Source organism: Crocodylus porosus, unplaced genomic scaffold, assembly GCF_001723895.1.
Source record: "Crocodylus porosus isolate Cpor-Errol unplaced genomic scaffold, CroPor_comp1, whole genome shotgun sequence".
NCBI lineage: Eukaryota > Metazoa > Chordata > Crocodylia > Crocodylidae > Crocodylus > Crocodylus porosus.
In genome coordinates, this window is record NW_017728918.1 from 8,861,440 (window position 1) to 8,923,060 (window position 61,621).

At 49.4% G+C, this 61,621-nt stretch overlaps 2 protein-coding genes and 1 long non-coding RNA gene across 3 annotated transcripts in view; 2 read left to right on the plus strand and 1 right to left on the minus strand.

Moving 5' to 3' along the window:
• Positions 1-24,555, plus strand: part of ELP3 (elongator acetyltransferase complex subunit 3) — a 123,293-nt gene extending 98,738 nt beyond the window's left edge. Inside the window, exons 13-15 of the mRNA XM_019537218.1 lie at positions 994-1,221; positions 3,904-3,985; positions 23,411-24,555. Coding sequence (XP_019392763.1) covers positions 994-1,221; positions 3,904-3,985; positions 23,411-23,487 — 387 coding nt within the window. The 3' untranslated portion in view covers positions 23,488-24,555. The remainder of the gene's footprint in view (positions 1-993; positions 1,222-3,903; positions 3,986-23,410) is intronic.
• A 1,087-nt stretch (positions 24,556-25,642) lies between these two features.
• On the plus strand, positions 25,643-41,083 carry LOC109311537. Its single transcript, XR_002101532.1, has 3 exons — positions 25,643-25,652; positions 32,940-32,948; positions 40,994-41,083. It is a non-coding gene; the product is annotated as an uncharacterized LOC109311537 (long non-coding RNA).
• A 1,299-nt stretch (positions 41,084-42,382) lies between these two features.
• On the minus strand, positions 42,383-52,262 carry LOC109311535 (serine/threonine-protein kinase PDIK1L-like). The gene is made up of 4 exons (XM_019537219.1): positions 51,668-52,262; positions 49,151-49,367; positions 45,446-45,698; positions 42,383-42,469 (listed from the first exon to the last, which is right to left on the minus strand). The coding sequence occupies exons 1-3, from the start codon at positions 52,211-52,213 to the stop codon at positions 45,463-45,465; spliced, it is 999 nt and encodes a 332-aa protein (XP_019392764.1). The 5' UTR covers positions 52,214-52,262; the 3' UTR covers positions 42,383-42,469; positions 45,446-45,462.
• Positions 52,263-61,621: the final 9,359 nt, after the last annotated feature.

Genomic DNA, 61,621 nt, shown 5'->3' on the forward strand with positions numbered 1-61,621 from the left:
TGCACAAGTTATTTCAGCATTTATGCAGAGTTACACTTCAGTCTGGGGTGAAGTGAACCCTGTCTGTTTAATAAATGAAAGACCAATCTAATTTTGTGCTCCATAAACAGACCCCATTGCGTCATGGAGAACAGAGGTGGCAGACTCTTCTATGGCTTGATCAAGCCTTGAGTTAGTGGGTTTTTTCCAAGCATCATGCTATCAAAAAGAGGACACGTTGTGGGAATTCAGGGGAACAAACCTGAAGCCCATTGCTTGAACCTTTTGAAAGCAGACTGACCAGAGTTACTGGTGTGAGGAACAACCTGGTAGAAAAATGAATGTGGAAAAAGCCAGGCTCTTCTATGCTTGTGATTCAGTAATGTTTGCAAAGTCTGTCTGAATCTGTACAGATGAAAGGCACTGGATAAATGGGGGCACAATTGCTGGAAGACACTGATTCATGCATTAGTAAAGGAGCAGCTTGTTGCTGCGAGGAGACCTAGATGTTGTAGCTGACTCAGGATTGTTTCTTCCCACTGCAATGGCAGATATCAGACCTGGAGCAAAAACTCTTGTAGTCAGATCTGAATTTGTTCTTGGATGCTTCAGACCCAAAGTTGGCCCGTGGATTGCTGCTGGCCATGCTGTCCTTGCAGTAAGTGCAGTTCCCAGAGATCCATTCATCCATTTCAACCTTATCAGTACATGGGTGATAACCCCCTTGTAGATGGAAGTATTCAGCAGTGAAGAGTAATTGTGTATGATGCATATTTCATCTGTAGGAGAGAAGCAAGAATAACTCCATCAGTTTTTATCTATGCTGCTAAAATCCATCTAAAATTAAAATGGGCTTTGAGAAAGCAATTTATGTTTTTTCTGAACCATAAGAGTTTATGAATCCACGAAATTGGCTCTGGTGTGTTCAGTGTGTGGACCAATTATTTGTAACGGGCTTTTTCTTATTGTTTTTGTTCCCCTTTCCCTCTCCCAAACCTCGTTGTCTTGGAACAGATTGAATTAGTTCGAAGAGATTACGTGGCTAATGGTGGCTGGGAGACCTTCCTGTCCTATGAAGACCCGGAGCAGGATATTCTGGTTGGCCTTCTGCGACTGCGGAAGTGTTCGGAGGAGTCGTTCAGACCTGAGCTGAAGGGAGGTGTTTCCATCGTTCGAGAGCTGCACGTCTATGGCAGTGTGGTTCCAGTGAGCAGTCGGGATCCTTCCAAATTTCAGCATCAGGTAGACCAAAAAACTGTTACTTCTGTTTGTGTCTTATCTTCACCGCATTTGTGATCAGGAAGGAAGAAAAAAACGTCCATCTTTGAACTGATTGGTAGCGATCGGTTCAGTTATTTTGCTCGTAACCTTCAACAGCACAACCAGGATTTGAATTTGTTCTCCATCTGGTCTTTAATAGGTAAAAATCCTGCCACCACTGAACTCTGTTTAGATGAATCCGATTGTGGCTATATCACGACTGAAGGAGCATGATTATACTTTACTGGTATTGCTGTATGCTTATCCAGTATAGGCTCCTGATGCTAATTCAGCATTTAGATATTAAACACCTTTAGTTCTGCTTCTACCTTTATAAAATGCTCCATGTTGGGTAAAATCAAAACTAAAGGGAAATATTAGTTCCTGATTTTGTCTTTTCTAATAATCTCATCCAGCTTGAGAAATGGGTTTTGGTACTGAAATCTAAAATTATTCATCAGGTAGAATGTAAAATCTTGTGCAGCTCTCTATGTCAAGGGGGCTATTTGTCAAGCACATCGTTACAACCAAAAATAGGAATTTTCAATTTGAGATTTATCTTTGAGAAATTTCTATCTGCTTGAATGATTGTCAGGGCTCTTCAGTAATTTTTTTTCTAGTCTTAGTGATTGAAAGCATATTTCACATGCCCCTAACAATAGGAAGATGCAGGTAAAAAGGAAGTGCACTTCACTATGGTGCCTTTCTCATGAAAAATACTTGTGTTGCCTCTCTACCCGTAACATGTTATGACTTAACGTGAGAAGAGTGTGAGCTTGGTCATAGAATCATAGAAATCGGGTCGAAGGGACCTTGTAGATCTTCAGGTCCGACCCCTTGCCCTGGGCAGGAGAAAAACTGGGCTCAAACGACCCCAGCCAGGTAGGCATCATGCCTCTTAAAGCCCCCCAGGGTAGGAGCCAGCAGCACTTCCCTTGGGAGTTGGTTCCAGCTCCCAGCCGCCCTGATCGTGAAGTCGTTCTTATGGATGTCTAATTTAAACCTCCTCTCCAACAACTTGTGGCCATTATTCCTTGTTATGCCGGGGCATGCTAGGGGAAACAAGGTCTCTCCCAAACCCTTCTGGCCCCCCCTAGTGAGTTTATAGGCGGTCACCAGGTCCCCCCTCAGCCTTCTCTTGTGAAGGCTGAACAGGTTCAGGTCCCGCAGTCTCTCATTGTAGGGCCTGCCCTGTTGTCCTCGGATCATGCGAGTGGCCTCCTCTGGACCCTCTCCATGCTGTCCACATCCCTCCTGAAGTGCGGTGCCCAGAACTGGACGCAGGACTCCAGCTGCGGCCTGACCAGTGCCGCATGGAGGGGGAGGATCACCTCCTTGTCCCTGCTCAAGATGCACCTGTGGATGCATGACAGGGTCCAGTTGGCCTTCCTGACCGCGTCCCCACACTGCCAGTCCATGTTCATCTTGGAGTCAGTAATGACTCCAAGATCCCTTTCTGCCTCCATGCTCTCAAGAAGGGAGTTTCCCATCTTAAAAGTGTGCTGCTGGTTACTTGCAGTAGTAGAGTTTGATTAAGCTTAAGAAACTCCATCTATTTATTCTTTGTGCCAGAAGCCTTCAGGGCTGATGTTGTTTTAAATTAAATTTTATTTTTATTAATCCTTCCCTGAATGTATGCATTAAGATGCAGCACGTTGCTTGACAGCCATGATCAGGGCCATAAGGCAGCAGACTTGAAAGAGAACGAATGGTTCCACTATAAGATAATTAACATTTCAAACCGAGGGTAGGGAAACTGGCCATCATAAGTAAAAAGCAAAGGGAAAGAAAAATCAATCGAGTTGAGCCAAGCACAAATTAAAATAGGCCAGAAATCAGGATTTCATGGCGTATGACGCACTAACGCGCAGTGTAGAAATGTGCGCCGTGCTACTTTGAAAGCAGTCTGGACTCGGCAAAGAATGTTTTTCTCATTCCTGAATAGTAGAACACCTGGCGTGTGCGATGTGCTATTAGGAGAACGCATTGGGCTGAAGATTTTAAGCGTTTCTTAAAAGTCTTACACTTTTAAAATTAAGTCTCATACTCCTCAATTCCAGCTCTGCCATTGCTCACACCCTGCCAGGGAAATGTGAACCGAGATCAGAGCGTGATTTCTGCATCCCACTGTTAGAGACGAATTCATTCCTTTGTCTTTTCTCAGAGTGTAGTTGCCAGATTGGGGCCGGAGGGACTTGTTCCTTGTCACAGAAAACTGTTCTGTTTGCTTCCAGCAGCGCTCGCGCTGTGCTGCACAGTGCACAAACGCACATGGAGGCAACAAAGTTCTGTGCTTTAATGAATTGTTGTTGTGCATTGGGAATTTCAGTGTGTGGTAGTCTTTTTCCACCAGGCAGTTTTAGGTGTCTTGTACCAGGTTTTGTGAATTGGTGGTTTTAGCCTGTTTTTTTTTACCTACACAAAAGAAGTGTCAGAGACTGAAGTCACCTACGAGTCATTTCCATTCATTGGAAGAAACGCTGAGCCTCTTGCCACTTTAAAGGTTGGTATAGCTCTCCTCTGTAGTGTGCTTCTCCAGTGGTTATCAGTTGGCTTTCCCTTGCATAGTTACCATTCTCTGTCTTTGGGCTGAAATGACAACCTTACTTTTGTTTTCTGAGCAAACTTTATATTTTCCTTCTTCTTTCGCACCTCCCGTTCTAGGGATTTGGTATGTTGCTGATGGAAGAGGCTGAACGGATAGCCAAAGAGGAGCACGGCGCGCGGAAAATTGCTGTCATTTCAGGTATCGTTGCTTCATAGTGTTAATCTGTAAATGGATCCTGGTGGATTTTGCACTAGTGCTGTGAACATTTGTTATAATGGGGCAAATGAACACCAGATAACGCTTTCTAAGAACGAAGTACAGTAGGCTACAGGATGATCTCTCAAGGAAGATCTCATCCATCGCATTGTTGCTTATCATGCGCTGTGTTTGGTGAAGGTATGTTCTGGAGGGGATGCTGAACGAAAGACGCTGCTCCTAGCCTAGCGGTTCACAACCTTTTTTGTACCAAGACCCATTTGTAAACATCGATGGCCAGTCCTGGCCCAGGCCCAGGCCCCCAGTGTATGGAGCAGGAGGTGGGTGTGTGGGGCATGGGGTGCCCCAAGCAGCCCCTTACAGGCTGAAACACTGCCAGCCTGCAAGGGAAAAGCCACAGTTTCCCATGTTTTTCTCCTTTAAAGGAGAATCCTTTTTTTTCCCCTGTGACCTTTTTGTATATTCTTGCAACCCACTTTTGGGTTGAGAAATGTCGTTCTAGAAGACACCTGCAGGGGTGGGCTGCATGACCTCTGTTTTCTGTGCAGAATGCTATTTCCAAGATCTCCTTCCTTGTATCCAGTCTCAACCTGGTTAAAAATGACAGATGTCCATTTTAGGGCCTTGGTGGAGCTGCAGCCATCCTGATTGTCAACTGCTTCTAGAATAAATTAAGCCCCATCACAGGCATGGGAGCTGGACAGGAGACTGACTGCTTGTCCCATTTCATTTTCGAGGCACTGCATTGAAAGCCCAGCTGAGTACCAACTAAAAATAATAGCAGCTGCTCAGTGACCTGTGTGAAGAAAAGGGCACGTCTGCACTGGAAATCCAGTGCTTTAGGGGCATAATAATTACTTATTTTGGTAATATGCTGGCAAGATCCTTTACATAGTGCATAAAGGTGTTTTTGTGAGCGTAGCTGATTTCGTTCAGGGAATCAGCAGGCTGTGCTGGCAATAGCACTCTTGCTGGAAGAAGTGGCGTCTACTTTAAGAGGGTTCCTTGGGGTAACTACAGTGGCAGACTTTTTTTCTGGGGGCAATCCCCCCAAGCTGCTCTAAAATATGGCCTGTCACTTCCCTTTTCAGCCATCTGAAAACACTAGAATTAGGATGGAAAAAAGAGGGCTGTGGAAATATTTAAGACGAAGAGATCACACTGGAAGGAGGAGAGGGGGCCCGGGGGATTGCCGGTTACCGTTAGCTGACAGATCAGACTTGGACGTTCTCAGGACTAAGCACAGCCCCTTTCCAGACACCCGGCGTCTTCTGTCTCCATTGATGCTGGAGTTTTGAAGCGTGAGTTTTCACGTGTTAGCAACAAGTGTCCGTGGCAGGCTCCTCCTAGCAAAGAGGAGGCTTGAAGGGCTGAGAATGTATTTCTTCCTGTACGTCAACTGTTCTCCAGCCCTCAGTCTTAATGGCCCTTGCTCTGATGGAGCTTATGGAGGGTGGGTAGTGGCAGTTCGTTTGTACAAAAGAAGACAGTGTTGAGAATAAGAGGAGCAGTGATTATGAATAAAGCGATCCATTCCAACACTAATGTTTACTCATTTAGGTTGTACCTGAGTGAACTGAATTAAGTATTTTTTTTCCTCAAGGAACAGGACAGTACTACAGCTTCACTTGCAAATGAATGCATTTGTAGGGGTTGTTTTCCTGCTGCTTATAGAGGAGAACGTGAAATTGTATTAAGCAGCATATATGCTCATTCTTCCAGGGTGCAGTATTCAGTCTGTGCACTGTGTCAACATGAGAAAAAGCTAAAGCATCTGCAAAGAACAGGTGCTTTCCAGCTGTTACCTGGGAAATATCATCAAATGAATTTTATTTCTCCCGTTGGGTTTTATCTTGGATAAAAGTGCAGCCAGAATTCCACTTTGCATTAGAGTAGATTAACTCTCCTTTTGCTAATTTTGAAAATCCAGCGAACCGTTTGAAACCAACCTGGGAGCCTGTTGTTGTTTGAAGTTGTCAGCATGTGCAGGAAAACGTTGACTGGTGTCCAGAGAGGAGCTGTCGGCTGTGAACACCCTCTGAAAATGTTTCTCAAGTCTGTCTTGTTAACGGTACAGTTCTGTTCTTGATGCTGGCCACTTCCTGCCCTCCCCTCCTGTACCTCTACCAAGCGTTTGCTCTGGTATTTTCCCAAACTTTCTTGTCCTGCTCAAGCAATAATAAATGCCCAGAACTCTGTGCATTTACAACCCCGCCCCCAGCCTGCCGGTTTTATATTTCTTTTACGGTCTATCTTTTAAGAAGTTTCTAAGTGTGCATCCCTTTTTATAGCCTCCTGGGAAAGTACACAGACTTTGCCATATTGATAAAGGAGTAATTTGCTCCCCGTCGTAATGGTGGTCCTCGTGGAGCATGCTGGAAGCTCCCTGTCACGTTAGGTGTGGGAAAGACACGGCACCTACAGCAGTCCTTGCTGCAGGTACTTTGGGGATAAACAGAAGACTTGGCATGCCATTAAAGCAAATCTGCAGTTTGACACCAGCACTAAATTCAGTTATAAGAAACAATATCTGATGGTAAGAGTCACGGGGCTGCCCTTGGCTCAAAGGGAGCAATTCCGTGGTGCGTGCAAACACCTGTTCCCATTGAATCTTGCTTGTGTGATTAGCCTCCAAGTCAGTCGAGAAGCAGTTTGTTACTTGGGTGGTTGCTCCTTCGTAGTTCTTACTAGAAGCTAATTCCCAGACTGGGTTCGGCGATTGCCAGCTGCCAGAACGCCCTTGGAAGAGGCCCAGGACTGAAGCTTGAAGCCGTGCTGGTCAGGGGTGAGGGGCTTCATTAGGGTTTGTTGAGAGGATGCCTGCACTTCTGGTCCCTCGTTTATAGAAATGCTGCAGGTAATCGTTACTTGTAAGAGAAAAAGCAGCCCAAAATAGAAAGGTTGGAGGACCAAGTGCCTTGTGTTTGAGTACTTGTAACCGATCTGTTTCACTAGAGGCAGCTGATGAGAGATGTGGAAGAGCCAGAGTGAAACCCATCCTTGCTGCTGTGGTATAATTACTGCATACAGCGCTGAAGTGTTTGATGAGATTTCCCTTTGAAGTGTTAATAATCAGCAATAACTTGGAGCGGGCGCTGCACTGGTAAGGCACCCTTTTGATGCAGACGTTGAAAGGGGGCAGCATTTGATACGAGCCTGTGATTCTTTGGTCTGCAGAATTAGTTTAGACCGCTAATCTAAGCCCAGAAAGGCCTAGATCACCTCATCTGCCCGTGTAGCGTGGGTCAGAGAACGATATCCAGGAATCCCACGACTTCCAGTGGAGCTAAAACGTACGTTTTTGAAAGAGCCACTGTTGATTTTTGGAATTCAGATGGTGTAGAGTCTAGTCCACTCAAGCCACTTCTCTTGGTAAGATGTTTTTTTCTCCACTGCTTAACCATCCTTGCTAGATATTTTTTGAATGCATCTGATCAATCTACAAGGACTAGAGTAGGTGTGAGGAGGGTGTGGACACAGCATCTCTTTTGGACCCCAGCTCTTCAGCATTTTCCCTCGGTGTTGGTAGCAACACGAACTTGTGCTGTGTTGGGCAGGAGGAGAGGTCTCCTGGAAGCTCTGCCATGGGGGAATTGAGTCTGGGGCAGGCGCTTGTTCTAGAAACCCAAAACCATTAGACCATGCGCATGCGGCAATAATGGCAGCAGCTGACTTTTCGTTTCCTCTGCCTCCCGTTTGCATCTGTTTTCAGATAGGAGATGCAGCTGAAGCAAAAGGTCCGCACTGCTCTCCACTGGGTGCCTCTTTAGTCCTGCCCACCCACATCCTTACTTTGCTGTTGCATCGTGATTGTTTTCACAACTCCAGGCATTAAGAGATTGTCTTGTTTTTATTTTCAGGGTTTGAGGATAGAAGTTTTCATTGTCATTTTTACAACCTGAATGGGATACCCCCCAGCCTGTTGGGTTTTTTTACCAGCACGTAACCCACAGCCTACCTGTGGAAGAGTCCCCACTTACAAATGCTGTTAAACAGCATGTTGTCCCGTGAAACCTCCTAGTCTTGGCTTGGTAGAAGAAGCGCTCTGCTTAGCTTCCTGCTTCTGCACCGCTCCCACGATGCACACTTGTGACCTGGCATCCATGTGAGTGTCGTCCAGGGAGGCGTATCGCTAGGCAGGGCGCTGAAATATTTGCAGACTGGACGGGGTTCCCTACCAGGAACGCGCACCACATATCTGAATCCCTTCCCATCTGCGGCCTGTGTGAGGTTTTATGCTGTGGAAAATTGTCTGAATTTCTCACTGGAGACTTTCCTGAAACTTTTTGTTTTTCCTGCTGTACATAAGGCATCCAAGTTTGACTGGTGCTCTTTTGTAGGAAGTTTTTTTGGCTGTCAGGCACGTGCAACTGCTGAAGGTGAGGGAGACGGTACAACTTGTACAACTGCTTTCCGCAGTGCCTAGAAAGTGCATGGTGCAAATCCCGGGCCCTGCCTCGCTCACCTGGCCGTGCGGAGAGGCAGGGGGTGCAGCCAAGCTATGTTGGTGAGCAACAACCTGCCTCGTGCCCCTCGTTTACCATTTCTCCTTTTACTCGCTTCATTTGCTGTGGGCTGCAGGGGAAGCGAAGTGGTGTTGCTAATTTTGTATTCACATCCTTGATAATAGACTGTTCTGAGCCTCGGGTCATCCAGCAGTGCCAGACGCTTCCCACCGTTGTGATGCTTTCCACCTGGCAGGATAGCGATCGGAAGAGACGCGATCCCTCGGTTGTGATCGGGTGTTAGGCTTCGGCCAAACCGGGCAGAATTAAGCATTTCCCCAAACCAGGGTGGTTTTGTGTCCCTCTGCAAGGTTTGTGCTGTGAGCCAGAAGCATGCGCTCTGTCCGGAGCAGGAAGGAAGGGAGTGCCCCCACACCCGACAGCAAAGAGCAGAGTAAAAAAGCAAAGGACTTGTTTATCATGGAGCCTTTGCTCATTTAAGGTAATTTTCTGCATGAGTGCTGCCTTTCTACTCTTCTGATGTGAGCAGTATATTAGTATGCAGGCTTGGGTATGTGAGTGGTAGACCCCTGAGGCATCAATCCATTATTGCAGAGCTCCTGGGAGGTGTGAGCTAAACTGTCTGCTTTTCTATCAGCATTTGTAATTGCATGTGTATGTTCCTGCCCTGTGCTGATTTTGCTTACCTGGCTGGAGTACTTATTTTTCCTTCTTCCCTCTCAGACAAAAACAAAACCCAATAAATCTCAATTCATTGTCTCCCTGTTGTCCATAGGTTAAAGTACTTGTATCCTGGCAAAGCAGTTTCTCTCAGCAGGAGCGAGGATATTTGTGTCTTGTTGCTGAATTTATAGCAACAGTCTCCTTCCAGGCAGCTTCAAACATGTATTTTCTTTTACAGAGATGATGTTTTCATAGTCCCTGGGCAGGCCACCCCTTCTGAGAAGTAGTAGGTGCCAAGCGCACCCCTTCCTCGAGATGCTCCTCTTTGGGGTGGCACCTCGCATCCCAGTACTTTTCCATCTCGGTTGCAAGCTGTGACACCTAACGGGTCTCGTGGGCTCGGCACCTGCAGTTGCAACCGGCTTGCTAAAGACCTGCCTCCGTCAGCCTGTGGGAGCTGACGCACCTTTTCGGCCCTTCCTTTTCCCTGGCTAATGCCCTCTGGGGCTTTGGTGTCCTCTCTTCGTAGTGTTAGCTGTGGCGAAGGTTAAGCCGTTCTTAGTCTGGATCGGACTGGATAAGAGAGGCTGTTTCCTGTTTAACAGTTTTTCTGTTTTTCCATCAAGGCCTCCTGGCTGTTTTTCCTGCTTAATTTCCCTTAACTGGCTCTTTTTGCTCTAACTCCATAGAAAATAACCGGTTATAAACAGCGACGCAGAGGAGTCCTAGCTCATCGCAGGACTCTCAGAGGAGGTTTTGGTTCTAAAAGGCACGACAAAATCACAGGCTTGTCATTACAGTTCAGCCGTGGAGTGATTATAAGCCGACGGAGCTAAGAAATATGATGAGTGTATCTTGGTCGATGTTGGAAGTCCTGCTTGTTTACTTACCTAAATGATCCGAGTGTCTTAATGTGGATAAATAAATGCATAGAGCATGAGCTCTTGATTTTTCTTCTGACTAGAAACTGGATTAATTCTGATTGATGTCACTATTTCAGTTAATGGTTATTGCAGTTTACAATAAGCAGGATCAGTGAGATTCAAGTCATTGCTTTATAATTGCCTGAGCTTTCATAGAAACGGGTGACCGGCAAAATTAAGGGACTTGATACCTTTATCTTTAAAATACAGCAGTCTTGCACTGTACCAGCACTGGAAAAACAAATGAGGGCAATGGTTTTTTCTCCTTTTCAGAGGAGCCTTGTGCAGTGGAAAATGTGCATCTAGGGGCAGCTTCAGGAGTGCTTTTCTTCCCAGAAGCAGTCTGCTTTGTTGGTCCTTGCCCATCAAAGCGCAGCGGACATTAATTGCACGCAACCCTGGCATTGTTTTAAAGGAAACGCACCACTGCTGGAGACCAGGATTTGGGGCTGGGAGGATCTCTAGGCTGTGCCCGTACAGCAGTTCTCCTGCTCCTACAAGCCACCGGTGCCTCGTAACTCGGTGTTGGGTTGTTGTGAACTGTTGGAGACCATTGCAACGCTGCGGCTGGATTGAAGCGGGTTGCTTTCAGCCGCCAGCCTGTTCCAAACTCTCTGTTAATTTAGGTCGTCTTTCCTTCAGAAGTTTTGTAACCTTTGTTTCTAGCTGTGAAATCTAAAAGAAAGTAACGCTTTCCTTTTTTGGCCATTTCTTCTTTCTGTTCCCTCCTGTCAGGAAAGTGGTTTTGAAATGGCGGTTTCTGACAAGTTGCTCCAAGTCCCATGTAATAACACGTGCCACTCTGCAGGTACAGTCATAAGGCGCCTATCAAAGGTGGATGTTACCAATGCCCAGACGTCTGCAGGGAGACCAGGATGGAGCTGGCTCTGAGATTCGTAGATGTTGGGGTTGGAAAGGACCCCGGCAGGTTGTAGAGTCCGACCCCCTCCCCAGGCAAGAAAGAGCGCTGGGGTCAGATGACTCCAGCCAAGTGCTTGTCCAGTCTCCCGTTAAAGACCCCAGTAGTAGGGGCGAGCATCACCTCCCCTGGGAGCCCATTCCCAATTCTGGCAATCCTAATCGTAAAGAAGTTCTTCCTGACATCTAACCTGAATTTGCTCTCTGTCAGTTTGTGGTTGTTATTTCTAGTTACTCCAAGGCGTGCTCTGGCAAACAGCATTTCCTATCCCTTGCTGTCCCCCACGCTGAATTTGTCAGCGGCCACAAGATCACCTCTCAGCCTTCTTTTGCAGAGGCTGAAGAGGTCCCGCGGGGTCCCTCAATCTCTCCTCGTAGGGCCTTACCTGCAGGCCCCTAGCCATCCGAGTGGCCCTCCTCTGGACCCTCTCAAGATTATCCCCGTCCCTCTAGAAGTGCGGTGCCCAAAACTGAACGCAGTACTCCAATAGAGGGGAAGCATCACCTCCCTGGCCCTGTTTGTGACGCACCTGCTAATGCACGATAAAGTGCGGTTAGCTTTACTGATCACTTCGTCACATTGACGTGATCTGAACGTGATGTTGCTTATGAGGATTAGGTTATGGGGGAAAGAGGAGTTAAGAGCCATATAGGCCTGTTGGCTTCTAGTCAAAATTTCTGAGGCCACCTTGGCCAGAAGGGCATGAAGAACATGGGAATCGAGGTATAATGACTCGACTTGGTTCTGACATCCTGGGTGCCATCTTTTTCAGTGGAAGTATGTGCAACCGAAGACATCTTGCAGTGGAGCCATGCCGCTACTCAATCAGCCGCTTGGTTAGGCAGGCTTGAAGTCAGCAAGTGTTTAGGGTTGTGGGTGGGGGGATTTATGCATATTCCTCATGGTACTCTCTCTCTCTCATATCAGAAGTAGACATCTGCACTGCATAAAGCTAACTGTACCTGCTCTTCACTTGCGTTCTCAAGTTATAGAGGCCAAGGCTAGTCCAAACGTGATGGTGTTGGCCTGTTCTGACCCGTTGGAGGCATAGGAATCTCAGTGTGTTTCAGTGGAGACACCCATACCTTTCTGACTTCAGACTACCTCTCTCCATCTCTGGTAGCTAGTACCTCAGCCACTTCTGGGGACAGGTGGACAAAACAAGATGCTTCTGGGTCGCATCTTCCTTTCTCCTTTATGGTGTTTATTCCCTAGGTCCACCGCCAATGCCCTTTTAAAACAACGTCATCCATAGCTAACACAGCAGCTGGAAATGGAGGAAGTAACTGCGCCTCTGCACTGGCACACCTCGCCTTTTGAAGGGTTATTTCACGTCCCCCTGCAGCAAGGCGTAAATGCAGCACTCTCCGTTCCAGTGACGTAGGAGACTTATCTCCGGAGCGCGAGGCCTGGCAGCACTACGCTTCTGTGCTATGAGCTAATTACTATGCACCAAGATGATCAGTTTTTCCCCAGACCAGGTTTCTATTCGTGTTCTCTCAAGTAGAAAATTAATATGGACACAGGCCAGAAACGGTCTACGCCTGAGTGGTCGTGGGCTGAAGACGGGAGAGGAGCGGTGGGCTTCTGCACGGGGGATGTTAAGAGCCAGTGATCTCAAGCAGTACTGGCCTGTTTCATTAGCCAGTTCACCAGAGAAGTTAAGCCAAGGAAAAGTTGGCAGTACATCAGTATCCCTTTTTACTGCCATTTCCCATGTTCTTTGTTCGGCGTGAAGCCTCTCGGCATTCACGGAAAGCACGGCAGGATAAAGGCTGCCTCTGTGTCTGTGCGTAGGTGTACGTACAGCACCTGGCACTGTGGCATCCTTTGCTGGGCCTCTGCCCTACAACAAATCCAGTGAGAAACGTCTTCCACTCAGGTGACCTTTGCTTTTGTTTCTGACGCTCAATGACCCTTGAAGTGAATAGTGTTTAGGTAGCGTTGTAGATGGGGAACTAGCTGGTGTGGGCATTCAGAGTAGACACTGGGCTGTCTACCTGCATGGAAATTCAGAGCTGTCGCTAGGTAATTACCAAGCAAAAATCAAGACTGTCCTGCTTGGTGACCTGTTCCATAAATTGGAAGTTTCTTGGGAAAGATGCTTGGTGTTTAGACGGCGCCTAGCACAGCGGGACCCAGGTCTGTGACTGCATGTACTACCCCCATACAAATCAGTTCGTATTAGCAAGTGAGGCATCTCACTCTGGTTGCTAGTGAACAAGATGGACGTCTCGGAAGAAACTACCGAGTATTAAATGGATGTAGCGCACTCCTCCCATGGCTGGTGGGATCTTCGTGTTGGGCAGTGATGCTGGTGATGAGCCTGCTGGAAGAGCTGCCCAGGGAAGGCGGGTGGTGCTGCAAGTGCCAGGGTTGCTTCATGGACCGTGGAGCCTGGTGCGCAGGATAAAGAAAAATTGAGCATGAATTTCCAGGCAGCTTTTATGAGTTGGCCTGAATCCCAAAGGACCTTGCTGGAGGGTGAATCTTTCATCTAGCAACAAGAAAAAAGCGTTGGGATATCCTGTTGGCCCTAGATGGAGGCTCTCCCGAACTTTTAGCCCCAAAAATAGGACTACGCGAGCACCAGAGCACTCTTGGTATGTTTTGTGTGCAGTGGACACATCCATCGAACCAAGTGTAGTGTGCGTGAGGGCGCTGTTTCTTTAAAGGAAAACACGTCATGTGGAGCTGAGGGTATGTTGTGAGCATGGCTTACGCGCCAAAGGGGAATTAGCTCTGGTTTCATCTGCCAAAATTAAGCTCCCAGTTTGCTGTGGTGACTCTTCTCCCTGCAAAAGTTGGTTCTCGCTGCTGGGAGCGGGAGGGGCTCGTAGTCGCTAATGAAATATTGCTGCTGCATTATGAGATCAATGAGATGTAATCTCACCATCTGGAGGCTCCGTGGTGCTTCTGAGCTGTTTTTTAAATGGCAAGTGAGCAAGTGTAATGAGTGCATCTACTGCGTGCTAATGACACCCCAAAAATTGACTGCTCCAAAGTTCTCTCATTAATTCTGTCATTAGTTTTTACTCAGTGTATTTTTTTTCTAAATGCCATTGATGACAATCCCGATCATTTAAGTTTTTGTTTTGTTGAAGTATAGATTGGAAAATCCATGAATGACCTGCCAGAGCTTTCCTTCCTTGCTAGCCGTGCACTTTCACCCACACACATCCCGTCTAGGAGAACAGATATGGAGTATACCCTTCCTTTGCTGCGGGGGTTTATTGTCCACTCGCTAGCGATACCAAAATTTGGCATAATCATCCATAGACCTCAAAGTGCCTTTCTGCCACTTCACAAATGAGAGCACTGATGCTTAGAATAAATGACGTTCCCAGGGTCAGGGGCCGAGTTTGGGAATCGAGCCAGCCCCTCGCTCAGCTTGCCAGGGCGCGGCTGCCGTTGCCCACCTCCTCACCTTGAGCCGGGAGACCTGTCTGTGCAGTTGTGGGTCTTGTTTCGAAGTTCAAGGTCTGAGAAATGAAGAGAAGGCACAGAAAATGTCAGTAGTTGGAAATTTCTGTATGGGGCCCCCGGTACGTCTTGTTCTCGAGCATGCCGAATTTGGGATTGCTGATGGGCATCTTCTGTCAGCTCTCGCAGCATGAGGTAGCGGAGAGCGGTTTAATATCCAGTTTCAAGGGTGGCTTTTACGTGACTTGAGTGCATTAAAATTTTTGCCCAAAATGTGTTTTAAAAATTGTTTTTCATGGTTCATTTAGGGATATTTATCCCACTTTTTAATTTAATAACTAGCTGCAGCATCAAAGCTCTCTGACTTGTATTCAGTGGCTTGCAGTGGCTTCCATTTATTTTATTTTTTTCCCAGTTCAGCATTGCTGAGCGGGTTTTGCTAATGCTGTTTCACCTCCTCCACGCTCGCGCTGTTGTTTACTCTCTGTGGTTGCGTGCTACTGATTGATTTTTGTTTCTTCACGTGCAGCTTCCTTCCAGATGAAAGGCAGCAGTGTGAACACTGCCTGGTCTGGTGGTGAAGTTCAGGAGAAGGGGCTGTGCTCACAGCCTCTGCTGCAGCTTTGTTTAATCCATCATCTTGCAGGCACAGCAGGAGTTCAGCTGACTTTCCCATGCCCACCTCAGCGGCGTCAGGTCGGCCGTTCCCTCGTGTTTTCTGTTGCTGAGCTTGGCAGGACGGTTCTCTGGCAATCAGATTGGAACCGTAGCCAGAGGTTTCTTACTGACATGTAACTCCATTAACCTAAATGTGAGCCTGGAGCTGTCTACAGCTGCTGCGGCGTCGCTAAGACAGATCTGCAAGGCCTGTTTGCAACAGGCCATGAATGCATACTCACCTGCGTAGGGCAGCTTGCAGAGCGGGGGCAGAGATTTTTTTCAGTCTTGCTCACAACCTCCCACAACTTGAGTGTCCAGAGGTGCAGGATCTTAATATCTCACCACTGAGGATATAGCAGCTGTTATCTCCAGAGGTGCCGAAGGGAACCAAGCAAATGGTTGGTCCCAGAACAGAGCCTTGTTTCGCTCCACGGGAGACGGGGAAAGGCACAGAAGGGTCATTGTCAACACCTACTCTGCCCTGCAGTCTTTCATGGGATTGATGCAAGACAGCGAGGATCTTTTCAGGGCGCCTGAGCCTGTCCAGCAGGCTCCAGAGACCTGACCGACTATCCACGTCTTTGCTGATATCAGTCAAAGCCACATGAAGATTGCAGTTGTGCTTCCGACATTTGTCTTGATCTGTCGCACACCAGAAATCATGTCTGCTCTGCCCCAGCTTGCTGTAAAACAGCACTGAGATCTTGCCATGCAGCAAGTGCAAGAGCAGTTGGTTGAGAAGAATCTAAGCCAATATTTTACCAGGAGTTTCTCACAATGCAACGGTCCCAGGAGTTACTGTAGTCTGTTCAAGCTCTTCTTTCTTTGCAGATTTTAAATGGAGGTACTTCATTTTAGATGAGAATGACCAGGGACCTGACAACTTTTTGCCCGGTGCTTTCATAGACTTGTAGAAAAATAGGGCTGGAAGGGACCTCCAGAGGTCATCTAGTCCAGCCCCCTTCTGAAGGCAGGATTGTCCTGATCCAAACTATCCCATACAAATCCTAGTCTAACCTATTCCTAAAACCGCACCACGAGCCCTGTCACACAGCCTCAAGGCATATCGCCCAAAGGCACCAGAAGCACTGAACCTGCCCCAGATAGAGGGGGGGCGAGTACCATCAGTGACCTGCCACTCGAAAGAGCCATACCCTGCTGTAGAAGAACACAAAACCCCCCATGCTCTGTGCTGATCTGACCCTGGGGTAAAAAGCCTCCCTGGTCCCAAGCGTGGCTTCATAGGAACTAAAATCCTCTGGGCAGGTGGTATGAGAGCTGTCAAAGACGGGTACAGGCCAAGAGCAGGGTGGCGTGGCTCAGTTACGTGCGTTCTTATTGCTGATACGCGCTTGGGGCCAGATCGTCCAAACCGTACTCAGCTGGACACTTCCACTGACTTCCTTGACTTGGTTAACATTATTTGCAAGAGTAAGAGGCTGTTCCCAATAAGAGCTTTAGACTGATAACTTCGTTAGCTTCTCAGGAGTTGTCACGAGTTCGCTGTTCCGTTTGAGCTATTTGCTTTATTTGCAGTCCTGTATCGAGGTGTGAGTATTGGAGGCGGCTTTAATGCTTCTAAATCCAGCAGTGTTGCTGCCTTGAGTTCTGAAAATCTGGTTTTGTTGGGGAACAGCCCAGAGTCCCATGGCGAGCAGCTGCTGGGTTCACTGATTTTTGATGTAGCAAGCTTCTCCTCTGACTCGGGAAGTTCCTGGTGTGTCGGTCTGGGATGTCACGCTTGGGGTTCTTACCTTATTTAGTCCTCACTTCCTTCTCTTGAGTCCTGACGGTTGGTTATTTGTTCTGCTGGTGACGAGACCGGCCTCCAGAGCCCCTGCCAGTTCTCTCTGCCCATCACTGTGTACTGGTGCCTTGTTTTCAGCAGGGTTTGCCCATGTGAGGGTGAAGTCGTGCTGTGGTTCCTTCTGTCGGCTTTTCTGAATGAACCATCAGAGGTTGCAGTGTAGCAAAGGCAGCGTGTCAGACCCTTGCAGGGAGAGGCCTGTACGTGGCTCCGCAGCCTGCAGCAAACGCAGAAACACACCTGCTTGATGTGCATGGAGCAGCCTCATCCGCTCCTGTCAGAGTGGGGAAGCTTCAAGATGCATATATTGCTGAGACTAGGTGAATTTTGGGGGGCTCTGGAAGAAATGATGCGACTGTTCTGTGATTCAGGCAGCGTCTGCATGAATCACAGGAACTGTTCAGGCATCTTCTCAGCTTAGTGGTGTTGGGTTAAGGGTCTGTAGTGGGGGACCTTGGGGAGTTCTCACATCTTTCTTGGGTTTGTGCAGAAGTCAACGGACTTAGTAATGAGGAAGTAATTTTTTTTTACAAAAAACTTATAGCAGGGGTTTCCCCATTATTAAAGTTCTTTGGGGCACATTAATGGCTTGCAGTATCCCCTTCACCCCCCTGAACTGAGTTTCACCATCTCATTGTTCCTGTGGAAGCAGATGCCATTGAATGCTTTAAAGAAATATTTAGATAGGAGCTGTGAGATGCATGTTGAACCTCCCCATCGGTAGAGATTTTAATTCTTGCATAAAGCTGGCTGGACCGTTCTTGGATCTCCTTTAGCAAGTTAATGAGTTGAGTGAGTAAAAGAAACATGTACATAAGTACACTTGGACTTCAGTAAGGCTTTTGATGTAGTCGCACACGACATTGTCGTAAGTAGATGGGAGAAACGTGGGGTGGATAAAATTACTAAGGTGGATACATAATTGGGTCTAATGGCAAGCAAAGGATAATTATAAATGGATTAATGTCAGAATGGCAGGAGGTTTCAATTGAGTTTCCACAGGGGTCTGTTTTGTGTCTGGTGCTGTTTAACATGTTTAGTAATGATTTAGATGCCAAAATAGAGAGTTCCCTGATGAAGTTTGCAGATGACACAGAGCTGGGAAGGATTGCAGACCCTCTGCGGGAGAGGAGTAGATTTCAACAGGATCTTTATAGATTGGACAGCTAGACTAGAGACAGCCCAGTATGGATAAGTGCAAGGTGCTACACCTGGGGAAGAATGCCAGATGCAACCGGCTGGGCCGCAGTGTGGCCGACAGCGATCCCCGGGGGTTTTGGTGGATTGCAGAGTCAACGCGAGTCATCCATGTGCTGCAGTAGCAAACGAGACAAATGTAATTGTGGGCAGCCTCGACAGAAGTGTGAGCTGTAAAGCAGGGAGGTGACAGTGCCGCTCCTCTCGGTGCCAGGGAGGCCTCAGAGAACAGCGAGCCGTTTTGTGGTGCGTGCTTTCAGGAGGATGTGGAGTAGCTGGAGAGAGGCCAGAGGCAGGCAACAGAAATAAGGCAGCTGGAAGGCAGGTTGGATGAGGAAAGGCTGCGAGAGGCAGGTCTCCTTTAGCTTGAAGGAAAGGAGGCTTGGGGCACGTGGTAGCAGTTTTCAGGAGGGCAAACGATGGTTCTGTGTGGCAGGATTGAATCAAAAGAATAGATGGTCATTTTGGGCAGAAAAGGGCACTGTCGGGCTGCGGATATGTGTAATTAGACCGGTTTTCCACCTTTCTCTACGCTTCCTTTTCACTGAGTTGAAGTATAAATTGGGCTGCCTCTTTGCCTTATCTACCAGCCAGGGAAAGTTTAGGACTTGATGTTTTCTGCCCTTTTCAGTCTGTTCTCTGGTTGGTTATGCTGTGCTTAATACCACGGTGTCTGAGCCGGGTATACGTTCTTGTCCTTCACTGGCCTTGGGAGTGGCTGCTCTTAGACAACAAAACTTTAAAAATGAACTTGAACAGGCAATTGTGAGACAAGAAATGATCCACGGACTGTGTTAAGCATGATCTAAACAGGGGCTACAGTTTCTTATCCCTTTACTTGGATTAGTTTTCGTGACCCCTTTGTCCCTATTACTTGTTTGCCACTCCCAGCACTGCCTCTGCCCCTCCTTCCCTGCACTGCAACCTTTGATGGTTGTCCTGACATACCTGGGTCATGTTGTTCCCAGCAGGCACAGGGCCACCTCGTTCCTTTAAGAACTTTTGACTATAGCTCTGTTTGCTGTGGGGAGCCAGCGTGGAGATGCGCCTGGTGGGAAGATGTTCTTACCCTGTGTTAAATTGTTTAGGAAACAACCAGCCGTGTGCTGTGCCAAGCCTGGTAGAGGTTTTCAGGACGATGTTCGTGCCCCACCTGTGTCGTACAGAGCGCTGGTTCTTGGAGACTGGACTGTATTAACCCAGAGACATCAGTATTGTGGGCATTAATGTTGCTTCGGTCTGAACTCTCTCAGCCATTTGAATCGGGTTCAGCTACACGGAGCAGGGCTTGTTTCAAAGCCAAGTCCTGTGAGTAATTCAGCCCTGCTTTGGAAACCCAACCCAGCAAATCCAATGAAACGTGCATGTTCCAAAAAATATTTTTGCAGTCCCATCTTTGATTCTTACTTACAAGTTATCCTAGACTATATTCTGCTGAAGAGGATCAATATTAGAGCATGATCTGGAGTGACGGGACTATTAGGCACCCTCTGTGTGTTACATCTATGCCACAATTAATATGTTAATTATGACATAAATAGCAAGGGTGTTACATGTGCACACCTTTTAAAAGGTGCCATAAAATGGCAAACCAGCCATAAAAATGTTCTTCGTATAACGTAGAACATATTCATGGGTGGTTTTTCTGGCACCTTAAATTGAACACGGAGCAAGTTTGGGTCAGGGCTGACAATCAACTGATTCCTGTCTCTAGCCCAGGACTGCACCAGGGTCCGATCGTCTGCCCTAGCCCTGGAACTGCAGGCACCCAGCTTTCAACTTACCAGTACAGAAGGATCCCAGACTCATGATCCCATCACTAGCAAGTAGAAAGGGCGGAGTTGGGATCCGGTCCCAGAATCATGCCTCCTGCCATGCGCATGTGGCCTGGTAGTAAGCATGCTTGCTGGGATCAAGGATCAGATCCTGTGGCTCCTTTACATGAATGTGTGCCAGGGGCCTTATGCACTGTCTAAGCTGTTTTGTTTTGTTTTTTTACCCTTGCACATTCGTCATCCTTCTCCTGACCAGACAGACAGTAATAGAGCAGGAAGATTTGTATTCTTGTGACTTAAAATGCACACCCCTGCGGAGGCTCCCCTATGGTTGTCTACACCGTGACACTATTACATTAGATATGGTAGGGTCTGCCAAGCATAGCGCTGCTTCCCTGTGGCTGTGACGTCACTTTTCCGTCCGGTATAGGTCATTGGCAGCTGTTAGTGTCCCCCTGATTTGCCCCTTGCTCCTCGTTGGGAGTGCCTCCTGTGTTAACCTCCCGACGCCTGTCACACTGTTCACCTGCTTTTACTTTTAAGCTTCTCATTTGTGTAGAGAGAGGGTCCTGTATTTGGCTTTGTGCTCACTTTTACTTAGTGCTCACTTCATGCTCCTTAATCTGGCACTGGGTTTTTCCCCATATGCACTGCTCTGATCTCAGTACCTACCTCTGAGCGTGCTGTGGTTTCTCTGACATGCTTCGCCAGACACCCATTCTTTGGATTATTGACTAGGATAATTTTAGGTCTGGACAGGTGAAACAATTGCACTGAGTGGAAGTGGGGAGGGACTTACTGCTCGTGAGCACAAGCATGCTGATGCACTGTTACTGCTTTGTACGTCCCTTCTGTCTCGCAGCAAGTGCAAGATAAGTCAGGGCAGTTTACCCAAAGGAAAGAGCAACCAAATGACTGTGATTAGCTTCTGTTTGCTGCAGGAGAGCACACAGTTGCACCAAACCAGCTCAATGTGCAGAAAGTCCCTCTCCCTTTAAATTAGGATGGTTGTTTGATCTGTCCACACCCTGTGCATCTGCACACAGGCTCCTAACACTTGGCATCTGATCCCTGGAGGAAGGAGCAGAGGAGTTGCTCCCCTTCCGTGTGCTGCTTTCCGCATCCATTTCAGAAGAGCTTTTCCCGTTGAAGGACACGGCTCTGTGGAGGTAATTGTTGCCTCTGAACAAAAGGCTTCCACGGCAAGCCCGATCGTCTGCAATGCCACTGTGGGCAGCAGGCCAGCCGGGCTGCAGTGACACTTGGTCATGATTTGAACCCACTGCCCTCCAGCAAGGGAGAGTCAGCCTGGCACTAGTTTACTGAGTAGCTCCAGGATTTCTGGGTGCAGCCCCGCAAAATGAGAAATGTGAGAAGAGAGCAGGCTGCTTTCATGGGCCAGCACGGGCTGGAGGAAGGAGTGCAGCAGTGCCTGGCTTCTGGGCTGGGCTCAGCCAGCACCTCTTTTTGTCTGTGATTTTTTTTTTTTTTAGAGGCACGTAATTGCAGCTGCCACCACTCAGCACCTCTGAGACACCGGCGCAAGGTGTCACAGGCTTAGCACCTGGGATTAGTGGGCATATTGCTTTTGCACAGTCTTGGCGTGAATCTTACAGCTTCTCTCTAGGACACACGGGGAGAGCATCCTGCCGTGCTGTCGTACATCAGGACCCAAGAGCTTAATGAACTGCTCAAAGCATTAATGTGGTTCCAGGAGCCTTGCTGTCAGTACTGCATGTGTGGGGCAGGAGGGTTGCTGTGTCTGGGGATTGATGCAGCTGACTCCAGGAGTGTGAACTGACGTGGAGGGGCTGCAGCTTCCAGGAGCTAACCGGGGGGTGGGGATTGAGCTCAGTGCGGCAGGTTCCTTTAAACAGAGCGGTGCGTTTCCTCCGGCTGGATGATGCTGCTGCAGCGTGGAGATCCTCCTCCCACCTGCAGTCTGTGACTAATGTCTGCATCTGCGGGTAATTAGAGCGAGGCGGGGAGCACGGCGCTCTCCTGTAGCAGGCCTGTCCCTCTGCAGGATGTTATCTAAAAGCCACCAGGGTCAGGCTTGTCCTGGAGTCGGCTCCACGCGATCTAATTAAGGGAGGAAGGCGGGGGAAGAGCCTGGCTAGGAACAATGGCATTGGAGGGCCTCCCCTCCTGGGGAGGAAGTCAGATCGCGGCTGCAGAGCCCTCTCGTGCGTTTGAAGTGGAGCTGGCGTTTCTGGGAGGCCTTGAATGGAGACTACCGAGTGTGGAGCTCTTCAGCTCTTGGTGCTGCTGCCTGCAGCCGGGCCTCTTCCTCTCAAGAGCTTGTCTCTTCATTGTTGTTAAACTCAGGCTGACCCGAGCTCCTGGCTGCTGGGCGCAGTCAGTGGCTGCTCTTGTAACCCCTCCTTGCTCTGCTTACCACTGCTGCCCCCCCATCTCCAGGGAAGAGGTAGGTGCGAGACTGTGCAGAAACCTGGGAGAATGGCTGCACCCCCAGAAAGTTGAGCGTTGTCCATCTGGCGCACGAGTCGGTGCCCACCTGAGTCTGGATGTCCTGGCAGCTGGAATCTGAGAGACCAAGGGATTTAGGCACCTGGCTCCCCTTGGCTGGCACTTGCAGTAAGGCCCGTGTGAAAGTGGTGGCAACCACGTGCCTTAGCAGCAGGTGCCAGGGTGCAGCGGCACGTTTGTCCCTTGTAGGCAGGCTTAGGAATCAGCCCCGAGGACTGAGCCTCTTGCCTGGAGAGGAGCCACTTTCCAGAGGTCTTGGGCAGCCACTGGCTGGCGTCATGCCGGAGCATAACGAGTGGTAGTCACGCCACTGGGTCCCCCTAAGGTGTCTGTCTCCCTCCAGCTGGGGGCACCCTGCTGCCCTAGCGGGGGGAGAGGTGTTGCCTCAACTGACTGTCTGGAGCACCTGCCCCAGACCCAGTAGAGATGGTCAGCCGGGGACATTTTGCAAACGTGCCGTAGCTGCAGTTTGAGGAGTACGTTGTGTGTCGTCTCCATTGCTGCATTGCAATGGACCAGTCACACCAGGCCCCTGGTAACCAGAGCCCCGACTAGCACTCATGCCTGGATTAGCACGTGCGTTGGGCCAGTGCTAGGAAGCCTTTGGCCTGGTGACGACTCTTCTTACAGAAGCTGCTTCCTCAGGCAGTCTGGGAACAGGCTGACGGCGACGGGTCCACCGCGGTTCTCCGTGGCCCCAGAGAGAAGGCTGGGGAAAGCTTGGGGTGAAACCTACCTTGGCATTTTATTTTTTTTTCATAGATGTTAGGGCTGAACAATTTTTTCCTTGCTCTCCTTTCTGTTCTGGTGCTGGATGGCTTTGTGCTGACGCAGCCTGTTCAGAGGTCCCTGGCTCCCCGTGCTGGTCCCTCACCGACCAGCTCAGCAGGGTGAACGTGGGTAACTGGCCATGGCTCAGCTGATGGGAGTGATTTCCAGCTCCTCTAGACCCTGGATGTTCGGAGTCCTGCAGGAAAGCAGAGCCGTGCCGTGTCGCTCACTCGGTCTCCCACAGGCGAGAGTCGCTCTGTTCTGTGTTGCGTGCCCCATGACTGATGAGCTTTGCCTCGTGTTGTTTTTGCAGGTGTTGGCACTAGGGATTACTACAGGAAGATCGGCTACGAGCTGGAAGGGCCGTACATGGTGAAAAAGCTGGACTGACGCCCTGAGCCACAGATGCTGCAGCCACATCTCCACTTTGCACGCGTGGCTGGGAACCAGGAGGAGATGGTGCAGGATGAGCTCTGGCCAGACAGCTTGGGGAGAAACAACCAGCTGAAAACCAGTGTGCCCTCGCTGTAAAGTATATGCTGATGCTGGAGTTTCGTGCAGGAGATGGGACGTCCGTAGTGGGGGGGGTTCTCCCTAGATCCACCCGTTGTCTCTGTGGCAGCCGCTCTCCTAACAGCTGCGAGTCTGCAGGATTTCCGGAGTTGGCTGTAATGCGCTGATCTTTCCCCCTCCACAAAGCGGGAGGATTTGGTTCTGGCAGACACAGTGGGGACAGGGCATATATAGACCCTCGTCCTGCATATTGTCAAGGTTTTTAGATTTTCGTTTTCAGCAGTCCTGCCCTGAGGTAGAGCCTAGGCCTTGGATCATCAAAAGCCTTTTTCCCCTTTTCCTGCCAACTGAAACAAGTGTCTGATATGAGACCCAGCCTACAGGCTTTGGGGGCGGGGGTAAGCTGCAGTTCAGCCCCTTCGCTTGCGTTTGCCCAGCTGCCTGTTCGGGAGCCGGGAATACGGTGGGCTGCTCCTGCCCTCCGTGCTGCAGTGTGTTTGTAGCGCTGCCCTGGCGCTTTGCTGCCTGAGTAGTTCAGTGGGACCCATCCAGTAAAACCCAGGGGGATGCATTAGCAGCACCTGTGCCAGGTGGGGGAGAAGCAGCATTGGCTCTGAACTCCACTAGCCTCAGTGCGAACATGCTCTTGGTCTCAGGCTGAGGGGAAATCGGGGACAGGTATTTGTGCAAAGGTTGCCATTTTCTAAATGATGTTCTTTTAAATGATTCAGCCCCAAGTCCTCTGGAAATTTCTCGAGTACCAACTGCTCTGATGCACGTGCCGGCTGTGAGCTGAGCTCTGATTGAGCGCCGTTCAGGAAATGCGAAAGTGCCACCATGATCTATTGCTGCCTCGCAACACTGACTGGTGTGGTCACGGGCTAGCGCTGCTCTGACGTCTGCCGGCTCACTGCCAACTCCGGCAATAAAATTTTTATCGCAGGCTTCTGGTGTGATGTTCCTTAAGATTTCAGAGGTTGAAATGCGCACGGATCAGTGTGAGCCACAGACTGGGCCCGTTTGAACCTCCTTGCGTGTCCACAAGCAGTCTGCTGAAAACGGAGAAAAGAGAAGGGGCTGCGGGTATGGGAAGGGAAGGGGGTTATGGGTACGCCAGAGAGAAGGGTGGGTCGTAACTTTTACACGTCTTAGACCTCTTGGTACACAGGGAATGGATAGGATTGTAGCAACCTGAAGCCAGAGGAAATGAGCCCTGATTGCTTTGGAGAGAGGCTGCTTCACATTCCCTGCGTTTGGGAGGTGGTTTTGTATCGCCCACTTAACTGGCACATCTCAAAAATGCTGGAATAAAAACAGACGGCTTCTTTCTCGTGAGGTCCGAGAAGCTCGCTCTTCACACCACTGCAACCTGTGGGTTTTCCAGAGAGTGCGGTGAGAACCAGACCTGACCACCCTGATCTGTCTTTTTGAGACAACTTAACTCCAGGTTTCAAGAAGCAAAAAAAAGTGTGAAACTGGCTGGTGTAATTCTCCTTCTACAGGTTGTTTCCCTGCTGTGTTGCCTTCCCCCACTGGCTCTGCTGCCACCGTGCAAACTGAGCTCCTTTCGAGGGCACGGGTGCATTTTGACCAGATGCGTCGGCGTAGAAGTGTTGATGCAGTTTCCCGCCGCAGCGTGCCCAGGTGAGCAGCAGCACTCGGTCATTGCTCCTCTGGGGCAGGCTGGGCGCGCTGCGGTGGAAAGTTGCATCCTCACTTATACACTGAGGGATCCGATTAAGATGCACCCAAGGAGGCTTTGAAGTCTGCATTCCAGGTTGGGGAGACGGATGCTTAGATCCCACGCGTCCTTCCTTGCTGTCCCACGATCTGGTTCTCTTCAGGCAGCTGATGTGGTTTCCAAATTCCTGCAGCCTCGTTAAAGATGAGCCATGCTCGGAGCCGGGTGCCAGTAATTGTAGCCATTGTGGTGCCGAGCAGTGCTGGCAGCGGTGTTTGGAGCTGGAGCAGCTGTGGCTTCGCCTTCTCTCCTGGCGCCCTGGCTGCAGGCAGAGGAGCCTGAGGCTGAGGAGCTGTTGCAGGTGGGGACTCTTCTTGGCTTCACAAAGTAAATTCAGAGATTTCCAATGGGAATCCAGGGTGTCAAAAATATTTTCACCTGCCGTAGGTTTTCCGAGTCCTTTGCATCAGAGGAATGGCTGTAGTGTTTTACTGCAGTCCAAAACTCAGTGAAAGCTCAGAGCTGGCATTCTCTGAGGGGGACTCAAGTCCAAAACAGGGAGAACCGCTGTGCGAGACCATCTGCCACGTCAGACAACCAGAGGTCCTGGGCTGGTGTCCCATGCTGGCTCTTTCCGGCATGGACAGACTGGGGCGCTGCCTGAGGGGCAGCTTTTGTGAACCTGTCTGCAGGCCTTTCGCAAGTCCTCCTCTAGCACTGCCTGCCCATCCCATCCCATCCCATCAGCAATGTCTTCATGACACTGTGGGGTCTGTGCACGTAAGGGCTTCCTGAATCCTCACCCGTGTGCAGAGTACGAGAAGATCCCAATCTCTGTGTGGGTCTGGCTGGCAGTGTGGCCCGTAGGCCTGGCACAGGGCTAGCAGGCAGAATACCCCAGCATGCTAGAAAGGGATGACCAGTGTGAGCCCAGAGCCAAACCCTGCCTGCTCAGCAGTGAAACAGGGTAAAGCTCGATGAGTCTATGGTCATTGCTCTTCTCAACCCATCAGAGGCTCAAGAGGCTCTTCTCAACCCATCAGCATTGGCAGCCGTGTCCTGGACAAGTTGTAGTTCAGAGCTCAGTCCTAGCCAGAGGTGCAGGATGAGGTTAAGCCTGTGCCCAGTCGAGCACCATAGGCATCATATTGTCCCCTCCACAGTACACAGGATTTGTGATGCTGGGGAAATCAGTATTTTGCTGTCGTGCAGATGACTCCCTGGTTTTACAGGGAGCTTATTTGGACACCATGACCTGAAACAATGCCTCAGGCAGCAATGCCAGCCATGTCTGAATCTCCCCGTGTTAGCATCTCCATCCAGATTTCTCCTTTCCGGCAGTTTGGTGCATGCCTGAAGAAGCATGATTAATTTTCCTTCCCCAACTCTATGAAAACTGCTGTCACTGGATGCTTTTGTTCTTCTGCAGCCAGGCCAGCCCTGGAGTCAGCCCTCCAGTTAGGAGCTGGTGTTGCAAATCATGCATCCAAACAGGACTTGTGCAGCTAGCTCGGGGCCTTTCACTTCCTGTCCTCGTGTCCTGTCTGCACGTCACCAAAGCCACCATCATGTGGCCCATACGTGTAGCTTAGCAGCTTTGAGCCAAAGAAAGGAAACTTTTCTGCCTGGTACTTGGCTTTCTTGGCTCAAAGCTGCTTTGAGCTTTCACTTCTAACACAGCTGAGCCTGAGTAACTTGCTTCAACTGTTATTACAAGGATCATTTTAGCAGCCGGCAGGGCTCCCCCTTCCTGGCCAGCTGCTCTCTCCAGAGGTGACCTTGCTGCCTCCTCCATCGGTCACTAAATCACACAGAACAGCTCCTTCCTCTGTTCTCCCCATGTGCAGTTTCCTCCCGATGAGTTTTTCATCTCAGTCTTTTGCTATGAGAAAGCGTAAAGCAGAGCCAGAATGAATAGGGAGGCCTCGATCCATCCCATCAGTAAGGCAGTGAAGTGGCACTTCCCGCGCTTCTCCAAATGTCAAGGCTGCTGTTCATTTGGAGGCACTAGAGCATGGAGTCTCATTATAGGGAGGTCAGAGGTGACCTCTTTCCACTTTCCGACTCCTTAGCTTAAAGAATCCCTCTTGATGGATTTTAACCCAGAGAAACACGCGTCCACAACAGTGAGGTTTTTTGCTTGGCTTCCATGTTGTTTCCGTTGCAGCGCCTCTTTGTCCTGAAGGGGGGAAGAAACCTCGGTAGGGAAATTACATGAAGCACAAAAACACTTCATCATGAGAGAGTGCTTCAGCAATGCTTCATTTTGGGCAATTTTGCATGAACTTTTGTCCTCATGCATCTCTTGTTTCCAGGAGTTTGCTGCTCTGCAACAGAGACTTCCTCCTAGCTGAGATGGTTTCACTGGGGGAAGGGAGGAGGTGAATTCTTCTCATAATTCTCCAGCCCCTCAAGTTGTTGGTTTGGGTTTTTTTACAAAGCTGGATCCACTTTCATGGGCATCGTTTCAATGCAGATGCAGAAGCCTCCGTGCCAGCAGATAACTTCCTGCAGATCAGGTAGCAGGATGTCTCGGTGCCAGCATTATCCCTGCAGTTAATTGCAAGCATCTCATTGCTTGCAGAAGGGAGCCCAGCTAAAGGACCTACCTTCACTGGGACAAGGACAGTGCTGCAGCACAGGGCTTGTGGTCCTGTATGAGCCAAGGACCGATCAGGCTGCAGTGATAGGCAGAAAATGCAAGTTCAGTGGCCGGTCCCAGGGTAGGCCTGTCTTTTCTGGTCACCTGGGGTCCCTACAGCAGTGATAGCCTGTTGCAATAAGGAAACACAAGATTAATCTTGTGTGCCTACACAAGGCTAATCTAATGTGCAGTAAGGCATCACTGCCTACATGTGCACAGCAATTGCTGCACAGTCGATTAGTCTAACATGCCATTGTATAGAAATCAGTCCATGAAACTAATGCGCTGAAGCACACATGTAGACACTAATCAGCAAATTGCTTCTAGTCAACCTAAGAAGCAGGGAGACAGGGGCCAGGGCAAATGTCCTGGCTCGGCAGGATGCTGTTTGCCTGCAACGTGGAGATCAGGGCCTGGGACAGCTCTCCCTGCCCTGCAGAGATTGAGACCATTCCCTGAGTTCCCTGCCAGCCTGGGACTGGCACCCAGGGGCACCTGAAGCTCCCCCTTGCTGCTGCAGTGGGACAGAGCATGGCAGGAGCAACCCTGGACTGAATTGCTCCTGTCAGGAGCAAATTTACTCCCGACAGGTGCATGTTCAGATGTGTGCACAGGGCACAGCTTAATGCACCTGAATTCTTGTGCAGAAAATTCATGCGCATTAACTGCATGTGTAGATGTGCCCAGGATTACTTAGATCAACAAAAACGCTGCTTCAGGTTCCTTTGTCCCTGCCAGGGGGGAGGGGATTATGTCAATGCTCATAGGCTGAACATGGTACCAGGGTTTGCATTTGGGCCTGTAAAGAAGGAGTGTGGTTGCTTTTCCCATGTGTAGCGGCAGCTCAGGGATGTCTGCCGGCATCACCATACTCCCTTCCTCGAGAGCAGTCCAGCCAGCAGAACCCGTGTGTTGCCGGAGCTACATCCACGTGGGAGCAGAGGGTGGTTATGCCAGCAAAACTCTGTAGTAGAGACCACACGGTCATTGGGAAGGTGGGAGGGCGCTGAGCTTTGTATCAATGAAGCCCAAACCCAGATCCTTGCAACATGGCACCCAAGTACCTTCAAGAATATGTGGCTGTGACATGTGCCTGGTCCCAGAGTTCACTTAGGAGCCAGTGCACAGGGCTGTTTAGCTTCCTAGCTGGCTGCTGGTCCCAGTGTCAGTGTGGACATGGACTGCCCAGGCCGTGGCCTCCTGTGAGTATTTTAAGGACAAATATCTTCAACGTAAAGGGGTGGTGCAACCTTGTCAAAGCATGTCCTACCCAGCAGGAGTGTGCACTTCAGTTGGGTTTATCTTCATCAAACTCTTCCTCATCACCCAGGGGCTGCTCTGGGGAACACACTGGGAGCTGGCCCATGCTGGAACAAAAGCCTCATCTACATTACACAGTTCTGCCCATGCAGCTTCCCCACAGGCGGGGGGTGAAAGGACTGAGGACCCACGGACCCTGTAGCCAACGCAAGTGTGCTAGCATGCCTGGTGTGGGTGTTGCTCTGCCGGCAGTTCATGCCATTCAGGGCAGCTGTGGTAGCGCTGGCAATGGAAAAATCCCCTGTGCCATACCACTGCCCTCATAGTAAAACACCAGCAGCCCACAGGATAGCTACAGCCTGCGTCAAGTGGTGACAATTGCATGGCTTTGACACAGATGCATTTATGCTATTTTATGTCTTAATTTGGTAAGACCCAGAATTAAAATAACCTGGCCAAACAGGGTTGACGCTGGGTCTAAAACAGCTTTGCTATAGACACGAGGACCTAAAACCTACACCCCCATTGCTATAGATAATGCTCTTAAACTGGTTTAAACCTTGCTTAATTTCATAGATTATAGAGCTGGAAGGGACCACAAAGGATCATCGTGTCAGACCCCCTGCCCCTGGCAGGAAAGAGGACCAAGGTCACATGACCCCAGCCAGGTGACTGTCAAGCCTCCTCTTGAAGACCTCCAAGTTAGGTGATAGCATCACCTCTCCTGGCAGCCCGTTTTAGACTGGCCACCCTTACTGTAAAAAAAACCCTTTTCCTAATGTCTAACCTAAATCTACTCTCCAGTAGTTTAGTGCATCTGTATTTGGGCTTTGTGCTGGCATAGCTCAATGGTAGCTAATGATGTACACGGGAGTCTTGCTGTGGGAGGCTGTACTGGTACAAAACCATCAGTACAGCACTTGACCTGGAAACACTTGTCTCAGTATAAGCTTCAGCAACAAATCCAGACTGGAGAACGACTGCCCGGGCCACAGCACTGCCAAGGAGGAGCTGGGGCACGGTGGAGTATAAGCTGAATATGAGCCAAAAGTTTGTCCTTGTTGCAAAAAAAGGCCAACGGCCTCCTGGGCTGTATGAACAGCAGCATCATTTGCAAATCAAGGGCAGTGATTCCTCTGCTCGTTCAGCATGGGGGAGGCCTTCCCTGGAGTCCTGTGTCCAGTTTTGGGCCCTGCACTTCAAGAAGGATGTGGACAGTTTAGAAAGAGTCCAGTGCAGAGCAAGAAAAATGATCAGGGGTTTGGGAACCAGGACTTGACTTAAAAGAAAGACAGAAAGCATCGGGGTTATTTAGTCTGGAGAAGACTAAAGGGGGGATTTGATAACAGTCTTCAAATCCCTGAAGGGCGATGCTAGAGGAGATGGACGTGGGCTTTTCTCTGTGGCCGTAGGGGACGGGACTAGGAGCAAGAGCCTCAAGCTGCAGCAGGGCAAATAGAGGCTGGGGGTGAGGAGGAGCTTTCTGGCTCGGGGCGGTCGGGCATTGGAACTGGCTGCCTGCGGCTCTTGCGGACGCTCCCGTCTTAGAAACTTTCAAAAGCAAGTTGGACAGACGCTTGGCCAAGCTGGTTTAGTCAGGCATGATCCTGCCTTGAGCAGGGGGCTGGACAGGCGTGACTTTCCCATGATCTTTTTCCTGGTTTCACTTGCGTTGCAGTGGAAGTGGCGTAAGCAGTGGGGATAGAAAGCAATCCTGTTCCTGAATACGAATGCAGCTAAGAGCCGTAGCAGCTCTCTGCGTGGGGAGGGCACAACACCACTCTGCTCGGAAGAAGCCCAACTCCTGCAGCTCTTGTGCCTGTAGCCTGCTCGCCCCGCGCAGCAAGGAGTCGCTCTTCCTAGCTCCGCCTGGCTCGTGCCTGCTTCGGCCCACAGGTTTGCCCTGGCTGCATTGGGCTGAGTCCCCAGGTGTTGACGCAAGCTGCCTCAGTCTGCCTTTGTTCAAACACGGAGCATGGGCTGGGGAGTTGAGCCACAAGCCGTTTGCTTGTAGGGGAGGCCGGGCATTCGCAGACCTCTGGAAAGCCCGTTGTCCTCTGCCTCTTGCCCTTTTCTAACCTGAGGCTTGGTCAGCCATGCAGCACCCTCCCTTCTTGCTCTGGTTGTCTGAGGGACATGGCCCAGCCTTGGGCTTGGAGACGCAAAGCATCTGGCTCCAGTTCCCATAGAGGGCTTCACGGTACAGCATCATTTAAAGGCAATGGCCCACCGGTAGATGTGGATGTAGATGGCCCAGTCTGTCCTGTGGGCTGAACGCCCTGCAGACAAGCTCTGAAGCACTTCAGTAGCACCGGTCCCATTTCCCCAGTGTAGACGTGCCCTGGGATGACAGATACCGGTGCATGTGGGAAGATACAAGAAGGTTGGGAAGCGGTTTCTCTCAGCAGCTGCTGCAATTGAGCTGGCACAGCCCTCCGTGTGCCAGTGCTTAACCCATTTTCATAGTTGTAAAGTGTGTCCTTACACTGAGCTCACATGCAAGATCTGCTGCAAACCTCAATTCCTGAGCTACGGCTCAGCTGCCGCTTACGGCCGCTACCACTGGTCCTCCAGGGCTCTTAGAGGAGAAGGCGGGTGGGAAATTGCATTGCCCACGAGCGTAAGAGCTGCTGAGCTTTCCTTAAGGGGCAAGCGGTGTGCTGGCTCCTTTAAAGAAGAAACGGGGCAGAGTGAGTCGTATTTTCATTTCATCCCTCACATGTTTCTTCCGCTATTGGGGTCTGGGCACATTATTGTCTGTCTGCTGCTGCTGCAATGGTTGATTAGGCCTCCAAAAGCAACAGTCCAAGAACAACCACCACAGCGGTGATGAGTAGAGCAAGTGGCTATAATGTGAGGAGCTGGGACCTGCCCTCACAGAAGCAACAGCCCTGCCCAGGGATGAGACACTTGCCTCCCTTTTGCAGCTTGATGGATAGAGGCCGGGCTCTGGAAGGGAACAAAAAATCTCCTGCAGGATCCTTGCTGTCTGTGCCTCTCCACTGGGGCATCTCCCATCGAGCTGAGGGCTGAGCTGTTTGTGGAAGATGCTTACAGGCAGGGAGCATGGGGCATGAGGACAATGTTGCATGAAACAGCCACATGAAACAGGTCCATGCAGCACACAAAATGTGCTCTTCGTGCATCTGGGAGCAACTGGCATACACCAGACCTTGGTATGGCAGGCAACGAGTGGGGAGGTTCGGCTTCTGCCAGCTCTGGTGAAGGAGGCCTTTCCCCCTCTGCAGAGGCAAGCACCATGGGCATGTCCCTGCTGAGCTGGGAGGCTGTGGAGTGATGAGATGTTTCCTCTCATGGTACCAGTGGTGGAGGCAGAGCAGCACGGAGGACGTGGCTCTAATCCCTAGCCCTTTTCTACTCTCCCCAGCCACCCACCTGACTTCTACCTGCTGCTGCCTGCCTAGCATCAGGGATTACGTACACCAGCAGATTTTAGTGGGACAGCTGCAGCTGCTGCAGGTGAGGGCCAAGATGAGATGCAGGCATGCATAACAGGCTGCCAGTGTAATGAAGACTGAACCTCTAAAGCATGAGCCTCAGAACCAGGTTCCCAGCTGAGCCCCTGAAACCTCCCTGGTGGGGCAGGGCACCACATGGCGCTTCCTGGGGAATTTAAATACAAGCACATGCTTTGGAGGAAAGCTAATGGGTTCCCCCAGAACAGCATCTTGGCAGAAAAAAGTGGATTCAAGACAATGGAAGTGCTACTGGGGACTGGACCAGGGCTGTTACGTGTTGGTTGTTTGTGAGCGTTTCACTGGACCAGCTGTGGGGCTGGGCAAGCTGTTGGATGAGCTGGGCAGAGCAGGCTCAGCTGAATAGCAAAGAAGCAACTCAATGCAAAGAGCCAGCTTACTGGGAACTAGGAGTGAAGAGGTGTGAAGAGGAGCCAATTGAGACCGGCAGAACAGGCAGCTTGATTTAGTGGCAAAGCAAGATCATGCGAAGAGGCAGTCATTACCTGGGAAGCAAAGGGTGATGGTTGGCCATGTTTGCAAGGCTGCAGTGAGCCATAAAGCCACTGCCTATAGTAAGACCAGATTTTTAATTTTTTTTTTTTTTTTTAACCGGGCAGTAGCTGTATGCGTTTCGGTGCCTGGCCCCTTCTTCTGGAGGTGCTTGGAAACTGCCTTTGAGCACAAGGACGATGAGGTCCAAGAGGGAGTGGCTGTTTGTTCTTGCCGGAAAGCTGGCCTGCCTAACTCCTTCCCTGCCCGAGCTCCGTGCAGCCCCCTGAGGCTTCCTGGCTACTTGGGCAGTCGGCTCACCAGCCCAAGCTATGGGCAGCCCAGGAACAATATTTCCCATAGGCGTTTCCAGAGCAGTTTAGCCCTGCAGGTAAAAGGCAGGTGCCTTCTGGTTCCAATCCGCCAGACAAATGCATTTGGTGAACACTGAGGTCTGTAACGGGGGACAGTCTGTGTCCCAGTGGCTGGTGCATGGAGCCAGCCAGCTCTGCGCTGCTCCTGTCTGTAATTGCACGCTCTTGCTACAATTGCCACCTGTCCTCCTCCTCCTGCTGTCAGCTATTGTGCTCACTAATTGATCCATGTCATCAGTTCAAGAACAAGCTCTCTGGGTCTTGTGTACCGCTATGGTACGCAGGATGATAAAAAAAGAAACCTCCTTTAGTTGATCAGAGAATAAGGCAGCATCATGGCATCAAAACATCCTGGGAGGAAGAGCAGCGTGCTTGGAGGGGGGAACTAGCAGTGTTTCAGCTAGTTTAAAAAGGCTCATTGCCAGTTACTTTCCCCCTCTGAACAGCCGGTGCCAGCTGCTGTAACCAGCCGTTCCCTAAACTTGCTGGATCTCAAAGGGGTTGGAGCATGGCAGGGAAGTCTTGGCTTTCAACATGTTCCTGCATGCATGTGACAGCCCCTTATCAGTGTCACCGATGTCATGGCAAGCCATTGCATCACACTGATGCAGTGCTTAGCTGAGCTCTTGTGCGTGGTCAGCTACAGGCCCTGCAAGAGTGCACTTAGCAGCAGATGCAAAAGGTGGGTGTGTAGGGCAGCAGCAGGGAATGAGCCTGGTTGTGCTGCCCTCACCTCTACCCACAAGCAGGGGAGAATCAATGCCTGGTTTTTTTATGTGACAGGCATCAGGACCTGATAGCTGAGGAAACTCGTATCAGTGTCATGAGCACAGTAGGAGAATGCACAAGTCACCTGGCTCAAGTGGCTGCAGCAATTAGACCCCCGTCCTGTGAAGTGTTGAAGCCAAACTACTTGTTGTAACAGGCCCTTTTGGCCGTAACGTCCACAAGCCTGAACAGAAATTGTTCAGAAGACTCAGTTATTCCATTTGGGGAGAGTGGAATCGGTTTTGTCTGTTTTCATATCTGAAATTTTTACTCAGCTTCCAAGCGGCACGAATATGTCCCGGCCAACTCTAGCGCTCCTCGGCATATCGGCAACCGCAATCATTACAGAGCTGACCTGAAGAAGCAAAAAGAGGAGAAAGCAAGCAGGGAGCAGGGAACACCTGCAAACACAAAGGGATGTCAGTAAAAGCATGAATACCGGTCTGCTGTCTCGGGAAACTGGAGAGCAAGCATGAAGTCCCGCACGTCATCTGCCACTTGGGAATCGCCTGCTGAAGCCCTCCTGGTTCCCTACAACCTGACCTTCGCTCAAGGACTGATCCTGCCACTTCGTGCTTTGTTTTTCATGAGGCTGCCTCCTCCTTGCTGCAGCAGCAGGGGCTGCCTCCTGCTGGCAATGTAATAAGCACCCGCTGCAGGCGCTCAGGGTATCTTCCTGGAATCAGCCAGAAGAGGAGAGAATTAAACAGGCAAGCAGAGAAGAACGGAAATCTGAAAAACAGCAACCCCAGCCAGCGTGCGCTGCGCTTCATTACGGAGAAAGGGGAGGTATGAAACAAACCACACGCTCCCCCCGCCCAAGCCTGCCATCAGCCAGCCTCTAGAGAACACCAGCGGGAAACCTCTTCTCCTGATAGTGTATCCTTTTCTCCAAGAGGGAAAATGAAACAGCTTTGCCTCTGACATAAGGCCCTTCCCTTTGCAGGTCCTGTTTCCTTTGCCCCCATTTCAAAAGGAGCAAACACAGGGCCAAGGACTGCAGGAGCAGGGTTTGACTTCTGTCCTCGAAGACAGGCAAGGCCATTGCCCATTCGAGCTGGGATGTGTTGGTGCTTAAGAGCATTCAGTTTGGGGTTTTCACTTGGGGTGCTGAGATGCTGATCTCCAAAGCCTTGAAGGAACCACACCACAACCATGCCGTTTCTAGGCCAGGCTTTAAAGCAAAGCCAGAAAAAAAAAAGCAAGTAAAAAGCACACACTAGAGCAGCCCACCTGATGCATTACCATCTTTCTTAGCAAGTTGTTGAAGTTAATCGATGTGCAGTTGCAGCTACCTCCTACTTATAATCAGTGAAATGACCAACTCTGCACTGCTGGGATCTCGTAGTTCTGCTCATCAGACCATTCCCTCCCTACCCACAGTTCTCCACCAGGTTGAGACTAAGGGCTTGTCTTCAACAGAAAGCTCCACTTGAAGTTAAATGTTTTAAAACCAAGTTAAACAAGTGCAAATTGCTGTGTGGACATTTGTTTCGGTTTGCAAGAGGCCTCCTTTGGTTTAGCTTGAAAGAGGTTCCCAAGCCCAGCTGCGGTAAGATGCTCAAGATCAAAGTCAGAGCTTCCCAACAGGCAGCCACCCACTGCGGTAAAAACACCTGAAAGCTGATTTCAAAGTTAAACTGGGGCAACGCTCATGTGAACAAGGCCTTAGCCCATAAGCCCCCCAGGAGCCGTTATTCCTGGGAAAGGTTGGTCTCCCTTTTACACTAACGCAGACAAAACTTGTCTGATTTCTGATTCATTTAAAACTAACTTGTTTTGTTTTTTTAATATAAGCATCTCCTTCTATGATTCACAGATGTTTTATAGTAATGCTGCTGAATCCCCCATCTCACCCTTGCGCTCTTCCTTGGGCATTTGCTGCTTTTCACAACAAGGTATTTTAAGCACAGACAAATATTGGAACAAAGAGCAAAGCACACAGGCAAATAGGCCGTCATGATAAGCAGCTCGAGTCAGTAGCTTAACAAAATGTGTGTTTTTTTTAAATTAAGCCTGTCCAATCTCAGCTCTCCACCCTGCAGCTCTCTGAAAGTCAAAGCAAGCTGGGTGAGCTTGGGAGAGAGGCAACTGGTGTGTCCAGCTTCAAAAAGCCTCAACCAAATCAATTAGAAATGACAAGGAGACTCTTGAAAGAACAACAGGGATTGACAGAAAGACAGCTGAAACTTAAAAGCTTGTTCACTCCCTCATTCATCATCCTCTCGCAGAACATCCGTCATGGTTTTCTAGCTAGCATTGTGCCTGCGGAAGTATGTGCTCTGTGCTTTGCAAACCAACTGAGTATAAGACGTTCTTCTTTTATTATCCATCACTGAAAGGCTGCCTCTTCTGAAGCAGAATGCAGCAGCTGCTTGATCAGGAGGCGGTAGCAGCGTAAGTTAACGCTTAGGGCAGGAAGAGAGCCTGTTGCTGCAGTCCGGGGAAGATGAATGAAGTTGCTCAGCTATGCCAGGGTTAAATCTTTACTGTTGTGTCAATTGGTGGTTCTTTCTGAAATCCCCCTGCAAAGGGTAGGACTCCACATTACATCTTACTTGCAGACTGGTACTGCAGCAGGGTCTCAACAACCACTCAAAACAGAGCTGCATGCTGCCTTTCCCTGTAGCTTTTGGGTCCTCCCCACATGGGTTTTCATTTACAGAATTGTCTCAGCCTATCCCTGCTTTAGCTGAAGGAGATCAGACTTTTAAAAACATACTGCCTACAGCCCACAGTGAGTGTATTTTTAGTGCCCAGTCTCCCATTCTGGACTGAGAGCGTTAATAAATCAAGGCAACGTGCCATCTCTCTCGGTAGCGACAGGAAATTAAACATCTTGGCACATGCACCTCTCCAGGCTGAAGAAATCCAGCAGCTTTTCCGCTCTTTCTGGAGGAGGAGCTCTTCTGTGACGGACCCAAAGCAGCAGACATCAATGCTTTTCCATGAGGAATTTTGGCAGCAAGTGGGTGGAGGACCTGCTGTGGCTTCCCGTGAAGTTGTCAGACTTTCTGCTTTTCCTTCCACAGCGTGGATGCAGCTCTGCTCCTGTTATCTGCAGGCTGAGCTTCACTGAAGTGAGCTAGTTAATCCCCCCACTTTCCCATCCAACTTCAAAATGATGTGCCCCTCAAACCGCCCACCCCTCCATTTGCTGCCTGTAGATAACTGTTCGGCAGTAGGCATGCAATTTACTCTTTGCCAACTGGCCCCAGCAGTTGATTTAAAAAGCCATTTCCTGGCAACTGTAGCTCTACTAGGGTTCACCACTGCTTGTCCCTTGCTGTGTGCAAGGTGTTCCAGTGATGAATGAAATGGGCCTGTGATTGATTTTCAAGTAAGAACAGCAGCAAAAAAACAGAATGAGATGGGCTTATTTTTCCTTTCAGGGAAGAGCATGAAGACTTTCCCTGTATTCAGTGAGTTATGCCCACAGCCATCTTCTCTCTCTTTGTATGGTCTCCTAGTCCCATTAGGAAGTTAAAGCATCTCTACTTCGGCATCGCCAATCTGAACCCACTCATTTCAAACAGAAACTCTAGAAGCAATATTTAAAGGGCTGGTTACTTTATGGAGCTGCTTTCCCAGGCCAGTGGCTTGATTTCCTGAAGCTGACACACACTTTGTATGGGAGAGGAGCTAAGGAACGTGCCATTGAAATGGAAACACATGTGGAGGAGTTATGTGCTCACTTGCCTCATTTCAAGCACAGTCCCACCTGGCTTGTTTGAGATCTTGCAAGCCCGCTCAACCCCCCGCATCTCTCTTGCACATCTTCTAGCTTTGAAGTGGCTTATGCCATATTATTCCAATTTTAAGTCAACCCCACCGTTTAAGGTTCAGTTTCAAGAAAACTGGTTTCCCCCACTTCCTAGAAGTCAATAACTGCAGGTGAAGTCCTTGAACTGCTATTGCTCTTGCCAGCTCCCACAGGAGAACCAAATCACCAGAGAGGACCCAAGGGATAAAGGCACTAAACATATATTAATTCATATTAGGTGTTGTTTGTACATATAGAGATGCTGCATGTATAAACCTTCTCCATAGGTTTGTCTGCAGCTTCATTGTCCCTCTCACCTTGACTTTATCTAGGTGCAAGCGAGAGGGAACGGATTCAAATGTTATGTGGTTACATGTTGTAAACAGGCTCCAACATCACAGGTCAGCCTTGCATATACACACAGAGCATAATAAAAATGTTATGGTTGCCTTGGAGGAACACCAGAACAGCCTGGCATCAGGAACAGCGTTGTGAATATTCACTTAGCCAGACAGGCCGCTGACTGGGGGGGGGGGCCCACGCAAGTGCTTTAATAGAAGAGGCATCGCATTAGTTTGATGCAGCTTGCCCAACATCCGTCTAGATTTCACGCTTCGGCAGTGCTTTTTTGACACTTTTACTTAATAGCCGATTCAATCAGCTATTAGATAAAGGCACCAAAAAGCCTCGCTGAAGTGTGTAATTTATACAAACGTTGGGCCAGCTGGGTCAAACTGATGCAATGCTTCTTCTGGGCATGCGTTGAGCTTGGCACAGGGATGTGCCAAAATTAAAATAAAGTGCTGGGGTTCCCCCCCTCTATGTGTAAGCAGTCATAGTGACCATGACAGCTTAGTGGTGAGGGCACTCACCTAAGGCATCCCATGGTCCAGTCCCTGCTCCTATATTTCATACCCAGTGTCACTGCATCAACAGGAGATGGAGCATCCCACAGAGCGCACTGCATCGTGGGAGTTGGGGCACTCTCCTGGGGGAGCGGGGAGATGTAGATTTGAGTCTCCTCCTTAGGCAGAGGATAGATTTGCACTTAGGTAACACACCACATAAAAGAACCACATTGTTCCTGTAGAGAAAAGCAGTAAAGGGTAACAGGTTAGCAGGGAGAAGTGGTGGATGGAAATGTTTTCAATACAAATAACCAGCAAGGTTTACCTACAGTGAAGGCAACATCTATTTTGTCAGCTTTGAAAAAGAGAAACTTGGGCAGCGCAGGAAGCCCTAAGGTCCAGAATTCAATCCTTCCCCGCTTTGCCTTCCACAAGCTGCTGTTCCTTTTTTAAAACCTCAGCCATATACACTTTGTGCCTTTCACATATAAACCCACCTTAGTCCTGACATTTCAACTACTGGCTTCATTCTGCAGCTGAGGTACTTTTATATGATTCTATAAAGTTAGTTTCATCCAGTTTTCAGACGATCCAGCTGCCCTGCCATTATAGTTCAGGACTGTTCCCTACAGAAGCACACCAAAGCAAAGGCTCAGACACTCCTATTTGATATCAGCACCACATGTCCCAGAGCAGAGGAAGTTTTAGGATCAAGGATGCCACAGGCACAGAAGACAAGTGACTGAGCACAGGATTCCAAGAGTCACCTTCCCTGACAGCATTTAGGTTGATCGCTCAGCCTTGCTCACTGAAGCGCCAACTTTCACCAAGGCTATTTGTCTTACTGCAAGGAAGGACGCGGGAGCCTGCGGCAGGGTCAGAGCTTCATAATCAGAACAATAATACAATACATTTGGGGGAAAAGAAGGCAACAATTCTTTATTAAATTCATAACGTGTGACAAATGCATACATACAAACAGGTCTGATTAGCATGGAGGCTCTGGGGGATATTCATGGCACTAGGACCAAACAAGACCTACAGTGAATAGCTGATATCACGCCACTCAAATGTCTAGAGTCCCTCTGGTGGTTTTACTGCACAGCCTAGACTTATGCTCAATATTCCAAAGTCTGCCCCTTCCTCAACTACAATAGCTCTACAAGATGAGCTGCCTTTGCCTATACCAAGAACAGATGGCAGTGGAGTACCAGGCAGTGCAGTTTCAATCACTGCGGGAGCTGCAAGAGGAGGAGGAAGCAAATTGTTAAAAAAAACCCAAAAAACAAAAACTAACCACAGTCCCCTCAAAGCAGGGAGGACAATTTTGCAGCCTCAAAAGCTGGCTAGAGAACTCAGGTGGCGCCAACTGCCTTTGAAAGGTCCTGAGGTATGATCCAGCTAACTTAAGAAATCATTATTAATAACCCTCAGCTACACCACTGGTAAAATAAAGCGAGGCTTAAGCATGTGAGAAGAGCAACCCAAAGGGGAACCCTCAATAAAGCACCAAAATTAAAACCACCTCCATGACAGGATCATCTGGAGGAGCAGATAGGAATGAGGTGCAGACTCCCCTTCTCATCGTTTTGAGCCTGTCTCCAAGCATATCAATCAGACCAGGTGTCAGAAGGGGAATGGGCAGTGGAGAACCAGCTCCTTTCCTTGCCATAACTAGCCTCCCTGCCCAGGGCTGCATGGAGGAAAAGCTACATAGTTTAGTCTTCTTTGGGTGGCCTCCACCAGCAGTTCTGCCCATGGCCATAGTCATCGGTACTGGATGTTCTTTTTGCCATTTGATGATTAGAGCTACAGTTCAGGTATTTTCAATTTAAAAATGCTGTGTGTGCATATACATGAAGCACTGCATCTTAGGAGACATTATTAAGAAGAGGGTGTTCCACCTTACCTAATGAAGGCCACTAGGACCCTACTCAAACTAGCCAGTAGCATGGATTAAATTCCAGGGGAAATTCTACTTTAAGGAGCTTTCAGACATGCACTGAAATCACAGCTCTGCCAGAATGAGAGGGTAGGGAATGGAGGCCAATTCGCTAATGACATCTGGTAAATCCAGAACAGGACCCATTTTGTCTCCATGTGCACACCCATAACAGTTTCCTATGGGTGGGAAGAGAAGGGCAGGGGAAACCTGGCCTTATCCTGGCACTACAAGAGACATTTTTAAAAAGACATTTTAAAGAACTCAATCCCTCTTCATGCACAGTGAAGCATTTGAATATTTTCAGCCAAGTTGAAAACGAGAGTTTCCTGTTTACCTGCCAAGGTTCCAGCTCAGCCCTTTTGGTTCTCCCCATGAGAACAGCTGGCACAAACAGCTAGCATGGCAGGGAGCTTCATTCCTTAGTTTAAGTGTTAGTGACGCATGCATTTTAATAATGATTTGACTCCTTAGCCAGTCTTTGTATTTATTTTCAGCAAGCACTTCAGTTAATCTAAGGGAGAGTACTCACTCACAAGCTACCATGCTAGTGGTCTGTCCAACTGGTGTTAGACTTTACCCTCGGCCAGAGCAGTCAGCCACCACCAAGCAGCATGGAGTAAACGAGTGATACAGAAAGTTCTAATTAAACCACTGTAATAGCAATTTCCAGTCTCTGGGCCAAGGTCCAGACAAAGCCCAACAGGGTTGGAAATGCTGGCCACACTGATCATGAACATCCTTGTCAATCAACAACTGAAGGGGCAGAGCAAGCCTTGCTTCCTGGGTTCTTCTGTAAGGGTATTCACAGCTGTAGAGAAACGGTGGAAGAGGACTGGCCAGGAAAAGATACACCTGGAAACTCCCCTATAGAGCACCAGTGCTCAGACTCTCTGTCCTTATGCCCTCCAGACCATGTCAAACTGCCCACAGAGCAGATGAAGCCTGTGGAGGGGGGGGTCATCTGACCTGCAGAGTTTCTTGTGGATTGAACCACTCATGTCCATGGACCAGACTCAGCCCACATGGTTTTCTGCTGCAGCTGCCGGACTCTGCAGCAGCACCAGCATGACTCTGGAACCCAGACGATTAATGCCGCTACTGCTTGTACCCCACCCCCGTTTACCCACCACTGGACTTGAGGGATTTAGTCACTGTTTGCAAATCGGTAGCAAGAAAAAAGGGGAGCGAGTGGCATTCCTGGTTCTGGAGGTGTGCTAATACAGCAGCTCCAGGGATTAGTGTTGTTGCTGTCGCAACTGCCTGATGGTCACCCAGTCCATGAGAAGCCCCACAGACCAGATCTGGCCAATGGGGCCACATGGCTTTGACACCCCTGCTTTAGACCATGCCAGCCAAGTTTGCACCGATGCTACTGAAAGGATACAAATATAAAAACAAAGGTTTTACAGAACAATAGATTTTGAGGTTTCTTGTTAAAATTACTATACAAATAAATAAAGATATTACTGCTTTACATACAGCCTCTGGGGAAATGGGAAGTAGTCAAGATGTGTTCTAGCTAGTGTCCCTTGGGGTCCAGCTGATCATTCAGCGAGAATGCCAATGCACCGGCTAGCAGGCAGGCATCCTGACCAGCAAACACAGGAGCTGTAGGGGAAGCAAATAAGAATTGCAAGGACACTATCACTAGGCCTCTCAGTCAGAGATTGCAATTAAAGCAGAGTGCCAAGGACAGAGAACCCTGATTTGAGATTACATTTTAGCAAGGAGATTCAATTTCAATTCTCTCTCACATCAGTGACAACCAAAAGCTGATTCAGTGGTTTGAAATCAAATCCTAGGATACAACTTCCCACATCTCTGACACACCATTGTCCTGGTTCAGAATGCAGGCCTAAAATTGCACAAGCAGAGCAGCAGAGTTACCAGCTCACCTAACAGAACAGAAAGTTGTGTAGGGCTTTTGGGAAAGCTTACCCAGCTACTGGTGCACCTGCTCTTCAGAGCAAGGACTAGAGTCTCCAGGCAAATTTACTTCCAGGGCATTACAGTTACCAAGGAAAGGTCAGATTTGTGATCTTCAACAGCCATCTCACTTATTATCTTAGCCAGTGATGCCCAACCTTTTTGCCCTGTGGGCTGGATGGACAGCGCCAAGTCCAGCTGCTTTCTGGAACTGGTTGGTGGGCTCGATCTAGGACATGGGGCTGGTGTGGCAGGACCCATCTAACTGCAGGGGGGTACACAGTCTGAACCTGATCTGTCTGTTGGGGGAGTGGGGGGTGCCTAGGGAGTGGGCTGGACCCAACCCAGATCTGTATGGGGCAGGATTGGGGGAGGAAAGCCCTGATTCAGATGTTGGAGGTGAGGGAGAGGGTGAGGCAGAACAGCCCTGGTACAGACACATGGGTCAGGGGGAGCTAGGGAGCACCCCGACCTGATCTGAACATGTGGAGGCAGGCCCAGCCCTGACCCCACTATGTGCCAATGGCCCAGGCAGAGCTGGACTCCGACACACGGAGCTTCCGCTGCTCCCCAGCTACCAGTTCTTCTGCCCCATGGGGACTCCCACAAGCTGGATATCATGGCTCTGTGAGCTGGAGGTTGAGCACCCCAATCTTAACTGCTGCACAAGAGAAGCTCTGTCAGGTTACCAGGCTGGCCAGTCAGTGGTTCTGATGGGCATTCCATTTACTCACACCATAAGTTTAGGTTGAGGGTTTCAGGCTGGGGAAGGAGCCATTTTCTGGCCTTTTGAAGTTTGGAGTCACTTGGTTATAAAAAAGTAAAAATTAAATCAGCTAATATTTCTACAGTATTACTCTGTCAGCAAGAACAGTTTTAGGCTCGTTGGAAAAACAAGCAGCAATTAGAAAATGACAGTAATTGGGCGTGATCAAAATGCAAGATAATGTTTTGATCATTGCCACTATTAGCTACCACCTGCTTCCTTGTTAGCGTGCACAAAACACCCGACAACCAGAATTCCTGAAGACTGTGTGGCATACCCTCCAGTGTTTAGGAGAGCTGCTAGAATAGCTTAAGAATAACATGCAAGAATTGGGACAAAAAAACCAAACAAACCAATGCCGGGCACCTAAAGTTACACACCTAACAAGAAGCCTTATTTTTCAAAGGGTGCAGTAATGACACAGGATTGATTCTAGCAGATTCTATTGCAGGATGGAGGCCTCATACAATCCTAAGAGCCTCTGGGCATTACGAAGAGCCTCTAGGCATTGGATCAGAAGAAGTCTCATGAAATTTAATACGGACAAGTGCACAGTCCTAAACTTAGGATTGAACAATCCCAAGCACCGGTACAGGCTGGGGACCACCTGGCTCAGCAGCAGCATTGCAGAAAAGGACCTGGGGGTCACAGTGGACAAGAAGCTGAATAGGAGCCAAGAAGGCTAACGGTTGCATTGGTACGAGCATTGCCACGAAATCAAGGGCAGCGATTCTTCCCATCTATCTGGCACAATGTGTCCAGTTTTGGGTCCTCCACTACAGAAAGGACAACTTGGAGAGAGTCCAGTGGAGGGCAACAAAAGGGGTGAGGGAGATGGGGAACATGACTTGTGAGGAGAGGCTGAGGGAACTGGGTTTATTTAGTCTGGAGAAGAGAAGAGAAGACCGAGGGGGATTGAATAGCAGCCTTCACCTCCCTGCAGGATTGTTCAAAGAGGAGGGAGCTGGACTGTTCTCAATGGGGGCAGATGACAGAGCAAGGAGCAATGGGTTCAAGCTGCAGCAAGGGAAGTTGAGGTCAGATATCAGGAAAAACTCTCACAAGGAGGGTGGTGAAACATTGGAACAGGCTCCCCAGAGAGGTTGGGGAATCTCTATCCTTGGAGGTTTTTAAGACTTGGGTAGACAAAGCTTTGGGATGGTCCTGCTTGAAGCAGGGAATTGGACTGGATGTGACCTCCTGAGTTCCTTTCCAACCCCCATTTTCTATTATTAACACAGTACAGTAACATTTTTCATTATAGGATCTGGATTCAATGCGACTAGCATGCAGGACAGCACCACATACCAGTGTTCAGCGTGTACTTTTACTAGGAAAATACATGGTACCCAATACAACGGCTTTGTCTACACTAGAATTTTATCATTACCTGGTTAATGATATTAAAAAGGCCCACCGCAGGTACACATACACATATGCTTCAAATGGTGCTGGAGAGCTGGCCTGATTTCTCAAATGAGATATGATTAGGTTAACCACCACCGTGTCTGTGCGAACGTGCGTCCATGCATATGTGTGCATGGGGGTGGGGAGGGCCCAACAGTCCTATAAATGTAATAACACAACTAATGGGGAGTGTGAGCTGGGCACCGGAACAGATAGATTGCCGTCTATTGTTCCTACCACTATCATTAAATTTTCAGTAAAAAGAGATTACTTTGACAGCACTTTCTCAGCTTCAGTTCCATTGCTAGGACGTGTAATAACTTGATGCCATTCACGGGGCTATACGCTAAAAAGAACCCAAGTTATTCCTTCTGTAGAAGAGCTGCTCAGACACTGGATTCTTCCCAAGCTGACTACACCCTTCAAACACATTAGGGACTGCTACAGGTTGTATTTCATTTAGAAGACTCTGGTGTGAAACTCACCTGATTATCCATTGCTGCTATGAGCCAGAGCGTTGGCGCTTTTTCCCATAGGAGATTCGCCTGATTCGGACTTCAAGTTGGAAGGCATCCAATCTTTCCTTTGGGTTAAAAGCCAACATATCGTGAAGGAGTCTGCAGAGGTCATCAGGTATAGACTTCTTGTTCTTCAGAGGGATTTGCAGTTTCATACTGGGATTCTCCAGCAGTGCCTCTCCAACTGGAATAAGCTCCTTGCCTTGGCAGATGTAGGTTCCTAGGCAGAGTATGGAAAGAAAGACAAGTTAAATATGGGAAAAAGAGTCCCTACAAAACATGCCAATCTACACCATCCACACCAAATCTAATTTGTTACAGGAAAGTTAGCTGTACAAAATCTAGTTTCAGAGCTCTAGCATACAAACATAGAAAAGTAGAGCTGGAAGGGACCTCTGGACATCATCCAGTCCAACCCCATTCTTTAGGCAGGACCACACCTACGCAAACCATCCCCCACATATCCTTGTCTAACCTAAAACTGCAACCAATTCTGTTGCACAACTACAGGGTATATCACCCAGATGCCAAAAACACTAACCTGCCCCAAGTAAAGTGAGGGGGAATGAGAGCTATCAGCATGCCATGTTGTGTTGTTACAATGCACGAGTATATAAGAATGCAGGGTAGATTTGTTTCATACAGACTAACTAAAATTATATCTGGTTATATTAGATCAGTGATTCTTACCTTCTTCAGAAACAAACTACAGCACGCCCCCCTCCCGCCCCCAACCGCCTTTGGAAAATATCTTTGTTTTCACTCAGTTTTTGACTGCAGAAAGATACTGGAGCAATTTTTCTGTTGCAAAGAACTGAAAAAGACCATGACAGGGCAGAATGTTTTTAACACTGTGGATTCCTAATGGAAACCTCTGGCTTTATCTTGTGAATCCTGGCTGCACACTTACATGCTAAAGTTGTACGGTACCTTTGAAAGGATCTCAAGGCACCCCAGTGAGAATCACTGTATTAGATTATCTATTTGGTTAGCTGATAAGGTGCAAATCTGCCCTGCCTTCTACTTGGCTTCAGATTAAGGTGGATTACTTTGTTTCTAAAACGCATGACGTGCCAGAGGGCCATGTTCCCTACTACAGGAGAAGGTGAAAACCCCCTCAATCTGTACCATCTTGATCATGGGGTAAATGCTGCCAAGCTAGGTGCTATAAGACACTGACCTCAACAAGAGGTATACTATCAAACCGAAGTCAAGAATGGAGAAAAGGGGAACAGATTTTATGCCTACACTGCTTTGCTGTCAGTCGTTCAAAAGGAACACTTACAAATGAAATAAGGTATTGGAATGAACCTCCCCCATTTCACTGTGTATCAATTAATTTTACCCCTCCAGCAGAGCTGGAAACTCTAGGAATGAAATTAAGGTCACATTTGATTCAAGTGATCTGGAAAAGAGTTAAACAACTGAATCCTTATCTGCTCAGTTAAGTCAAACAAGTTTTAATAAAAATGGCAGTATGTGCCATTTACCTTTGGCCAGTTCCTTCTCAGCAAGATTAGGGACAGGAAATGTAAATTTGCTCCTGGTAATCTAAATAATTTCACTGGTTGCTTAAACTGATTAGTTGGATTGCAGACAGTAAAAACCCCCTCTGCTCATCCAAGCTGATCGGCCTTTGAACTGAGCAAAGAATTAATGTTTCAGAGGCAGCGACTGATCTGTAAACAGGGAAGGTTGAACATGCAAGCTCCTTATCTCAAGTTGGTGCATGGCTATTTTAATGAACTCAGGCTATATCCCAGTCCCCGCTCCAAAACATTTGCTGTTTCTGTAGCCAAGAACTCAAACATGTTTTTACTGTTTAGCATTTAATAAAGGAAATGGGCTCAGTTCTTATTTCCATTACATTTTGAAAATGAAAAAAAAAAAACCCCCAAAAACCTGAACAGCAATTCAGCTACCTTTGACAGGATCCTGTATCAGGATTTCAAATACCGGTAATTTATAATTTTAGTCATTTAGGAAAAAAAAAAAAGTGTGAATATCACCTATATTAGGCCCCCTTGGCCACATCCAGACAAGTGCGGATGTGCCGTATGCAGCTCCACACACCGCACTTATAGGAAAGCCCCGTGCTACTACCTCACAGCATGGGGGGTGGGGGTGTTGACCCCAGAAGAGTCCGGAGTCAAAAAAAAACCCACGCCAAAAAAAAAAAAAAAACCCGGGTACACACATGGCAGCAGCAAGTGCCACCCAAAACCAGAGCTTCGCCAGCCAGAGCAACACTTCAGCTGTCAACCAAGCTCCCAGCTGCAGGAGCACTGTGGCGTGCAGCCCTCCTCAGGCCTCCAGATAAGGCTGGTGGGGTCAGCAGCCTCCTCTACCACATCTGGGCTAACCTGCCTCATGCCAGAGTGTGTGGGGCATGGGTATTCCCCGGGGACAAGTAGCAGCACAAGGTCTTCTCTAGTTACTATAGCCATTTGCAAGACTGGCATTCTGTTCTCACAGTGGAAAAATCCATCTTGGGATAGGCGTTCCTGAATCCACTCAGTGCAAAGATGAAGCCTATCATAGCTTATACATAAAGGCATCTCCTCAGGGCCCATCAAATTATGCATACCCTGCTGTCCCCACCTTCTCTCCTGGTACAACATTCAGCTACAGTGCTGAAAATGACCTATATATAGGTTCTGCTTCATAATTTGATTTCTGGGAATGTCCTTACGACCCTCTGGCCCTTCAAATATACCAGCAAAGTGATACACACACAACTCTAGTTCAATGGTCTTATGTCTAGGTAAAGCATGTTTCTAATGTTAGGGCAGATGCTGGCAGAGAGTCTCCAAACAGGATGTACACTATAAAAGCTGTTGAATCCTGCCTACAGAACATGAATATAATGCAGTTGTCTCACCAATGGAGGTAGATTCGGAAGGGAATGCTGCTAAACCTGCCAGTTTAGGCTGGGTTTTGTTTCTGGCATTATTGCATAGAAGCCAGTCTCATTTTGGCAGAGAACTTGCTCCTCTTTTGCCCCCATACTCCCAAGGTGAAACAAAGCCTGCAAGTTCTGTTCCAGCCTTTATGGTCACAAGAAGTTTTGGGAAAAGTTACAAGGATAATTCTTAGAAAATATTTTTGTTTTAAAGGGTAAAGAGCAATCTCCACATCTTAGTTTTAAAACATCAAGGCCTCGAAGTCCTGGAAAAGCAGGCAGAAGGTAAGGAAAAGGTGGGATGGCCTCACAGATTTCTTGCAACACCCTGGCAGGGCACAAAAGAGTGGCAACTTCCAGAAGGAGGCACCTGCAAGACCACACCAGCAGAGTCATGGATTCATAGACGCTAGGGTTGGAATGGACCTCAAAAGGGTCAGAGTCTGATCCCCTGCCAGTGGCACAAAAAAAGTCCTGGGGTCATGTGACCCCAGCCAGGTGCTTGCACAGTCTCCTCTTGATGAGTTGAAGGTAGGGGAGGGGACCACCTCCCTTGGAAGCCCATTCCAGATTCTGGCAACCCTAACCGTGAAGAAGTTCTTTCTGATGTCCAACCTAAACCTACTCTTCATCAGTTTGCGGCTGTTGTTTCTGGCTATTCCAAGTCAGACCAGTGCCCAAGACTCCTCAGGAGTTACAGGATCCTTTGGGGTCCTGGAAAAGGATCTGTGATCAGGACTCAGTGATGGCAGTAAAGAAAATGCTCTCACCAAGCAATTCCTTCTGAGTGTCCCCATCCCTGAAGGTGATCCTCTCCACCATAGCCCAGAAAATGATCCCGAGGGCAAAGATATCAGCTTTGGCAGTATAGTGACCTTCCCACACCTCTGGTGCCATGTAGAAGTTTGACCCGCAGGCTGAGGAGAAGCGATGCTGGTTCACATTCACTTTTCCTTGGCACACCTTACTCAGGCCAAAGTCTGCTACCTGTGGACCAGAACATGAGAGGTCACCATTATTAGCAGTAACATTCAAACAGAGCAGGCAAGGAGAGAAGAGAAGCAGTAAGTTGGTAGGTTGATTCATTAGCACCAATAGGTTTTGCTTTAGCTACCAACGAGCTTACAAACATGGTTTATAGTGCAATTTGTTCATTTCGGGTGACCCAGTGACTATATCTCTCAATAGCTTTGGATGTCAACCCTTGCAAAACAATTATCTTCAGTTTCTTTCAGCTAGTGCTCCGTTCCACCCTACTGTCTGCATGACTTCCTAAGAATGAGAGTAGCAGCAAGTCATTATCTCTGAGGAAAGTCTCCCCTGATGATCTACTTGGATCCATCCACATCCAGCAATGCCGTGTCTAAGGTATTGTGAATACAGGCATGAACACAGCGGAACAGCAACAGCTACTTGCTGTATGTGGAGGAACACATCTTAACACTCTCATATTACCTGCTACTATCTGTTCTGACTGGCTAAGTCAGTGTTTTGTTAGTGCTCCCAACCGTTTCAGCTGATGGGAAGGATGACTGGTGCCAAATTGGTCTACGGGCCAGATTCAGCACAGTGCTAGCCCAGCTAGGGCCCAGTACAGACATGCAGAAATAGCCTGGTGAGGCCCAATCCAGTTGTGTGGGATCAGCCTCCACCAGGCCACTGCAACAGGGATGTGTCCACTTGTTCTTCAGGAAGCAGCCACTTCCTGGTACATGCACGTCCCTGAGGTGGGAATTTTGGGGGTCTCAGCATCGCCCACCTGCTGGCTCTGAGCAATTACAGGTACCAGGAGGGCAATGGCAGGAAAACTGGTACCTGAGCAATCCCCGATGCAGAGTTTCCCCAAGTGGCAAAGTTCAAGTGCTGTGGCTGCCCTTCAGCCCCCACTTACTTCCCCTGCAGGATCCCCCACGTCCAGAGAGAGGGAGCCAGGGCCGGGCAGCGAGTCCAGCATCCAGGTCCAGGAGCACAGCAGGGAAAGACGGCAGAGACTGCTCGCTCTGACAATCTAGCCACATAGGAATGGCCCAGCCAGGGCTGATGCCACATGGCTGAATCGGGCTCTGGCCAAGCTGTTGCTGCATGACTGGATCAGGACCTGGCTCAATTCAGCAGCGTGGAAACATGTCCTGATCCTTCCATACAGGGCCAGCACGGCAGGCTTGGACACATGGCAGCAGGGGCTGCAGTAGTATTAACTGCCACTCCCCCACCACCAGATTTCCAGACTTATGGAGAGCCTTGTGGGCCAGATCTAGCCCTCAGGCCAGGGGGTTAGCACCCCTGGTTTAAACCATATGGTTGCTGCTGAGAGCGGAGCCCCTGGTGTAGATGCGGCTCTGCTGGCCTAAAGGCACTTCTATTTCCAGGGTTAAACCAGTTTGCCCAAGCCTTTGCCAGCAGAGTCGCAGCCACTCTGGACACTCTGCCAGCACTGGTATGGTGACTACAGCTCAATCTTTGCGTGGGCCACGGCCAGCATAGCTACGCCAGCAGAACTCTGTAATGTCGACAGGACCACGGAGTCAAGCGTAATGTGCATGCTCCAAAGCTGAAAACATTACAGGTTTCCCTCACCAACCACGGTTTCGAGTATCCATGCTTAATATTCTGCACACCATTTTGGCTACCATGGTATACTGTTTTGAGTAACCACGGTTTTCTGTGGACGTGCATCAACCTGCCACCTGCCATTTTCCCCCATAAGCCTTTTGTCTTGCCAACCACGGGAACTTTCAGGAACCTAACCCCAGCCGTTGGTGAGGGAAACCTGTAAACCTACAGTGGCAGACCTACTTAGCCTTTTGCTAACTACTACAAATCCCTCAGGATTTGGACTTTATCAGAAAACTGTAGGAGCGACCAGCCCTGCCACTAAGCTACTCTTCTCAGCATCACTGAGAACTGCCGCTCTGAAGTCTTCATTTTAAACTACAGCAGCAGCCCAGCGAAGCAAACGAAATCTCTGGCTTCTAAAAAAGCAAGTCATGCTGGAGGCTGCAATAATTGGAAGTGTTGAGAATTAAAACCAGAAAGGGAAGATATTGCTTAATTTTCTTTTTCCGGGGTTTAATTTCAGGGACTAGTAGCAGCTTTTAGTCAATATTAGTGGTTAAAAGCTGAACTAATCCTAACCTCTCCCTTCCCCTCCCTCCCCCTCAAGGGGCAACGGCTGCTCCGACTCTCAGCAAAATTTGGACTCTCTGAAACAAAACACTGCTGTTCCCCACGTCCAAGTGGCGCTGCCGCGCGATACACACTGTCGGCAGCAAGGACTCCCGTCTCACCTTCACCACGGGGCCGCCGGGGCTGTGGGAGATGAGGATGTTGTCGGACTTCAAGTCTCGGTGCACGATCTGGTTCCTGTGCAGGAATGCCACGGCACCGCTCAGCTGCTGCATGAAGCTGTTGTTGAGCTGGGCGTCGGGGCCGCGCGACAGCAGGTACTCGTTCATGTTCCCGCCGTCGCAGAACTCCATCACAAACCACAGGAAGCAAGCCGCCCGCGGGTCCATGCACCGCCGCCCCTTCAGGCAGGTCTCGATGAGCAGCAGGTGGTGGTCCGACTTGCGGTAGTGGCGGCTGATGGGCTGGAAGACCTGCCCGCTCTGCAAGACGCACTCCTCCAGCTGGATCACGTTCTCGTGCCGCTTCTGGACATTTTGCAGCGCCCAGAACTCCTGCAGAGCCAGCTCCACGTTTTCGGGCACGTTGCAGTGCATCCTTTTCACTGCCACTTTGCTTCTTGTTTGGTTGGCCACCGCCTCGTAAACCACCCCGTAACTCCCCCGGCCGACTTCACGCACGATGCTGTATTTGGCTTCGGCAGCCATCGCCCAGGGCAGGGAGAAATCCTTAATTTTATGTCTTCGGACTCACACCAGACCCTAAAAGGGAGGGGGAAAGGAAGGAGGGGAGACACAATTATTTGGAGAACGGAGCACACCAGCCTTGCACGCGTATCTGCCCAGGGTGTTTTTGATGGTACGCGGGATTTGTCCCCACGCCCGCATTTCTGAGGAGAAATCCCTGGCTGGGGCGCTGCAGGGGGCTGATCCCGGGCTGGATGCGGCCCCCTGAGCTCCCCTCCACCTCACTAACCACGGGCCCCAGGCCCGAGGCCGGGGTAGGCCCGCATCTGAGGGCTGGGCCCGGGCCCGGGCCCGAGGCAGAGTCCGCCCCTCCCCCACCCCCTCACCGCGGCCAACGGCCCCAGCGACCGCACGCGCCCGGCCGTATCTCCCGCCGCACCGCCCATTGGCCAATCAGCAGGCGGCGAGCGGCTGCGCCGCCCAATGGGGAACGGGCGCGTCTCCGACTCTGCGCACGCGCCGACGCGGGAGGCTGAAGAGACCACGATTCCCAGCAGCCCTCGCGCGGGGAGCTGTGGGCTGCGCTGCATGCTGGGAGTTGCAGTCCGCCCAGGCCCTGCTGACTTAGTACAATGGCTGCGCCTGCTCCTGGCAGTCAGAGAGCGGGAGGGCGGGAGGGAGGGGGTGTGTGTGTGCGCGCGTGTGTGTGTGCGTGTGCGCGTGTTGGGCGAGCAGGTCTTCGTGCAGGGGAGCCGGCTGCACGTGGCCCTCTCGCTCCCTAGTTTCTGCCTGTGCCCATGCACTCACACCACCCTGCTGCCCCCTGGCACTGGTCCCCTGCTTCTCTGTGGGAAAACCAGCAAAGGCCCAGCTCCCACCTGCCTGGCCCCAGCACAGGCTCAGGCAAAGCCCCCCACTGCTGAAGGCACCTGGCCCGCATCGGACCAGAGCCAAGTTGTTTCAGCCTGCGGCTTGCTAAAGGTAGCCGGCCGCTGATCGAATACATTATAAAGCACTGGAGTAATGCTACAGGGATCCGGGTCCAGCTTTGGTTCAAGGCTTTAGATTCGTTTCGTATGTGCCCCTGAGCAAATGACATCGCCTCTCCTGTGCCTCAGTCCCCAGCTTGTAAAATGGGAACATGACCCCATGGGAGCGCAGGAAGGATAAAATCCCGAGAAGATTTTGGGGCATTCGGCTCTTCTGCTATGAAGTGTGCAGACTAGGATTGGGCTGCGCGCAGGAATAGAGATGCGCAGGGAGGAGTAATCCAAAAACGAGTTTTATGAACGGACTTCACTGTGCTCAGCAGCGAGGAAGGAACCGAGATCAGTGATGCCGGCACTTCCTCTAATCACTTTGGGGGTAGAGTACCTCATTATGGATCCCCCTTCCTCCCCTGTAAAGATAGGAGCTTGGAGATGTGCGTAGTAGTATTACTATTTCATAGCAGCGTGCAGATGTGTCACGGTCCCTCTGCTCCGTGGGTCTGAATCTTTTCCTCTGTCTGGACTGGATTTGTCGTATTTGTGAGTATTGCCAGGGTGTCACCCGGTGACGGTGCTTGGGCTGACTGTGATTGTGTGGTCTCTGCTCTTTGCTTGGCTGGCTTCTGGGAATCACAGCCAGCATCCCTGTTGCTTGCCATTTCCCAGTCACGAGTTACATGCTCATCATCAGGGATGCTGGCACTAATAAGAGTGGTCCTCGGGTGCCTGCGATTTCTCCTAAACAACTGCTCCTGCTTTCCTCTATTACAAATGGCCTGGCTTGTTCTTTTGGTTCAGCTCCTGTGCCGGTGAGCCCCGGCACTTCTCATTATACCAGTTTCTTAGGAAAGGTTTCAGGTTTCTGTGATTTTTTTTCCTGCCATCTCCTTTAGTGCATCCAGATCTGTTGTATTTGGTGTGATTTGCATGAGAATGACCTCTTTCACAAGTAGCACTGATTTGGCACTCCTGTGTGGGCGAAGCCCCTAATTCCACTGCTACGTTTCAGCAGATTAATACCCTGAGACAAGGGTCCTAACCGTCTTGTTGCCTTGGTTAGAATCGACTTGAGTATTCCTACATATTTCAGCTCATCCTTTGCTGTGTGGATAACATGGACTGTCAGCTGCGTCAGTGAAACACCAATCCCTTGTGACTTCAAAATTCTTGAGATGTCAATTGTCCATTATCGAAAATTAGCTCATCACAAGAATACCATGTCTGGGAAGTATTGCCTTGGTGTGATTCATACAGTGATGGCTAACATGTTGCTTAGTTCATTTATTCAAAAAAATTGTAATAATTGGCTATCAGGAGGTAATGACTTTCCTCTGTGCTCATATAAATCAGCTGCCAGCAGTTGCCAAGCACTGCAAATTATTGTGGGTTTTTTGCAGAACCATCTCTGGTATTTCACACAGACAGTGGTCTGTCCTGCATGGCGGCGTGTCCCAGCACCGAGAGGTCCAGGAATGCGCTCGCGTGCCCTCAGGCACTCTCCAAATCCAGCAGTTCACTGGGGAGGATGCTCGGGGACACGTCTGTGAACACATCAGCAGGACTCGCTACTGCTGAGGTGTTCACACTTCCAGTGCCAATACAGGTTTTGCTGGAGTATCTGCTGTGTAGAAACCAAGTTTTTGACATTTCTTCTCGTCACGGTTCTCAATATTGCATTTCCTCCCGTGCAGAGTCAGTGGTCTCACTGGTGGCATTTCACTAAACAATCCCTGTATTCCTTATTATGGATTCAGCTCACTTGTACCCGGGTATCTATTTTGAATCCCAGAGGGTTTTCTTCTGGACCTATTAAGACTGTTACATATGTCTCATTAGTAAAGTGACAGAAGTGACGGTGACAAAAAAAATGTGAATTTTGATAAATTCTGTGAAATCTTGCAGAAGGCTACAGGACTGTGTCTAATACGGTGGATTCTTTCTTTCCTGTTAAAAAAAAAATCCACGTACTATCCCATACTGCCCTCAGGTCAGACCAGCAGGTCTCTCAAGGCGGTTATGACGTTGCTGTTGCAAGCATGCAGCGACTAATGGGACTTATCAGGCCCGTGCAGCAATGCAGCTCAGCCAATGGGATTTGTCACTGAGCACAGAAGTGCTGCTGAAATGAAAACGAGGCCTGGGAAGCGCAAGGGAAGTGGACAATAATTGCCGTGCAGAGAGGTGACGAGTTTCCAGTGGGGGTTCTTCACAGGAGGGCTGGCTTCATGCTTTGTACAGCACGTGATGTTCCTGCGAAGCTTGAGCGACACAAAGCTTGGTTTCCTTGTCCTTCCAGGCAAGGGGAAATGGTCTGAAGGCCACCTCTCCACCCGTAATCACCCGGAGAGGTGGAAAAGCTGCTTTGAAGTTGTCTATTTCCACGCCAGCTCCTTGAGGATTGCATGGGAGGCTTTGAAGCCGATACAAACACAGGTGTAGTTCGGCTGAGGGTGATGCCTCCTTGGTGTGTGGGGGGGGATGTGAATCATCAGGAATACACCATATTGTTTCACAGTAGAAACATTTGCTCCACAAATAATGTCAGCTCTTGCTGTGGCCATTGATATTTCAATCTGCCTGCTTTCTATCTAAGTCTTCCTGCCCCCCCAACCCCGCCCTGCCAGTGCCCTAGGAATGCATCTGCAAATTCAGATGAGAGAAACAACTTTTCCCTAAATTTCTCATGCCCAAGGGCAGCTGGGATTAGTGTCCCAGGTCTCCCCCTTCTCTCAGGTCCTTCACCTCCCAGTTGGCAGCCTCCCATATACAAAATGCCTCAATTGCATTGTCTTGTGATTCTTACATCTTGGGCTTGTTAGAAGGGACCATTTTGCATTTTTCAGATCACTCCTGGCTGGAATTAACTTTGTGACAAAGCCACTGCTGAGTACCATGCAGTTTTGAGAGCCAGCTGCTCATTGTCAGACAGCCTAACCTGCCACCGAAAAAAGCCAGCAGGAGCTTTCTCTTGTGCTGCCCTGTAGCAGGCTGTCACGGTTCCAGCACAAAGTACTGTACCTAAAACGCCGGTGAGGTAAATATGGAGATGTCTTTCCATAATGAAGCCAGATGTTTGCTTTGAAAGATGAGCAAACGTTTCACTTTTGAATGATGGCTTTAGGCTAAAGGCAAAGGAACAGGGAGAATAATGGGATGGCAGAACAAGTGGAGATGTCAACTACATTGCAGGGGAAGGAGAGATGAATTGAACTGAGGCCGGGGAAGAAATAAAAATAGTAACTAAGATTAAAGCTACCCCAAAGTCACAAAGTGTGCTCTACAAATAATAAGCTTGGTGGGCTCATAGCAAGCTTAGTACTATGGTTGCCCAACATTTCTCATTACAAGACCTGGTTTTCAGTTGTTTTGTAGGGGGAACAGATCTGATGACAGCTGGAGAACTAGAACCTGTTGTAGAAAGACTGAGATAAGGAGCCAGGAAAGGAGCCAAAGAGCTTTGATGAATGATTGAGAGAGAGTGAAAATGAAGGAGACTGGGTCTGGAAGCTAGTAGGGGGAAGTAGGGAGAGGTAGATAAACTGGGAAATATTTCATAGATGTTAGGGTCAGAAGGGACCTCAGTAGGTCATCGAGTCCAATGTTGGGAGGGAAGAAATGTATGTGGCTAGTCAAGGAGACTGTTGTAGGAAAGGAAGCTTGAGGAGTGAAGCCTGGGAATAAATAGGCAAGGAGAATTGAACTGGGATAAAACTGGGAAAGAAACAGGACTGAAACAAGTGTCTATTGACTATGCCAGCGCAGATAACACCAGACATTGTGGGAGAACAGTGGAAAGAGTCTGTGTCGTCTAGACCAGGGGTGGGCAATTATTTCGGCTCGTGGGCCAGTTAACGAGCTTTGGTGTGAGAGAAAAGTTGTTTCTCTCATCTGAATTTGCAGATGCATTGACACATAAAATCCTTCAGAATATATCATTTTAACAAATGACAGATAAAAAATCGAATTATATATTAAAAATCAAACATCTACTATAACATATTTTAATTTTATTGAAAAAAATATTTTTGTCCTGGTGTATGTGTTTTTGAGTAATGTGATTGCATAATAGCTCAAAATAAAGTCTTACGCTTGTGTATTGTGTGGGGGGGAACTGGGGGGTATGTGGAGGGTGTGGGGTGTTTGGAGGGTGTGGGGTGTATGGAGGGGTGGGCGTTTGGGATGTGTGGAGGGGGTGTGGGGTGTGTGGAGGGGATTGGGGGGGTGCATGTGGGGGGGTACATGTATATGGGGAGCTGCCCATGCACTAGGTCCCAGGTGCTGGCTGGGGTTGGGGGAAAGGAAGGACAGGGGGCATGGGGCTCATGCAGCAGAGCTTGCCCAGATGCAGTCTCCCCACCCCATCAGGCCCATGGCTGCCCCCATGGTGGTCCACGTGGGGCTGAGCCCCACCCACTGCACCTCTCAACCGCCCCGTGCCTGCCAACAGCATCACCAGTCTGCACAGCTTCCGAGTGGGGCTGCCTTGCATCCGCTCGGCCGATCACAGGTGACTGCTCATTGCACCGGGAGGGTGGAGTGGGTGGAAGGCGGTGGGGAGCTGAAGCTGGAGCCCTGCGTGCTGGGGCACGAGCTGCTTGACTGCAGCTTTCCTGTGCTACCTGCTGCCAGGAGCGGCGCAGCAGAGGCAGGAGAAGCTGCTGGGGCAACTGGGGAGCAGTACCCAGGCAGCTGCAGCAGTGGCGGGAGCAGCCCCTCGGGGAAGATGGGTATGCTGGCCGAGGCTGGGGTCAGGGCCGGGGCAGGGGACTGCAGTCACTGGGCATGGGGCGAATGCAGGCTGGAGTGCAGGAGTCTGCCTCTGGCGGAAGCAGGCAAGGCTTGGCCCCATGTGGAGCACCGTGGAGGTAGCTGCAGGCCAGAGACAATCAAATGGGGAAATGAATTCAGCCCATGGGCCATATTTTGCCCAAACCTGCTCTAGACATGTCCCCCGCCCCCAGCCATGTGTGAATCTCACTACTAATGCTCCTCTGTCAGCACTTGTCAAACATTTGAACAGTTGCAAAGTATGGTTAGAATCGAACGCAAGCTCTCTGGGTCTTAGTCCAGTGCCTTACCCCCATGATAATCTTTCCATCACTTGCTGCCTACACAAATAACCTTCAAGCTTGAGCAACGGATATGGGCTTACAATGCAATCTAATTTTAAACTCAATAAAACACTAGAAAATATGCTGCAGAGAGCAATCCTGCACTGGTGCTGGGTGACAAACTAGATCATTTAAGCGGTCTTTCGTTTCTCAGGGCTGGACTAGAGTCTGGGGTCTGGTTTTCTCCCCCTATGACTTGTTTTTTCTGCTCATTTATCAGTGTAGTGTTTTCCTCTTCAGCTTATCCTCAGTTCTTAGTTCTGTCTGCCCAGCAGCTAAGAGAAGAAACATGTCAAAAGAAGAAGGGAAAGGAAAAATAACACCCCTTTTTCTTTTGTCGCAGTCTGTCCCTCTGAGAGGTACCCCTGGAGTTTGGCTGGTTTACTGCATGTGTCGTGCTCTTACTGCAGCTTGCTTTGCTGCATCCACATTTTACTGACTACTTGATAAAACACAGGACCTTTTTCTTTTCCTGCAAGGTTTTTTAAACCCTAATGATAAAACCTGGCCATAAATTAGTTGCTGCCTCAGCATGTGGGCTGCAGAGTGAATGGACTTGGTTCAATACAGTGGAAAGAGGAATGGGAGAGATGTTCAGAGGATAAGCTTATTGCATGATGCTCCCTTGGGAGACGTGGGCGTATTGATTAACTGAAGAGCAGATAAGTGATGTCCAGTGTCTGGGGAAGTTAAAAGTGAATGAGCTGCAGAGAGAAGAGAGGGGGAAGCTTCTGTCCTGACGAGAAACCCTCAGTAATTCAGACCTTGCCTTTGAGATCATCTAGACAGGTATAACCCCTATGTTATAGGAGCTCTTGGTTTAAAAGGGTGACTCCCCTGGCTGGCAGCTCTAAAACACTTAGCTTTGTGCGTGGGACAGCCGCAAGGGAGGGGGGACGGACAGTCTTCAAGATCATTTCTTCCAGGAGTTGGGCGTTGCAATGAATGTCGGTAACGGCGGGAGGTGTCTGCCCTCGTATGTGACGCCCCCTCCTGCTCTGCTGTGGCAGGGACACACATGGAATATAGGATGGTATGAGAATAACCTGCCTAACTTTCTCTGGGCACCTCTGCCCAAGTGGCATCCCAGAGTGGCCTCTCTAGGGTCCTTGGAGCCCTCCAAACATGGCAATCTGGATGTTTCGTGTAAGAGCTTATAGTCGCATCATAGTTTTCACCAGCTTCTGATGCTTCAGCTTACACCCACCAGCACTAGCGCCCTCTCATGCTCTTCCTTCTGTGTATAGTGGCATCCTTTCCCAGTGCAGAAACCCTTCGCTATGCTTTGGGACTCCAGAGGGGCTTCATTTAAACCAAAAAGGAGCCAGCTGGCAGGGATGATGGCTGACAGAGACAGAAAGCTGCACGGACACTGGTGCAGTTAAGTAGGAGGGCAGGGTAACACTTGTATTCTGCTAGGAAGTACCCTGGGCTATTCAGAGCAAAAGGAGTCCTGAGCTCACCTGAATCTCTATTTCACAACACAGCCCGTGCCCCTCCACCACCCCCTGGGTACTGCAGTCATGCGGGGCAGTCTGCACACACACCTGCTGGTGCTGCTGGAGGAACCCATCCCACCCAGCTTCACTCACCTGGAAGCAGCAAACCTTGAAATGCAGCAAAGCTGCTCTGGATGGGGGGCTCTCAGCTCTGCTGGTGACAGACAGTGCCCATTTGGCATCTCCCACTTGGGCACATGCAAGCATGAGCAAGGGGGAGGATGGCATTGAGAGAGCTGGTGCCTCTGGCACGTAGGCATGCTATCAGAGAGATGAGCACTACACCCTGCTGCTCTTTGGAGGTCTCCCAGCCAAGGGCTCACTTACCCTGCTTAGCACGCTAGCACTAAACAGTTCACAGCCCTCGGCAGTAGAGTCGGCTTTGGGAGGTTCACTGTTAATTTAAGACGCGCTCCAGCCGTGTTGGTGATATCTTTTTGAATGTACTGCCACCATTCTTCCACCCATGGGGTTCATGGGCTCATTTCCTTATTTCTTATTCTTTGGGTGTTGCAGAGAGGAAGGGCTGAGACAAGAGAGTGAGTGAGAGAGAAAAACTTTAGCTAAAACACCTGCAGGACTTAACAGAACAGAAAATTATCCTAACTATCCAATTCTGCCAGAAAACTGAGCAATTTGCTGACACGTTAATTTTATTAAGGCTACGGCATTTGTTTCCTCTTTAATTCAGCTCTTTCTCAGTCTCCTCTTCTAGCCTGCCTGGTTGTCTTGAGCAGGCCTTACGTTTCCCTCGACCATCATTTTGAATAACACAGATGGGCTTATTCTCACCCAGAAGTTTTCATCATGTGTTGGGACCAAACCAGAACTGGACTCCTTCCTTGCTAATTCCTCTGTAAAGATGCCCCAGGGGCATGTGCTTACATCAATGCAGAATATTAACTTCAGAATAAACAACCAACCAGTTCAAATGTGCAGTCAGCTCAGACCAGTGCCCAAGTGCACCCCCAGACCAACCTGCTGTCCTGGCATGAAAGAACAGGGCCTAAGAAATGGGAGGAAAGTGGTTCTGAAATGCAAAAAAACCAAAGCTGGGCAGCAGGAAATGGTTAAGGATCAGCCCGATGACTTCACGGGGCGCGCATTGCTCCTTCAAGGCAGCTGGAGAAGAGTGCCAGAAGTCAGCTCCCTCCCATCAGCTGAACACGTCTTAACTGAGCTTAACTGAGAGGCAATCAATATTAAGGTAACAACTAGATATCTCAACCCAAATGTGGCATCTGATTTTGCTAGGTGCTGTGCATGCATGAGACCATCCTTGCCTTGAGGACAGGGGTCGCAGGGACAAGGCACGTAGGAGAAAGGAAAGAGCTGTCACCTTTGCAGATGGGGAGCTGAGGTGCAGAGAGACTAATGACCACATCCAAGAAAGGACGTGGGATCTGGGCACAATGGAGGTGCCCGAGTTCAGTCCTGTGCTGATGTGAGCTTGGGCTCAAGAAAGTGTATCTCAGATCTAGTTAGTTTGGAGGGTGCAAATCTACCCCACCAATCCCCCCAGCTGCCACTGAGCCCTGAGGTGCCTGAACTCCATAGACCTTCCCAGCAGCTAGAGCTGCACCTTTGTGCATGCCGGGAAAAAGCTGGACAGCTCAGCACCAGCTCATGATGAGTCCCAGCCAACATCTGGAACATGAGCCTGCCTTGGTGTATCTCCTCCAAGGGGCAGCCATTCTCAGAGCGTGCACCATGTGCCAGGACCGGGAGCCGTAGGGGTGGGCAACGTGGGCGACCGCCCAGGGTGCTGTGGTCAGAGGAGTGCCAAACACACACGCATGCATGCACACATGTGAACAGCCTGCTCACACA

Bases quoted from the DNA above. Each gene is read 5' to 3' on its own strand.
- LOC109311535 (XM_019537219.1), bottom strand. From the start codon at position 52,213: ATGGCTGCCGAAGCCAAATACAGCATCGTGCGTGAAGTCGGCCGGGGG. The intron at 49,368-51,667 runs GTGAGACGGGAG...TCTGGTCCACAG, and splicing joins CCGGCGGCCCCGTGGTGAAG to GTAGCAGACTTTGGCCTGAG. The intron at 45,699-49,150 runs GTGAGAGCATTT...TACTCTGCCTAG, and splicing joins CACTCAGAAGGAATTGCTTG to GAACCTACATCTGCCAAGGC.